At 35.7% G+C, this 72,089-nt stretch overlaps 2 protein-coding genes across 2 annotated transcripts; one reads left to right on the top strand and one right to left on the bottom strand.

The window, feature by feature from the left end:
* Positions 1–41,429: 41,429 nt before the first annotated feature.
* Positions 41,430–44,705, top strand: LOC131634631 (uncharacterized). The gene is made up of 3 exons (XM_058905287.1): positions 41,430–41,597; positions 41,708–42,034; positions 44,315–44,705. The coding sequence occupies exons 1-3, from the start codon at positions 41,540–41,542 to the stop codon at positions 44,458–44,460; spliced, it is 531 nt and encodes a 176-aa protein (XP_058761270.1). The 5' UTR covers positions 41,430–41,539; the 3' UTR covers positions 44,461–44,705.
* Positions 44,706–50,838: 6,133 nt separating this feature from the next.
* LOC131634634 (uncharacterized) lies at positions 50,839–55,739 on the bottom strand. Its single transcript, XM_058905290.1, has 5 exons — positions 55,481–55,739; positions 55,302–55,403; positions 54,624–55,085; positions 50,951–50,982; positions 50,839–50,842 (listed from the first exon to the last, which is right to left on the bottom strand). The coding sequence occupies exons 1-5, from the start codon at positions 55,697–55,699 to the stop codon at positions 50,839–50,841; spliced, it is 819 nt and encodes a 272-aa protein (XP_058761273.1). The 5' UTR covers positions 55,700–55,739.
* Positions 55,740–72,089: the final 16,350 nt, after the last annotated feature.

The raw sequence follows: 72,089 nt of genomic DNA, 5'->3' as shown, positions 1-72,089 counted from the left end.
TGAAAGTTCCAAGATTGCTGACTAACGTCATAATCATTGATGACCCTGTTTTCAAAACGTCTTGTCATTTTCAAAGATGTCTTCTCATAACTTACATTCCCACGTTTTTGACCTTACTTCTTGATCATTATTCCTACATACTAGGAGTAAAGCTAATTTATTTGACCGCCGTTGGATTAAATCAAAACCCGCCGCGTGTCCTTTTTGTTTTACCCAAAAGATTTAAAAAGGTTCCCGTTAAACCTTTAAATACCTGGTCTTCACTTTTATACAACTTTTCATTCCTATTTCTTCATCTTCTTCAACAGAATACTTTCTCAATCAAACTTCTCTATGGCTTCATCTTCAAATGTTCTTCAACCTGTTCTAAAGCTCCAAACAACAATGCGGTCTGGGGAACGAGAACACATTCCAAACCCTAACACCGCAGAGGTGCGCGCAATTTACGCTTCTCAGGTATTCATCCCCTTTGAACTTTCTGGAAAACCTCTTGCTTTTATGGGTCCATTGCCAGGTGAAACTAATCCATCTATAAACAAATTCTTCCCTTCTTATTACAAAACTAGACCCTTGGTTAGTAAGATTAAGATAGATAAAGATGGTCATTCCTCTTTAGGAGAACCTGATAATGCTGAAGAAACTTCAACTGCACCCCCTTTGGCTCTGGCACAAATTAGGTTAAACTACATGACCAACTTTGTAAAAGTATTTAGGTCAATCCCTTTAGCCAAAGATCCTGATCTATACTATGCCTGGTTAGAAAAAGTAGAGAAAAAGAAAGAATCTTTCTGGAAATCATTAGGAATATATGATTTGATTCAATTATCAAAAACAGGCTTAGAATATAACCAACCCAGGTTAGTAGCAGCGGTTCATTTCTGGGATGCTTCCCACAACACCTTCCATCTTCCATGTGGGATGGTTACCCCCACTCTCTTCGATATAGCTGCTATTACAGGACTTCGACCAACTGGGGAGACCTTCGACCCCAATGATATGGATATTGATACTATTAGCTTTAATGAATCAACAGTTACTTATACTGCATTCATCCAGAAGTACCACAACACAACACAAGCAGAAGTTTCTGATGAAGAACATATTGCTTTTTTAGCACTATGGCTCTCGCGATGCGCTTTCTGCTCAAGATCCATACAGGTTGCAAAGAGGTATCTTTGCATGGCTAATCAGCTACATGCTGGAAAAAAGCTCAACCTAAGCCAATTACTCTTAGGATTTCTTTATGAAAACCTCAGCGAAGCCGCGAATCTTACCAAAAACTACCAAACTGGCACCCTACTTTTTGCTGGTCCCTTTTGGCTACTGCAACTGTGGCTTAACGCTACATTTGAAACTCACCTTCCCTTTCGAAGCAACGTCAATGAAGAAGATAATAAAATTAAGAATCGAACTATAGAAGGAACTAGGTTGGCTTACCTAACGCCAAAAGAAGAAATTGGGAAACTTCGTGAACATTTTCTAGCATATACAATGATGTTCGCCCAGCGTAATCAGTTCGATCCTTCCATGGCTCCATTTGTACACAGAACAATCGGTCCTGAATGGTTCACCCGAAGGTTCCCATCAACATCTCAGGATCAACAAACTGAGTCTATGGAAATTTGGGAAGCCTTTCTGACCCCAAGGTTGTTTTATCATCGTCTTCGACCATCAAAAAGTCAATGCGTTCTCGTATGCTACCAACCAAATCTGGTCTCGAGACAGTTTGGGCTGGTGCAGGTAAAACCCAAGTGTTTATATGATAAAAGGAACCATCTGTGCTTCCATACCTTGCACCTGACTGAAAAGGAGTGTGAATCAAAGATCAACAAATATGTTGGCGTCACCAATCTTTCTCCTATGGACAACGATCCTTTCAGTGCCAAGGTTATCAGGATCTGGCATCAAATGCTTGTGGGTAATTTCCGTCCTCGGAGGCTTGACGAAAACAACATCATGGTCGAAGACTTGGAGTTTATTCTCTGTGGTCTTCGAGGGAAGAAGATTAACTTCCCTTTGATGATTTTCAAAGGGCTTGTTGAGGCCGTTTCTGTGGCTACTTCCGGTCAGGGAAACATAACCTGTCTTCCGTATGGTAGACTCCTCTCTTATATATTCCTTAAGAAGGGTGTCGTGAGGCGGATGCGCACTTCTGGATCCATGGACATGTTCGAGGCTGAAAGCTTGCCTGTGTTGTCCTTAGAAGGATTGGATCAGAGGATTAATTAGCCAATATTTGCCCTAGGTTTTTATGCTTTCCTTTTTTTTTTTAGGAGTTCCTGGGTCATGTCCCCGGATCTCTTTTTGTAATGCTTGTACTTCTATGTTTCAATGACAAAATATTTTGGTGCTTCTCTTACTCTTTTTCTTAATTTACCATCTATTTTGATCGTAAAGCCATTTTGATCAATGCAACACATATACTTTGGTACATGTCTGACCATTTTGGCTTTCGTAGTCCCCTGAATGTCTACGTTTTTGCAATCTTTACTTCGTACATGCTTGGTTTATATCTCTTTAGATATTTTCCGTTTACTCTCAAGATCCTACGATCTTCTGCTAACTCTTCAATTTCATAAGCATTATTCGAAAATACCTTTAAGATTCGAAAGGGTCCTTCCCAGTGCGGGGACCATTTACCAAGTGCTTGATTCTTTCGATCTATAGGTAAAATAACTTTCCAAACTAGGTCATTACTAATAAACGTTTTACCTTTCACCTTTTTGTTGTATGCTCTGGATACTCTTTCCTTTTTCCTTTTTATCATTTCCAGCGCTCGAAGTCTGTCTTCATCCAAATCTACTAACTCATTCATCATTAACTCCCAGTATACGTTGGGAGGAATATCTGCTTGTCTTTGTACCCTTACTGACTGTAGATATATCTCGATTGGGAGTACTGCATCATGCCCAAACGTCAACTGGAAAGGAGTTGTGTTTGTAGCTTCTTTTGGAGATGTTCGACAAGCCCAAAGTGCTTGGTCCAAAGTTTTATGCCAATTCTTGGGTTTTTTTCCCACATGTTTTTTGATAAGGCCAATTATTATTTTGTTTGCTGCTTCAACTTGTCCATTTGCTTGAGCATAGTAAGGTGTAGAAGTAAATAACTTGAAACCTATTTCTTTGGCAAAGTCTTGCATTTTTCGTCCAGTAAAGACCGAACCTTGATCAGTTGTTATACTTTCTGGGATTCCAAACCTATATATAATATGTTTCTGAATAAACTCAATCACGGCCTCTTGATCCACATTTGCTAGTGGTATTGCTTCGACCCATTTTGTGAAATAGTCTATTCCTACTAATATGTATCTTTGGCCTTTAGACGACTTAGGGTGAATTTCTCCGATCAAATCTAACGCCCATCCCCTGAAAGGCCAAGGTTTCACTATTGTACTTAATTCGTTTGCTGGGGCGTGCTGGATACTTGCATGTTCTTGACATTCTTGACACCCTTTTGCAAACTCTATGCAATCTTTTAACATGGAAGGCCAATACATTCCATAACGAAATAAAAGCCATTTCATTTTGTGTCCTGCTTGATGTGCACCACATGCCCCACTGTGTACGTTCGACAGAGCCAAGTATGCTTCTGCTTCACCTAAGCATTTCAACAATACCCCTTCAGGAGTTTTCTTGAATAATTCGTTTCCCATCAGGAAATATGACAGGGCTCTATATTTTATCTTCATGTCTGTATCCGTCGAAGGGCTTTTTAGATAGTTTATTATTGGACTCCTCCAATCTGTATCTGCTAATGAGTCTATGTTTAGCACTTCGAATTCTCCTTTGTTGGCGTAACCCAACTGTGAATTCTCCAGATCACTTGGGGAAAGTTTAGTAGACATTGCTCTCCCTCTTACTTCAATCAATTCTTCTAACTTTTCTTTTGATACTTTGTATCCTGAAGCTAACTGCGCCAAGTCGTTTGCCTCTTGGTTATTCATCCTTGATACGTGTTTTAATTCCACATATTTGAATTTCTTGAGTAGCCTATTTGCTATGACAAAGTACATGATCAAATTTTCTTTGATGTACTTGTATTCCTTTGTCAGTTGTTTAATGACCAATTCAGAGTCCCCTTTAATTTCGACTCTGGTTGCCCCCAATTCTAACAAAGCTTCAAGTCCAGCTATTAATGCTTCGTACTCAGCTTCGTTGTTGGAGCATAGCGGACCCTCGATTTTATACTTGAGCTTTGTTGGAATTCCATCAGGAGAAATTATCAACAAACCAACTCCGGTTCCCTCTCTGTGCATTGAACCGTCGAAGTATAACTTCCAAGGTTTTAAACCCACATACTGTTGATGACTCTCAGCTACTGCATGGTCGACAATGAAGTCTGACACAATTTGACCTTTCATTGCCTTGAGAGGCTGAAATATTAGTGACTATTCAGTTAGGGCTAAAGCCCATTTACCGATTCGACTATGCAGTATAGGCTTGGATAACATATGCTTAATAACATCACAATGAGACGAAACATAAACATCAAATGGCTTTATATAATACTTATGTTTGATACAAGAGAAATACAAGCAAAGGCAGAGTTTTTCTATAGCGGTATATCTAGTCTCTGCATCATTGAGTACTCTACTTAAGTAATAAATGGCTCTTTCGATGCCGTTCTCATCTTCTTGCGCCAGCATGCTGCCTACTGTTTTATCTGAAGCTGAAATATATAGGCGCATGTGCTTCTTCCCATTTGGGGGAGATAGAATTGGTGGACAAGTCAAGTATTGCTTGATTTTATCAAAAGCTTCTTGATGTTCAGCATTCCATTCGAATTTTCCTTTCTTAAGCCGCAGTAGAGGTGAGAAGGCTTGTGTGCGTCCACTCAAATTAGAGATAAATCTCCTTAAGAAGTTTATCTTTCCCAATAAAGATTGTAGTTCTTTCTTCGTTGATGGAGACTTGGTTTCCATTATGGCTTTCGTCTTATTCTGGTTAATTGCTATTCCCTTTTTGTGGACTACGAAACCCAAGAAATCACCTGCCTGCACAAAGAAAGCACATTTGAGGGGGTTCATCTTCAAGCCATGTTTCCTCATCCTTTCGAATGATTGGCTCAGATGATTGAGATGAGTTACATCTGAGGTGGATTTTACCATAATGTCATCTATATATACTTGCATGAATGTTTCTATGAAGTCATGGAATATAGAATTCATTGCTCTTTGATAAGTTGCCCCGGCATTTTTTAAACCAAACGGCATTACAATCCATTCGTAAGTACCTATTGCCCCTGGGCAACGAAACGCCGTTTTGGATACATCATCTTCTGCAATAAAGATCTGATTGTATCCAGAATATCCATCTAACATGCTCAAATACTCGAAGCCTGCGGCTGAGTCTACTAGCATTTCTGCCACAGGCATGGGATACTCATCTTTAGGGGTGGCTGCATTAAGATCACGAAAGTCTATGCATACTCTTAATGAACCATTCTTTTTAATTACAGGCACTATATTAGCAATCCATTCAACATACCTTGTAGTTTGGATGAACTTGCAGCGTAGAAGCCTTTCGACCTCTGCTTTAATCTTCGAATGAATCTCTGGCGCGAATCTCCTGGGAGTCTGCTTTATAGGCTTCTTTCCTTCCTTTATTGGTAGTTTTAATTCGACCAAATCTCTTCCTAGACCAGGCATCTTGTCATAATCCCAAGCAAAACAATCTTTGTTTTCCTTCAACAGTTTGATGACCGTTGCCTTTAATTCTGGTTCTAGTTTCGCGCTGATATATGTTATTCTTTTTTGATCTTCGTCTCCAAGATTTACTTCTTCGAGTGGATCTTGAGCTAACATCTTTATATTTGGTGCCATTGGATCTTTTTCGAATCCCAAAGGCTCTTCATCGTAAATTGCATCTAACCTTTGACTCGATTCTTCTCTTATGGTTCTTTCGACTTGAAACGAATCTTCAGAAGATTTGGAATTCACGTGTATCTCTAAATCTGTGACTTCCTTCTTGGTTAGACCTGTGTCAATCTTCGCATTTGATAGTTCGGCCTCGAGAGACGCCTTTCTTTTATTCTCGACCATGTAAGCCGAAATCTTTTCAAAAAAAGAAAACTCAGACATTATTAATGTCATCGTCCCAGCCTGTCGGCCGTTCTGTTGGATAATTCTCCAATGGTGTTGGATCTGCTGGACCATCCATGATCTCTCTATCCCACTGGAATCCATTTGGGTGTAGAGTTAAATAGTACAACGCATTCTTATTTGGGGTGTACATCTCTTCTGCCGCATGGCAAGGACTTATGTTTGCCAAATTCCTATCGAAGTTAGTTTTATTAACCTGGTTAACTTCAGCCATATAGTAGCTCTGATCTCCTTCGATATTCTCTACTATACCGTCTTCCCTCCAAATTGTCACCCTTTGATGCATTGTTGAGGGCACAGCTGCCACTCCATGAATCCATTCTCTACCAAGCAAAAGGTTGTAGTTTTCTTTTGCTGGTATAACCATAAACATAGTTGGCCTGGTGACTGAGCCTACTGTCAAATTGACCTGAACAACTCCTAGTGTTTGTCCTATCTTGCCTTCGTAGTTAGATAAAACCATGTTATGTGGCCTTATATCAGTATCGAACATACCAATTCTTTTTAGCATGTATTGAGGCATTAGGTTCACTGCTGCTCCCCCATCAACTAGGACTTTGTTGATGCCAACATTCTCAATTTTAGCCCTGATATAGAGTGGCTTCAAATGATTTCGCATACCTTCATCAGGCCTTTCGAAGAAAGCGTTATGTTCTTCAACTGCACCGTTATTCAGCACATAATAACACACAGGTCTGTGTTTTGCCATTTCTTCGATGTCAGCCTCCTCGCAGTCTTCAACTTCCGTTTCCTGATTGAACTCATGAGGAAGCACGGACACAACATTGCAGTTGAGGTTTATGGATGACACTCCATCAGAATCAAAGTCATTTGTCATTCGATTTTCTTCTTTCCAAGAACTAGAATGCATCTTTTCTTCTTCATCCAAGATCTTTTCAGCTTCGAATAGCCTGCGTTCCACTGGAGGTTTGTCTGACTTTGCCCCCTGGCGTGGGACTTGGTTACTACTAGACTCTCCAGCTTCTCTTGGCCTGTATTCCTTTTGAGCCTTTTTTATTCTCTGATGCCTTCTCCACTGGGATCGGGACATAAGGATTTTTTCCTTTGTAATTCTCCAATCGATACGCCTCTCGATTTGGTTTTTGAAATTGCTTCTTGTATGCCATTGCAGTTCTTCCTCCTTGGTCCCAACTACGCCATTTGTTTTCTCTTGCACCAGCTTGCACCCATCTATCCCTGGGTGCATCTGCAGGGACTTTGAATGTTACCTTTCAAACTCTGGGGTGTGGACTATCAGGTCTGTTCGTAGGAGTCCATATGTCGAAACCGTATAGGTTAGGACGCAACCCCTGAGTTTCTCGACCCATGTAGCAGTACACACGTTCGAAGGATCGTGCCAGCATTTCATCATAGACTGCCCCACATCTGGGACATAGTGCAACTTCAGTATTGCCTTTGTGACATCTGACCAAAAATCCTACTAAGCTCTCCTCCATCCTTGGTTACACTTGTAGTAGGGGATTTGGTTCTCTTCCTGGGTGTTCCCATCTTTCGCGTCGAGCCCTTTCGAAGTTAGCTTCGACCCTTCTATTCAGCATGATCGAACACCTTGGACACATCCATTGTTTTCCACCGTTCCTCTCATGACAACCCCAAAGGTAGTCCTTGAAGCTTTCTCCTCTTAAAGGAACTTCAATACCCCCTTTTTGCCTTGTTAGCCATGTCTCTAACTCACCAAATTCAGAAACTGGACGTCTGGCGTTGACCATGTTAACGACTGCTGGAGGAACTTCAGAGATCTGGATTTTCTGGAGTTTCATTCTGAGGTCTTCAGTGGCCTCGCTGTTCTCTCCCCTCGAAATTTCAGTTATCTCTGTCCTTGGAGATTCTTCGACATCAGTATCGAAGATTATATGGTTATTCAGACTCTCAGTAGCCTGCTCTCCATCGAACACTGCCTTAGCTTCTGCACCTTCGACTTCAGATGCCTCCACCATGTTGACATCCACTGGCTCACAGAGGCTAGCATCAGCGATGTTCAGAGGATTGGTATCGACCTTCATGTGACTCTTGGTCTTGTCAGCAAATTTCAACCTCCCATCTTTGATAGCATTTTGAATTAGATCCCTGAAAAGAAAACATTGTGAAGTTTTATAGCCTAAAAAACCATGATATTTGCAAAAACCTCTCTTCTTTCGTTGTTCTAATGGAGGAATTTTGGAATTTGGAGGCAGTATCATTTGGCCATCTTTTACTAGTAAATCAAATATCTCGTCACATTTGGTGATGTCGAATGTGTAAGTTTTCTTAGGGAACCTATCATTCTTATCGTTTTCTACTGGGTTTTTTCCATTTGCAGGGTTGAGTAATTTGCAGGCATAAGGTGGCGCTTCTCTTAATTCAGCCACATCTATTTCGACTTCTTCAGGGTTGTATGAGTCGCTAAGAGACTCATCACCAGCGTCCTGTACTTCGACATACGCTACCCTTTCCTTCTTATAGTTTTTATTTGCCCTAACCTTTTCTGCCTTCAAGCGTTCGACTTGTCGAACCCTATCTGCTAACTGGGCCATATCCCTAAGATACTGAGTATCTAATTTCTTTCTAATTGAATAATCTAAACCCCCCGCAGCCATTTCGACTAATTCATGTTCTGGGACAGTTGTGAAACATCTAGATTTCAAAAGACGGAACCTATTCAAGTAATCATCAATCGGTTCTGTAAACTTCCTCTTAATACTAGCCAATTCCTTCAAACTTATCTTGGTTTGACCCATATAGAATTGTTCATGGAATAACCTTTCCAAGTATGCCCATGCATCTATCGAGTTTGGTGGCAAAGTGGTGAACCAAATGAACGCATTCTTTGTTAACGAACTAGGGAAGTATTTGATCCGTAAATCCTCGTTCCCTGCTAAATCCCCTGCTTCTGTCAAATATCTGGCAATATGTTCCACAGTTGACTCGCTAGTTTCGCCTGAAAACTTTGTAAACTTAGGTACCTTAGTGCCCCTAGGCAATTCTGTCTGCATAATGTAATCTGATATGGGGGACGTATAGTTTGGACGTCGAAGTCCAGTACTAAGGCCATTATTGGCCATAACCCTTTCTATCATGGCAGTTAGGTTATTTTCCGTAGCCAGATTTTCCCTTCTGACTCTCTGGACAATCTCATCTGGATGTTCGTTCCTACCCACAATCCTTAATCTGGGTCGCTCTTCTTCTTCTTCTTCCGTTTCCTGTCGAATGGGAACGGTTCTTTGATTAGAAGCCTCTAAATTAATCACTTGAGTTCCTTCGATCGTTTGTGTTCTTCGTGAGGGGCCTACATCCCTAGTGGCTGTCCTAAGTGGGGGATCCACATCTTGTATACGCTCCAAAACAGGCCTCACTTCTTGATTCGAAGGCTGTTTGTCTTTTCTTCTGGGTGGTGGAACTCCCATGAAATCTACCATTCGATTCATTTGAGATGATATCTTTTGGAAAGTCTCCACGTTTTCCCGATTTGTACTAGCAATATTCGTCGCTAGTGGGTTCAAAATTGAAGCCAACTCTTTGGCCAAAGCCCCTAACATAGCATGGTTGCTTGCATCCATTTCTTGCCGGAATGCTGCTTGGTTACTTGTGGTAAACATGGGTATCTGGGTAGAAAAACTAGTGTTGTGTGCACTTCGACCCACTGAACCAACATTTGGCGAAAACGTCGCATTATTAGTTGTAGCATATGTAGGCCCAGCCCCTCGTACGCCTGTTCCATATGGGTATGGCATTCCGTATGGGTTATTTGGCCTCCATTCGAAAGCAGAGTTTGTGCCTTGACTAAACAAGTTATTTGCAGCATTTGTCGAGGAAAACGGTATATCCTCTGCGCTTGTGGATGAAGGTGCAGTGGTCGACACTGAAACTGGAACAGTCCCTAATGGTCCTGTATTATTCTCAGGGATGGCCTGGGAATTATCTGCATGTCTTGACCCATTTGGACCTGGTATATCCCGTGCTCCTTGAGTGGAAGTCGAATTTTCTGCGCCTGATCCTGAACCTTGTGGGGGATCTTGATCTCCCCCTGCACTGGTCGTGACGACCATTTTCTTGTTGTACCTTCGTTTGGGAATCGGTTGTGCACTGTTCGTTAACTTACCGTTCCTAAGGTTCATACAAGGTCTTGATATTTTCTAGACAAAAATAAAACAATTGATTAAAAACAATCTGGTTGACACAGTCCCACCGGGTGTGCCAATTTGTTTACGGTGATTTCCGGTAAACAACCGCTAGTCTTCCAAACTATAAGTAAATATGATTTGGTTACTCGCAGGATCGACTAGATTGATCCTAGGACACATAGTCAAAAAGATTGTCATTAATGGTCGTTCGAACCATATTTATGATTTATCTTTGTCAATAAGAGTTTCTTCGAATAAAACAAGTAAACTTGATAGTGACTTTGTTATATGCAAGTATAACTTCAACAAAAGGGTAAGTAAAAATAAGACATGAAACGAAAACTGTTTAAAGTGCAAAGAATCTAAAATTGCAGAAATATTAAATACTTCAAAAGTAAATGACATGAAAATAACAGTACAAGAATGTAAATGGCAAGAAGTAAATGAAATGCAATAATACTGAAAAGATATCTGAAAACGAAAAGGGAATACACATGTATTAAAATGGTGGTGTCTGTAGCGGGGAAAATCTGATATCGAAGCCATGGGATTGACTCGAATCAATATTCCGTTTGAAATCGCCACCGCGCTTTATTTTTTCAAAGGAAAAGGGAAAAGAACGAAAAACCCAAAGTTTTGTTTTTAAAACAAAAAGAAGAGAACTCAGGTTCGGGTGTTGATTATATGAGGGGAAGGTTTAAAGCACCCCTCATATCCGTGGTACTCCACGGGAACCTTTTTGAAAATCTGTGTGTGTGTGCTAAAAAGGGGTTTGTTTTATTTTTAAAATAAGCTCGGCAAAGCGTTAAGCTTTGGGCCTACATACCTCCTCGGTGCAATGGAGAAGTCAGAGCTAATGTAGTTCCGCTTTAAGGGAAAAACGTTTTTAAAACGAATAAACACTTTGTTGTCGTTAGAGAGAAATACTCAGCCATTGATCTTGAGCATGAGAACAAACAAGTTCTTTGCATCGCAAATGAAAGAAGGGCTCCAACTCGGATAAAATCAATGAGTATGCCACTAGCTCTCTCACGCGGAAAAGATCTCGTTATTATCAATCAATTTCAAAATCGTGGGGTATAACCACTCGTTTCGACAATTAACGGTGTCTAAACTTTTGAAGAAAAGCCACTAAGGGCGAAAGATATTTTTTTAAAAAAAGTTTTGAAAAGATTGCAAATATAAGAATATTTTTTGAAAAAGGGAGAAGATTTTGAAAATTTAAGAATGGGAGGAGATGAAGAGGCTATCCTATTGCGTAAAATAAAAGCTAAGGAAAAGAACGGTCTAACCGAAGTAAGAAGCCAACACTTGACATTATGAGTCAAGGTAGATTTCCCATCCTTTGGAATATCAATACTAAACCATCACATTTAACACTTGGGGATCCAGATTATCTTAGCACCACTTCGCATTAAGCATATTAAAATTCTGACGAAAATCGGGCAGAGTAACGGCTGTTTTCGGGTAAAATCCTTATATGAATGCCTTGGAATTAACCATCAAGGGCTTTCAAGGAAATACCTGCATACACAAACAGACAACAATCCAATGCCAGACAGACAGAACAATCACAGAGTAATAACAGAATGAGGGTCCAAAGGTACTAGGTCCATAAGTCCGAATCTCCAAAATGCTAGGGATAGTAACCAATAGTCCAAAGAGAGCCTTATGTATTTTTTTAGATTTTGGTTGTTTATTAGTGTTTTAGCAAAAAAGTAAAGTATGGTCCAAGTGGACAAAAGAAAAATAACGGAAGCATAAACATATGTCCAAGTGGACAAAGAGAAAATGGCGGAATTATAAACGTCCAAATGGACAAAGAGAAAATGGCGGAAAGTAAATATGATGAAATGATAAAGTAAAGCGATAAAGCGAGAAATATAAAGAGCGGTATAGTAAAGGTGCGGAAATTAAAGTTAGTTGTTAGATGTTAAAGATAACCATCTTGAAACTTGTCAAGTATGTTATCAAAGTTAGTAATGGAGATCGATGGTGAGTGAATGATGTACTCGGATTTAAATTCAATGGGGTTTATCAGAAGCTTGATAAAATCATAGCGACTACACGATAAAAACCTCCACAAGTCTTAAATCAACCGCATACAATTCTCTTCCATATTTGATCTTTTTATTCGGGACACGAAATATTGCGCTATGTTAAGCAGATCGCCAAGTGATTTATATAGAAATCACCCTACAACGAGGCCGGTCAAAACTTTATGTGCTAATGCATGCGAGAAGAACGATATGTAGATCGCCTTCCGAAAGCAATACCGCACGAAAAGAAAAATGGTGAGTGATCTAGTCTTTGCCAAAAATCCATATGAATTCTCAAGGTATTAAGACTTTCATCGATCAAAATAAAGAGAAACAAAAGATGGAACCACATTAAAAGCTCCTTTCATCCATAATTTCAATCACTTAATATTGCGGATTTGGATTCTCATCCTATCGACGCCCTAAGTCCATTGAAATTAGAGAGAAATTAGGCCTCTAACTTGTGATTCAAAGAAAATATCAAAAGAAAGGAGTAGAAGATGAGTTAGAACCAAAAACAAGTCAAAAACCACAAAAACAAGCATTCTGCCCAGTGTAAATCGATTTGCACAGGGTGTAAATCGATTTGCATAACTCTGTTTTCAAATCTGCGCAGTTTTTCAATTGTGTAAATCGATTTGCACCAGATGTAAATCGATTTGCACAACACAGTTTTCAAAAAAACAGCAAATAAAGAGAAGAAAACTTGTTTAAACATAAAACCAAACACCTTGTGATCTTGGATCAATTTGTGCACGAAAATGTATCAAGTAAGCAAGCAAATCTCATCAATATAGCACCAAAGGTGCATCAAGTATAAACAACAAAGGATCACATCTTGAATTATGGATTGGATCTAGAATTTTACCAAATCTTCACAAACTTTGAATCTTCTTCAAGAACACACAACCACAAGCCTTGATTTCTCACAATTGATGAAGAAACTAGTGTTTATGTTGAGGTTTAGCTCTAAATTAGTGAGGTTCAAGATGTGACTCACTAATTTGTGTGGAAGAAAAAGATCTTTGAGTGAGGGGTTTGGAAGAGGTGAGGAGAGAAAGAGCAAGAGTTTTCTTGGCTATCAAAGCTTTGAGAAATGAATTTGCAATAAGTTTTTTGGCTATCAAAGCTTGAAAAATGAAGAGGGGAGTGCCTCAATTTATAGCACTTAGGCTTGGGAAATTTTGTGGCTTGGAGTTAGGATTGGAAAATAGAATTAGGTTTGGAAAAGTGATTTGGAGCCAAAAATGAAATCCAATGGTCTTGATGCAATCACATGAGGGTTTATGATTAAATGATGTAGATAATCAAATGTAAGAACTAAGTCATGCTTCCCATGCTTGCAAATGATGTCAACACTTCAAAAAGCTGAAATTTGCCTTCATTTTTCCAAATTCGTGCTGGTGCAATCGATTTGCACCTTATGCAAATCTATTTACATGGCTGAAAAAGGCAAAATCTGGGGCAAAAACAGTTATGCAAATCGATTGTTGTCTTATGCAAATCGATTTGCACTGATGGCAGAAGCAAATTTGGTGCAGAAACAGTTGTGTAAATCGATTTACACCTTATGCAAATCGATTTGCACAGTGAAAATGTTGAAAAATGCTCCTTTGACGGGTATTTTGACTTGGTACCTACAAAACACAAACATACAAGAGCACAAGGCAATATTTTTGGTATTTGGGTTAGTATAATATGCATACAAGGTAAACAATCACTGGTGCTTGATGGTCCCTCTCATTGATGAGGTGAGTGCAACACCGTAAGCAAAACTTCCAAGTGAAGCTCTTGATTAGTGATTGAGGTATGAATGATATAGGATCTTAGGGTCAAAAATTGGGGTATGACAGATGCCCCTATTTAAGTTTCTTCGATTTGGAAATACGATGATTGGAGATCTTCGTTTTGATAATATCGAAGAGACTTAAATATATAAAACACAATTTTTGATCCTAAGATGCAATGCAATGTTAATGAATGCATGTGATAATAATAAAGCATGACAACACTGGGGAGTAACAGGTGATCCACTGGGGAAAACAAATGTCCTGCTATAACTCCGCTGGGGAAACAAACGTCTTGCGAGTAGAAACTCCACTAGGGAAGGCAAGACTTTGTTGGAGAGACGGAACTTTGGTGGAGAAATAAACTTCTCTGGGGAAAACACTTCGCGTCAGAGAGGTTATAGCATCCTCTTTTATTGGGGATGAGAAAAGGGGATCATCCTCTTTCACTGGGGATGAGAAAGTATGCATCAGAATGCCAATCTTCTGTTAACAGAAATCACACCATCGTACCACTGATAATATGAAGAGATGTACCGCCGTACCACTGACGATAACACATACCAACGTCCCACTGAAGGCATGAAGAAATATACCACCGTACCACTGATGACATGAAGAGAGATATACCACCGTACCACTGATGATATGAAGAGAGATATACCACCGTACCACTGATGATATGAAGAGAGATATACCACCGTACCACTGATGATATGAAGAGAGATATACCACCGTACCACTGATGATGTGAAAAGAGATAATTCATCGACGTACCACTGACGATATGGAAAGAGATGAATCATCGACGTACCACTGACGATGAAGATAACAAAATACACCAACGTTCCACTGAAGGTGAACTACCAACGTCCCACTGGAGGTAGAAGGAGAAATACATCGACGTACCACTGACGATGAAGATAATAAAATACACCAACATTCCACTGAAGGTGAACTACCAACGTCCCACTGGAGGTAGAAGGAGAAATACATCGACGTACCACTGACGATGAAGATAACAAAATACACCAACGTTCCACTGAAGGTGAACTACCAACGTCCCACTGGAGGTAGAAGGAGAAATACATCGACGTACCACTGACGATAAAGATAACAAAATACACCAACGTTCCACTGAAGGTGAACTACCAACGTCCCACTGGAGGTAGAAGGAGAAATACATCGACGTACCACTGACGATGAAGATAACAAAACACACCAACGTTCCACTGAAGGTAAACTACCAACGTCCCACTGGAGGTAGAAGGAGAAATACATCGACGTACCACTGACGATAAAGATAACAAAATACACCAACGTTCCACTGAAGGTGAACTACCAACGTCCCACTGGAGGTAGAAAGAGATATACATCGACGTACCACTAACGATGAAGATAACAAAATACACCAACGTTCCACTGAAGGTGAACTACCAACGTCCCACTGGAGGTAGAAAGAGATATACATCGACGTACCACTGACGATGAAGATAACAAAATACACCAACGTTCCACTGAAGGTGAACTACCAACGTCCCACTGGAGGTAGAAGGAGAAATACATCGACGTACCACTGACGATGAAGATAACAAAATACACCAACGTTCCACTGAAGATGAACTACCAACGTCCCACTGGAGGTAGAAAGAGATGTATCGCTGTACCACTAACGATAACACATACCAACGTTCCACTGAAGGTATAGAAATACATCGACGTACCACTGACGATGAAGATAACAAAATACACCAACGTTCCACTGAAGGTGAACTACCAACGTCCCACTGGAGGTAGAAAGAGATGTATCGCCGTACCACTAACGATAACACATACCAACGTTCCACTGAAGGTATTGAAGAAAAATACATCGACGTACCACTGACGATGAAGATAACAAAATGCACCAACGTTCCACTGAAGGTGAACTACCAACGTCCCACTGGAGGTAGAAGGAGAAATACATCGACGTACCACTGACGATGAAGATAACAAAATACACCAACGTTCCACTGAAGGTGAACTACCAACGTCCCACTGGAGGTAGAAAGAGATATATCGTCGTACCACCAACGATAACACATACCAACGTTCCACTGAAGGTATTGAAGAGATGCCCCTTTGTACCAATGACGGTGAAGAGCAATCAATAATACTTTTTTCAAAGATTTGAGGATGCAAACACACATGCATAATCTCAATAATCATCGTCCAGCGACCAAAGTTCAATCCATGACCAGATAGAAAGAAGCTGCCAAAAAGACTGGACCAAATGAGGGAGAAACTCACTAGTCTTCTGTTCACAGACATCTGAACAGAATAACTGAAACATATTATCCACCTAGAAACAAATTCAGTGGGGATTTTCAAGGAAAGTGAGCTTTTTCTCCTTGACTGCAAATTGTCACTTATACTGAAGCGACTTACCATTTGCTGAGCTTCTTCCATTTGGGAATCAAGAAGTTCATAAAGCCTGAGAGATTATCACTTGCTTTGAAGATAAGATTGATATGTGAAGACATACAAACTTGCTCAAATAAAGAGGCTTGTATTTGTTGTTAACAAAACATGCTGAGGACAAAACCTGCCCCTTGCTTTCAAGTACAAATTCCAACGGAGTGCAATGACAACACTGCTGGGAAATAAGCCTTTCAATATCTGATAAGAATATCAATCACAAATAAATTTTCCATTTGAGGAAAGAAGAATCCTCAAAAGGTGCAAAATAAGTGCCTTCTCAATCTAGGTTTCCCAGCCTAGAGAGGTTCAAAATAGTATTGCAAGAGACCAAAGTTCAGCTCCAAGAACAAACTGGATAAAAACGTCCAAACAAAGCTTTGCCCCTTGAGGAATAAACTCAACTGGGGATTAATTCCATCCTGACAAATGAGCTGAGGAGGAACACCGAAGCAAAATTCTTCCACGAGGAACAAATTCAGCGGGGATTATCAATCTCTGCAAGGAATTTACAGATCATCTTCTTCTTAACAAAAATATTGGACAACACATCAAGCTCTATTATGGGGAATCAGAGAAAATTTCTTTGGAGAAAATCACCATTTCGAACTTGCAGAGGAAATAAGAAGTTAACATCAAAGCAAGCAAGTTAACATGCGGGGGATTTTAGTTCAAAACTCAACACAAGGTGAGAAAGAAAACCCAACAGTCAACTTCTGTCTCAAAACTTCTTGGTAGAGAGTGACATACTCTAGATTGATCATTGCAATAACCTTTGTACTTCAAGCTAATGAGGTGATAAGGGTAACTTCTGATTCACAACTTGCCCCAGACTACATAGTCTATGAAAGGAAACTACCTCAAAAGGTTCATAGAGATCCTTGGCATCATGAAGACTTGGAATAATCTGCCCCAGATCAACAGATTCTTGGAGAGATTTGTCAAATCTCGACGTAGCTGCCCCTGATTGACTAAACTTGGCACATTCCTTTGTTCGACAGAGTCTTCAAGCTTTGCCCCATGATGGTAATCAAACTTGCAAAAGCATTATACTGGGAAAACAACATGCCCCTGGCAATGTTTTAGTTTTCTACTGATGATCAGATGTAAACTTCCTGGATGTCAAACAAATGTTTACAAGCAGAAAAATGTTTATTATGAGAATGATAATGAAAATGCAACAATTATGTAAGTCTTGAAGTTTCGAAAAGATGTCGCATAACTTTGTGAATGAATCACTAGTTAAGAGATGACATTGATTTTTTTATTTTTTATGCATATGATACCAACACAAGTTTTCAGCATAACCGATAGGAGTCAGGAACGCTTTCTTGTTTAAGTATGCTTTTGAAATAAACCCTACTTCAATTAGGACTTTTGAGGGTTGTAACGTGGCCTGGTTCACGGTTTTCGAAAAAAGATTTTTAGGCTCAAAGTTTATTTAGCCCACCCCAACTTCGTGATGTTCTCCAGTCCTATGTTCAGTTAACTCAACATGAGTATTCATCTCTCAAAAGGATTTTGTGCCATTAAGGACCTGATGAAACTTTATTGGAGTAGCAGTCACCCTTTTGTCTTCATTTTTCGTATTCACACAGATTTGTTCATTTTTGAGGACTTTTGCTTTGTAGTCCTTTCTTTTCACTTTTCACTCTTTTCTCTCTCTTTTTTTTATTTATTTCCCTAACTTTTGCCAGGACTGATTCTTTTGAATTGGTCGTCCAGCGGGATGCTCTAACTTTTGCCTAAGTCACTTGTTTTCAAGTTTTTGACTTAGCGAGCTTTTTTCTTCTTTCTTTTTTCTTTCCTTTTTGTTCTTTTGATTTGAACAAATCGTGTGACATTGACTTTGTCTTGACTTGTTGAGAGGGTTGTGATTGCCTCATTCTTTGGCGGATGGAGGATAACCATTGTGGTTTCACATTTTCCAGCCTTTTGATGCGCGGGGAATAACCATTGTGGTTTTCCATGATCCAACCATTGATGTGGATATGACATGCTTGACTTTTGGATGCACAATCCTTTTTGAAATATGAACACTCGGTCAAATCAACTGAACACTACCCTGCCCCAGGTTAAAATTTAGGGTTTTTTCGTTTAGAAAAGAAACTCCTACTTCAAGGCTCAAAGGGGTTAACAAGGGATTATCTTCCTTATATCTCCGGTGTTTGGGAATTTGAAACAATGCCTGTACATCATCAGCAGGGTCTTATTCAAAAGCATACAACCAGAAATTTTGCGTTTTCAGATCATCATCCTCCCTCCAATCTTTGCATAAGCAAGAGTTTGGAAAAAGCAATTGGTATCATAATGCATAAAAACAAATAAACATGAGTGAAACGAATGGATTACTTCAAGACAAACATTATCATTGTGTTAGCATTAACATTCAAAAATAAACAAGTTTCTACATGCAAACAATGCATTGAAAAACAAGAAATATTACAAATGAAAATCAATAAGAATACTAAAAACTGAGAAAAACTCTCTCCATATGGGCATATGCTGAACGACACATCTTTTGAACTTCAGGCTACCATCAATAGTGATTCAATCATGTTTTGGCAAAGAATTGGCTTGAACATCATAACCAACATCTTGGAAAGTCAAAATACCAGCATAGATTAATCTCTGAACTTCATTTTTTAGAGGCCAACAATTCTCTAAGTCATGTCCAGGAGCATTCTGATGAAAAGCACAAGTAGCGTCGACTTTGTACCACCAAGGGAGTTTTCTCAGGAACAGGAGGCGGTGACCTTGTCTGAACCAAATTCTTATGAATTAGAGCAGGATACAATTCTGCGTAAGTCATGGGGATAGGATCAAAATTCCCCTTTTGAGGTTGATTTTGCTCGTTCGGTGGAGAATCTTGTTGACGAGTGCTCTGCTGATAATCTGGGATTGCATGAACTGAATTGGATACAGGAATGACATAGGAAACATTCTGATGTTGATGATGATTGTTTCCTCCCCTGATTATCTTCTTTGAAAAGTCATTACCAAACTTCTTCACACTACCAGCTGAGTTACCTTCTTCAAGCAAACATTCCTTTCGGACATCTTTTTTTAGAAGCACTTTCATATCCACCTCTCCACGGGAGTCAGTAGGTGTACGGACTACTATCCCCTCAGGAAAGGATGAGTTCATAGTTTCAAGAAAGACATTTGCCATCCTTTCTTCCATCATAGGAGGATTGACTTGGGCAGCAACTAGAGCCTCAACCAGAGTAGTTAGATGCTTCATACCAGCCTTCAGAGTAACCACCTCTTCACGGAGCTCGAGAATCTCTTGTTTGATACTTTCCATTTCTTCTTAGCAAGAGTGTTGTACTGATGATACCAGGAGAAAGGAAATAAGGCTCTGGAAAACTTCTTTAGAAAGCAGGACCAAATGTAGAATGATGCATGCAATGCAGATGATTTGTTTTTTTTTTTTAATTTGAGTTTCAAGGAACTTGAGATATTAACTTGAAAACACTCAACATTGGACTAAAGCTTCGATTAAGTTATCATCAAAATCAATCATCCATTTTGGTGGATTAGAGTTTTCACCCCATCAACACCCAAGATCCATTGAGTTTGATGAAACTTATGATGTTTACAAGGAAAGACGTCTAAGTTCCTTGAAAATCAAAAGAAAAAGAGTTTTCATGGATGCATGAATGCATGGTTTATGCATCAACCACAACCAAGAGCACACAAGGTCACACAAATCACACAAAAATCACACAGTCCAAGTTCAAAGGTTCGGCGTCACGAGCATGGAGCCATGGGTCTACCCATCCCACAAGGTGTGATCTAGGGAATTTTGTACCTGCCAATCGGGTTCTACAAAGGTTCCCAGAGTTTTCAATGTTCTATCGGATATTACCGGCACGCACAATTGCTCATGGGCGCCAATAATATGCCTAAAAAGACCTCGTCTGAGCGTAGTATCGCATGACAACAAGCTCAAATTGGTACTTGATCTTGTTTCTGCACTACATCCTAAAAAGGCTTAGATTGGTTAAAAAGGTTCTAGGCCATTCAGCTTCTACGGACACTCACTATTGAAAGTAATAGCGTTATCACGATGATTCGTAACAACCTCTACTACCTTCCATGAGGCCTCCACTGATTGGGGTTCCACCATATGATGCTCATGTTAAGGATTGCTCCTGACATGCAACTATTGGTCTTACCACCTCCTATCTCAAGTTACTCACCAAAGTTCGGGTTAGAACTTTATCTCATCACAGAGGAACCATCGAGCACCAAAAAGAAAAAAAAAGAAAAAAAACAAACAAGGCACACAACAATATATACAAATAAAAACACACAGATAAACAAAAATAGGCTTAACACATTTAAAACCTGGATCCCCAGTGAAGTCGCCATTTTTTTGTAGCGGGGAAAATCTGATATCGAAGCCATGGGATTGACTCGAATCAATATTCCGTTTGAAATCGCCACCGCGCTTTATTTTTTCAAAGGAAAAGGGAAAAGAACGAAAAACCCAAAGTTTTGTTTTTAAAACAAAAAGAAGAGAACTCAGGTTCGGGTGTTGATTATATGAGGGGAAGGTTTAAAGCGCCCCTCATATCCGTGGTACTCCACGGGAACCTTTTTGAAAATCTGTGTGTGTGTGCTAAAAAGGGGTTTGTTTTATTTTTAAAATAAGCTCGGCAAAGCGTTAAGCTTTGGGCCTACATACCTCCTCGGTGCAATGGAGAAGTCAGAGCTAATGTAGTTCCGCTTTAAGGGAAAAACGTTTTTAAAACGAATAAACACTTTGTTGTCGTTAGAGAGAAATACTCAGCCATTGATCTTGAGCATGAGAACAAACAAGTTCTTTGCATCGCAAATGAAAGAAGGGCTCCAACTCGGATAAAATCAATGAGTATGCCACTAGCTCTCTCACGCGGAAAAGATCTCGTTATTATCAATCAATTTCAAAATCGTGGGGTATAACCACTCGTTTCGACAATTAACGGTGTCTAAACTTTTGAAGAAAAGCCACTAAGGGCGAAAGATATTTTTTTAAAAAAAGTTTTGAAAAGATTGCAAATATAAGAATATTTTTTGAAAAAGGGAGAAGATTTTGAAAATTTAAGAATGGGAGGAGATGAAGAGGCTATCCTATTGCGTAAAATAAAAGCTAAGGAAAAGAACGGTCTAACCGAAGTAAGAAGCCAACACTTGACATTATGAGTCAAGGTAGATTTCCCATCCTTTGGAATATCAATACTAAACCATCACATTTAACACTTGGGGATCCAGATGAACATATTATCTTAGCACCACTTCGCATTAAGCATATTAAAATTCTGACGAAAATCGGGCAGAGTAACGGCTGTTTTCGGGTAAAATCCTTATATGAATGCCTTGGAATTAACCATCAAGGGCTTTCAAGGAAATACCTGCATACACAAACAGACAACAATCCAATGCCAGACAGACAGAACAATCACAGAGTAATAACAGAATGAGGGTCCAAAGGTACTAGGTCCATAAGTCCGAATCTCCAAAATGCTAGGGATAGTAACCAATAGTCCAAAGAGAGCCTTATGTATTTTTTTAGATTTTGGTTGTTTATTAGTGTTTTAGCAAAAAAGTAAAGTATGGTCCAAGTGGACAAAAGAAAAATAACGGAAGCATAAACATATGTCCAAGTGGACAAAGAGAAAATGGCGGAATTATAAACGTCCAAATGGACAAAGAGAAAATGGCGGAAAGTAAATATGATGAAATGATAAAGTAAAGCGATAAAGCGAGAAATATAAAGAGCGGTATAGTAAAGGTGCGGAAATTAAAGTTAGTTGTTAGATGTTAAAGATAACCATCTTGAAACTTGTCAAGTATGTTATCAAAGTTAGTAATGGAGATCGATGGTGAGTGAATGATGTACTCGGATTTAAATTCAATGGGGTTTATCAGAAGCTTGATAAAATCATAGCGACTACACGATAAAAACCTCCACAAGTCTTAAATCAACCGCATACAATTCTCTTCCATATTTGATCTTTTTATTCGGGACACGAAATATTGCGCTATGTTAAGCAGATCGCCAAGTGATTTATATAGAAATCACCCTACAACGAGGCCGGTCAAAACTTTATGTGCTAATGCATGCGAGAAGAACGATATGTAGATCGCCTTCCGAAAGCAATACCGCACGAAAAGAAAAATGGTGAGTGATCTAGTCTTTGCCAAAAATCCATATGAATTCTCAAGGTATTAAGACTTTCATCGATCAAAATAAAGAGAAACAAAAGATGGAACCACATTAAAAGCTCCTTTCATCCATAATTTCAATCACTTAATATTGCGGATTTGGATTCTCATCCTATCGACGCCCTAAGTCCATTGAAATTAGAGAGAAATTAGGCCTCTAACTTGTGATTCAAAGAAAATATCAAAAGAAAGGAGTAGAAGATGAGTTAGAACCAAAAACAAGTCAAAAACCACAAAAACAAGCATTCTGCCCAGTGTAAATCGATTTGCACAGGGTGTAAATCGATTTGCATAACTCTGTTTTCAAATCTGCGCAGTTTTTCAATTGTGTAAATCGATTTGCACCAGATGTAAATCGATTTGCACAACACAGTTTTCAAAAAAACAGCAAATAAAGAGAAGAAAACTTGTTTAAACATAAAACCAAACACCTTGTGATCTTGGATCAATTTGTGCACGAAAATGTATCAAGTAAGCAAGCAAATCTCATCAATATAGCACCAAAGGTGCATCAAGTATAAACAACAAAGGATCACATCTTGAATTATGGATTGGATCTAGAATTTTACCAAATCTTCACAAACTTTGAATCTTCTTCAAGAACACACAACCACAAGCCTTGATTTCTCACAATTGATGAAGAAACTAGTGTTTATGTTGAGGTTTAGCTCTAAATTAGTGAGGTTCAAGATGTGACTCACTAATTTGTGTGGAAGAAAAAGAGCTTTGAGTGAGGGGTTTGGAAGAGGTGAGGAGAGAAAGAGCAAGAGTTTTCTTGGCTATCAAAGCTTTGAGAAATGAATTTGCAATAAGTTTTTTGGCTATCAAAGCTTGAAAAATGAAGAGGGGAGTGCCTCAATTTATAGCACTTAGGCTTGGGAAATTTTGTGGCTTGGAGTTAGGATTGGAAAATAGAATTAGGTTTGGAAAAGTGATTTGGAGCCAAAAATGAAATCCAATGGTCTTGATGCAATCACATGAGGGTTTATGATTAAATGATGTAGATAATCAAATGTAAGAACTAAGTCATGCTTCCCATGCTTGCAAATGATGTCAACACTTCAAAAAGCTGAAATTTGCCTTCATTTTTCCAAATTCGTGCTGGTGCAATCGATTTGCACCTTATGCAAATCTATTTACATGGCTGAAAAAGGCAAAATCTGGGGCAAAAACAGTTATGCAAATCGATTGTTGTCTTATGCAAATCGATTTGCACTGATGGCAGAAGCAAATTTGGTGCAGAAACAGTTGTGTAAATCGATTTACACCTTATGCAAATCGATTTGCACAGTAAAAATGTTGAAAAATGCTCCTTTGACGGGTATTTTGACTTGGTACCTACAAAACACAAACATACAAGAGCACAAGGCAATATTTTTGGTATTTGGGTTAGTATAATATGCATACAAGGTAAACAATCACTGGTGCTTGATGGTCCCTCTCATTGATGAGGTGAGTGCAACACCGTAAGCAAAACTTCCAAGTGAAGCTCTTGATTAGTGATTGAGGTATGAATGATATAGGATCTTAGGGTCAAAAATTGGGGTATGACAGATGCCCCTATTTAAGTTTCTTCGATTTGGAAATACGATGATTGGAGATCTTCGTTTTGATAATATCGAAGAGACTTAAATATATAAAACACAATTTTTGATCCTAAGATGCAATGCAATGTTAATGAATGCATGTGATAATAATAAAGCATGACAACACTGGGGAGTAACAGGTGATCCACTGGGGAAAACAAATGTCCTGCTATAACTCCGCTGGGGAAACAAACGTCTTGCGAGTAGAAACTCCACTAGGGAAGGCAAGACTTTGTTGGAGAGACGGAACTTTGGTGGAGAAATAAACTTCTCTGGGGAAAACACTTCGCGTCAGAGAGGTTATAGCATCCTCTTTTATTGGGGATGAGAAAAGGGGATCATCCTCTTTCACTGGGGATGAGAAAGTATGCATCAGAATGCCAATCTTCTGTTAACAGAAATCACACCATCGTACCACTGATAATATGAAGAGATGTACCGCCGTACCACTGACGATAACACATACCAACGTCCCACTGAAGGCATGAAGAAATATACCACCGTACCACTGATGACATGAAGAGAGATATACCACCGTACCACTGATGATATGAAGAGAGATATACCACCGTACCACTGATGATATGAAGAGAGATATACCACCGTACCACTGATGATATGAAGAGAGATATACCACCGTACCACTGATGATGTGAAAAGAGATAATTCATCGACGTACCACTGACGATATGGAAAGAGATGAATCATCGACGTACCACTGACGATGAAGATAACAAAATACACCAACGTTCCACTGAAGGTGAACTACCAACGTCCCACTGGAGGTAGAAGGAGAAATACATCGACGTACCACTGACGATGAAGATAATAAAATACACCAACATTCCACTGAAGGTGAACTACCAACGTCCCACTGGAGGTAGAAGGAGAAATACATCGACGTACCACTGACGATGAAGATAACAAAATACACCAACGTTCCACTGAAGGTGAACTACCAACGTCCCACTGGAGGTAGAAGGAGAAATACATCGACGTACCACTGACGATAAAGATAACAAAATACACCAACGTTCCACTGAAGGTGAACTACCAACGTCCCACTGGAGGTAGAAGGAGAAATACATCGACGTACCACTGACGATGAAGATAACAAAACACACCAACGTTCCACTGAAGGTGAACTACCAACGTCCCACTGGAGGTAGAAGGAGAAATACATCGACGTACCACTGACGATAAAGATAACAAAATACACCAACGTTCCACTGAAGGTGAACTACCAACGTCCCACTGGAGGTAGAAAGAGATATACATCGACGTACCACTAACGATGAAGATAACAAAATACACCAACGTTCCACTGAAGGTGAACTACCAACGTCCCACTGGAGGTAGAAAGAGATATACATCGACGTACCACTGACGATGAAGATAACAAAATACACCAACGTTCCACTGAAGGTGAACTACCAACGTCCCACTGGAGGTAGAAGGAGAAATACATCGACGTACCACTGACGATGAAGATAACAAAATACACCAACGTTCCACTGAAGATGAACTACCAACGTCCCACTGGAGGTAGAAAGAGATGTATCGCTGTACCACTAACGATAACACATACCAACGTTCCACTGAAGGTATAGAAATACATCGACGTACCACTGACGATGAAGATAACAAAATACACCAACGTTCCACTGAAGGTGAACTACCAACGTCCCACTGGAGGTAGAAAGAGATGTATCGCCGTACCACTAACGATAACACATACCAACGTTCCACTGAAGGTATTGAAGAAAAATACATCGACGTACCACTGACGATGAAGATAACAAAATGCACCAACGTTCCACTGAAGGTGAACTACCAACGTCCCACTGGAGGTAGAAGGAGAAATACATCGACGTACCACTGACGATGAAGATAACAAAATACACCAACGTTCCACTGAAGGTGAACTACCAACGTCCCACTGGAGGTAGAAAGAGATATATCGTCGTACCACCAACGATAACACATACCAACGTTCCACTGAAGGTATTGAAGAGATGCCCCTTTGTACCAATGACGGTGAAGAGCAATCAATAATACTTTTTTCAAAGATTTGAGGATGCAAACACACATGCATAATCTCAATAATCATCGTCCAGCGACCAAAGTTCAATCCATGACCAGATAGAAAGAAGCTGCCAAAAAGACTGGACCAAATGAGGGAGAAACTCACTAGTCTTCTGTTCACAGACATCTGAACAGAATAACTGAAACATATTATCCACCTAGAAACAAATTCAGTGGGGATTTTCAAGGAAAGTGAGCTTTTTCTCCTTGACTGCAAATTGTCACTTATACTGAAGCGACTTACCATTTGCTGAGCTTCTTCCATTTGGGAATCAAGAAGTTCATAAAGCCTGAGAGATTATCACTTGCTTTGAAGATAAGATTGATATGTGAAGACATACAAACTTGCTCAAATAAAGAGGCTTGTATTTGTTGTTAACAAAACATGCTGAGGACAAAACCTGCCCCTTGCTTTCAAGTACAAATTCCAACGGAGTGCAATGACAACACTGCTGGGAAATAAGCCTTTCAATATCTGATAAGAATATCAATCACAAATAAATTTTCCATTTGAGGAAAGCAGAATCCTCAAAAGGTGCAAAATAAGTGCCTTCTCAATCTAGGTTTCCCAGCCTAGAGAGGTTCAAAATAGTATTGCAAGAGACCAAAGTTCAGCTCCAAGAACAAACTGGATAAAAACGTCCAAACAAAGCTTTGCCCCTTGAGGAATAAACTCAACTGGGGATTAATTCCATCCTGACAAATGAGCTGAGGAGGAACACCGAAGCAAAATTCTTCCACGAGGAACAAATTCAGCGGGGATTATCAATCTCTGCAAGGAATTTACAGATCATCTTCTTCTTAACAAAAATATTGGACAACACATCAAGCTCTATTATGGGGAATCAGAGAAAATTTCTTTGGAGAAAATCACCATTCCGAACTTGCAGAGGAAATAAGAAGTTAACATCAAAGCAAGCAAGTTAACATGCGGGGGATTTTAGTTCAAAACTCAACACAAGGTGAGAAAGAAAACCCAACAGTCAACTTCTGTCTCAAAACTTCTTGGTAGAGAGTGACATACTCTAGATTGATCATTGCAATAACCTTTGTACTTCAAGCTAATGAGGTGATAAGGGTAACTTCTGATTCACAACTTGCCCCAGACTACATAGTCTATGAAAGGAAACTACCTCAAAAGGTTCATAGAGATCCTTGGCATCATGAAGACTTGGAATAATCTGCCCCAGATCAACAGATTCTTGGAGAGATTTGTCAAATCTCGACGTAGCTGCCCCTGATTGACTAAACTTGGCACATTCCTTTGTTCGACAGAGTCTTCAAGCTTTGCCCCATGATGGTAATCAAACTTGCAAAAGCATTATACTGGGAAAACAACATGCCCCTGGCAATGTTTTAGTTTTCTACTGATGATCAGATGTAAACTTCCTGGATGTCAAACAAATGTTTACAAGCAGAAAAATGTTTATTATGAGAATGATAATGAAAATGCAACAATTATGTAAGTCTTGAAGTTTCGAAAAGATGTCGCATAACTTTGTGAATGAATCACTAGTTAAGAGATGACATTGATTTTTTTATTTTTTATGCATATGATACCAACACAAGTTTTCAGCATAACCGATAGGAGTCAGGAACGCTTTCTTGTTTAAGTATGCTTTTGAAATAAACCCTACTTCAATTAGGACTTTTGAGGGTTGTAACGTGGCCTGGTTCACGGTTTTCGAAAAAAGATTTTTAGGCTCAAAGTTTATTTAGCCCACCCCAACTTCGTGATGTTCTCCAGTCCTATGTTCAGTTAACTCAACATGAGTATTCATCTCTCAAAAGGATTTTGTGCCATTAAGGACCTGATGAAACTTTATTGGAGTAGCAGTCACCCTTTTGTCTTCATTTTTCGTATTCACACAGATTTGTTCATTTTTGAGGACTTTTGCTTTGTAGTCCTTTCTTTTCACTTTTCACTCTTTTCTCTCTTTTTTTTTTATTTATTTCCCTAACTTTTGCCAGGACTGATTCTTTTGAATTGGTCGTCCAGCGGGATGCTCTAACTTTTGCCTAAGTCACTTGTTTTCAAGTTTTTGACTTAGCGAGCTTTTTTCTTCTTTCTTTTTTCTTTCCTTTTTGTTCTTTTGATTTGAACAAATCGTGTGACATTGACTTTGTCTTGACTTGTTGAGAGGGTTGTGATTGCCTCATTCTTTGGCGGATGGAGGATAACCATTGTGGTTTCACATTTTCCAGCCTTTTGATGCGCGGGGAATAACCATTGTGGTTTTCCATGATCCAACCATTGATGTGGATATGACATGCTTGACTTTTGGATGCACAATCCTTTTTGAAATATGAACACTCGGTCAAATCAACTGAACACTACCCTGCCCCAGGTTAAAATTTAGGGTTTTTTCGTTTAGAAAAGAAACTCCTACTTCAAGGCTCAAAGGGGTTAACAAGGGATTATCTTCCTTATATCTCCGGTGTTTGGGAATTTGAAACAATGCCTGTACATCATCAGCAGGGTCTTATTCAAAAGCATACAACCAGAAATTTTGCGTTTTCAGATCATCATCCTCCCTCCAATCTTTGCATAAGCAAGAGTTTGGAAAAAGCAATTGGTATCATAATGCATAAAAACAAATAAACATGAGTGAAACGAATGGATTACTTCAAGACAAACATTATCATTGTGTTAGCATTAACATTCAAAAATAAACAAGTTTCTACATGCAAACAATGCATTGAAAAACAAGAAATATTACAAATGAAAATCAATAAGAATACTAAAAACTGAGAAAAACTCTCTCCATATGGGCATATGCTGAACGACACATCTTTTGAACTTCAGGCTACCATCAATAGTGATTCAATCATGTTTTGGCAAAGAATTGGCTTGAACATCATAACCAACATCTTGGAAAGTCAAAATACCAGCATAGATTAATCTCTGAACTTCATTTTTTAGAGGCCAACAATTCTCTAACTCATGTCCAGGAGCATTCTGATGAAAAGCACAAGTAGCGTCGACTTTGTACCACCAAGGGAGTTTTCTCAGGAACAGGAGGCGGTGACCTTGTCTGAACCAAATTCTTATGAATTAGAGCAGGATACAATTCTGCGTAAGTCATGGGGATAGGATCAAAATTCCCCTTTTGAGGTTGATTTTGCTCGTTCGGTGGAGAATCTTGTTGACGAGTGCTCTGCTGATAATCTGGGATTGCATGAACTGAATTGGATACAGGAATGACATAGGAAACATTCTGATGTTGATAATGATTGTTTCCTCCCCTGATTATCTTCTTTGAAAAGTCATTACCAAACTTCTTCACACTACCAGCTGAGTTACCTTCTTCAAGCAAACATTCCTTTCGGACATCTTTTTTTAGAAGCACTTTCATATCCACCTCTCCACGGGAGTCAGTAGGTGTACGGACTACTATCCCCTCAGGAAAGGATGAGTTCATAGTTTCAAGAAAGACATTTGCCATCCTTTCTTCCATCATAGGAGGATTGACTTGGGCAGCAACTAGAGCCTCAACCAGAGTAGTTAGATGCTTCATACCAGCCTTCAGAGTAACCACCTCTTCACGGAGCTCGAGAATCTCTTGTTTGATACTTTCCATTTCTTCTTAGCAAGAGTGTTGTACTGATGATACCAGGAGAAAGGAAATAAGGCTCTGGAAAACTTCTTTAGAAAGCAGGACCAAATGTAGAATGATGCATGCAATGCAGATGATTTGTTTTTTTTTTAATTTGAGTTTTAAGGAACTTGAGATATTAACTTGAAAACACTCAACATTGGACTAAAGCTTCGATTAAGTTATCATCAAAATCAATCATCCATTTTGGTGGATTAGAGTTTTCACCCCATCAACACCCAAGATCCATTGAGTTTGATGAAACTTATGATGTTTACAAGGAAAGACGTCTAAGTTCCTTGAAAATCAAAAGAAAAAGAGTTTTCATGGATGCATGAATGCATGGTTTATGCATCAACCACAACCAAGAGCACACAAGGTCACACAAATCACACAAAAATCACACAGTCCAAGTTCAAAGGTTCGGCGTCACGAGCATGGAGCCATGGGTCTACCCATCCCACAAGGTGTGATCTAGGGAATTTTGTACCTGCCAATCGGGTTCTACAAAGGTTCCCAGAGTTTTCAATCTTCTATCGGATATTACCGGCACGCACAATTGCTCATGGGCGCCAATAATATGCCTAAAAAGACCTCGTCTGAGCGTAGTATCGCATGACAACAAGCTCAAATTGGTACTTGATCTTGTTTCTGCACTACATCCTAAAAAGGCTTAGATTGGTTAAAAAGGTTCTAGGCCATTCAGCTTCTACGGACACTCACTATTGAAAGTAATAGCGTTATCACGATGATTCGTAACAACCTCTACTACCTTCCATGAGGCCTCCACTGATTGGGGTTCCACCATATGATGCTCATGTTAAGGATTGCTCCTGACATGCAACTATTGGTCTTACCACCTCCTATCTCAAGTTACTCACCAAAGTTCGGGTTAGAACTTTATCTCATCACAGAGGAACCATCGAGCACCAAAAAGAAAAAAAAAAGAAAATAAACAAACAAGGCACACAACAATATATACAAATAAAAACACACAGATAAACAAAAATAGGCTTAACACATTTAAAACCTGGATCCCCAGTGAAGTCGCCATTTTTCTGTAGCGGGGAAAATCTGATATCGAAGCCATGGGATTGACTCGAATCAATATTCCGTTTGAAATCGCCACCGCGCTTTATTTTTTCAAAGGAAAAGGGAAAAGAACGAAAAACCCAAAGTTTTGTTTTTAAAACAAAAAGAAGAGAACTCAGGTTCGGGTGTTGATTATATGAGGGGAAGGTTTAAAGCACCCCTCATATCCGTGGTACTCCACGGGAACCTTTTTGAAAATCTGTGTGTGTGTGCTAAAAAGGGGTTTGTTTTATTTTTAAAATAAGCTCGGCAAAGCGTTAAGCTTTGGGCCTACATACCTCCTCGGTGCAATGGAGAAGTCAGAGCTAATGTAGTTCCGCTTTAAGGGAAAAACGTTTTTAAAACGAATAAACACTTTGTTGTCGTTAGAGAGAAATACTCAGCCATTGATCTTGAGCATGAGAACAAACAAGTTCTTTGCATCGCAAATGAAAGAAGGGCTCCAACTCGGATAAAATCAATGAGTATGCCACTAGCTCTCTCACGCGGAAAAGATCTCGTTATTATCAATCAATTTCAAAATCGTGGGGTATAACCACTCGTTTCGACAATTAACGGTGTCTAAACTTTTGAAGAAAAGCCACTAAGGGCGAAAGATATTTTTTTAAAAAAAGTTTTGAAAAGATTGCAAATATAAGAATATTTTTTGAAAAAGGGAGAAGATTTTGAAAATTTAAGAATGGGAGGAGATGAAGAGGCTATCCTATTGCGTAAAATAAAAGCTAAGGAAAAGAACGGTTTAACCGAAGTAAGAAGCCAACACTTGACATTATGAGTCAAGGTAGATTTCCCATCCTTTGGAATATCAATACTAAACCATCACATTTAACACTTGGGGATCCAGATGAACATATTATCTTAGCACCACTTCGCATTAAGCATATTAAAATTCTGACGAAAATCGGGCAGAGTAACGGCTGTTTTCGGGTAAAATCCTTATATGAATGCCTTGGAATTAACCATCAAGGGCTTTCAAGGAAATACCTGCATACACAAACAGACAACAATCCAATGCCAGACAGACAGAACAATCACAGAGTAATAACAGAATGAGGGTCCAAAGGTACTAGGTCCATAAGTCCGAATCTCCAAAATGCTAGGGATAGTAACCAATAGTCCAAAGAGAGCCTTATGTATTTTTTTAGATTTTGGTTGTTTATTAGTGTTTTAGCAAAAAAGTAAAGTATGGTCCAAGTGGACAAAAGAAAAATAACGGAAGCATAAACATATGTCCAAGTGGACAAAGAGAAAATGGCGGAATTATAAACGTCCAAATGGACAAAGAGAAAATGGCGGAAAGTAAATATGATGAAATGATAAAGTAAAGCGATAAAGCGAGAAATATAAAGAGCGGTATAGTAAAGGTGCGGAAATTAAAGTTAGTTGTTAGATGTTAAAGATAACCATCTTGAAACTTGTCAAGTATGTTATCAAAGTTAGTAATGGAGATCGATGGCGAGTGAATGATGTACTCGGATTTAAATTCAATGGGGTTTATCAGAAGCTTGATAAAATCATAGCGACTACACGATAAAAACCTCCACAAGTCTTAAATCAACCGCATACAATTCTCTTCCATATTTGATCTTTTTATTCGGGACACGAAATATTGCGCTATGTTAAGCAGATCGCCAAGTGATTTATATAGAAATCACCCTACAACGAGGCCGGTCAAAACTTTATGTGCTAATGCATGCGAGAAGAATGATATGTAGATCGCCTTCCGAAAGCAATACCGCATGAAAAGAAAAATGGTGAGTGATCTAGTCTTTGCCAAAAATCCATAAGAATTCTCAAGGTATTAAGACTTTCATCGATCAAAATAAAGAGAAACAAAAGATGGAACCACATTAAAAGCTCCTTTCATCCATAATTTCAATCACTTAATATTGCGGAATTGGATTCTCATCCTATCGACGCCCTAAGTCCATTGAAATTAGAGAGAAATTAGGCCTCTAACTTGTGATTCAAAGAAAATATCAAAAGAAAGGAGTAGAAGATGAGTTAGAACCAAAAACAAGTCAAAAACCACAAAAACAAGCATTCTGCCCAGTGTAAATCGATTTGCACAGGGTGTAAATCGATTTGCATAACTCTGTTTTCAAATCTGCGCAGTTTTTCAATTGTGTAAATCGATTTGCACCAGATGTAAATCGATTTGCACAACACAGTTTTTAAAAAAACAGCAAATAAAGAGAAGAAAACTTGTTTAAACATAAAACCAAACACCTTGTGATCTTGGATCAATTTGTGCACGAAAATGTATCAAGTAAGCAAGCAAATCTCATCAATATAGCACCAAAGGTTCATCAAGTATAAACAACAAAGGATCACATCTTGAATTATGGATTGGATCTAGAATTTTACCAAATCTTCACAAACTTTGAATCTTCTTCAAGAACACACAACCACAAGCCTTGATTTCTCACAATTGATGAAGAAACTAGTGTTTATGTTGAGGTTTAGCTCTAAATTTGTGTGGTTCAAGATGTGACTCACTAATTTGTGTGGAAGAAAAAGAGCTTTGAGTGAGGGGTTTGGAAGAGGTGAGGAGAGAAAGAGCAAGAGTTTTCTTGGCTATCAAAGCTTTGAGAAATGAATTTGCAATAAGTTTTTTGGCTATCAAAGCTTGAAAAATGAAGAGGGGAGTGCCTCAATTTATAGCACTTAGGCTTGGGAAATTTTGTGGCTTGGAGTTAGGATTGGAAAATAGAATTAGGTTTGGAAAAGTGATTTGGAGCCAAAAATGAAATCCAATGGTCTTGATGCAATCACATGAGGGTTTATGATTAAATGATGTAGATAATCAAATGTAAGAACTAAGTCATGCTTCCCATGCTTGCAAATGATGTCAACACTTCAAAAAGCTGAAATTTGCCTTCATTTTTCCAAATTCGTGCTGGTGCAATCGATTTGCACCTTATGCAAATCTATTTACATGGCTGAAAAAGGCAAAATCTGGGGCAAAAACAGTTATGCAAATCGATTGTTGTCTTATGCAAATCGATTTGCACTGATGGCAGAAGCAAATTTGGTGCAGAAACAGTTGTGTAAATCGATTTACACCTTATGCAAATCGATTTGCACAGTGAAAATGTTGAAAAATGCTCCTTTGATGGGTATTTTGACTTGGTACCTACAAAACACAAACATACAAGAGCACAAGGCAATATTTTTGGTATTTGGGTTAGTATAATATGCATACAAGGTAAACAATCACTGGTGCTTGATGGTCCCTCTCATTGATGAGGTGAGTGCAACACCGTAAGCAAAACTTCCAAGTGAAGCTCTTGATTAGTGATTGAGGTATGAATGATATAGGATCTTAGGGTCAAAAATTGGGGTATGACAGTGTCATACGTACATTTCTCAGCGAACTCTTTCTCTTTAACACTTGATACTTGAGTAATATGTGAGTGATTTGTACAAAATGAACACCTAGAATCCTAACATTAAGACTCCTATTTATACTAATTTCGACCTTAACGGCCCTACGCTAATCTAATGCCACGTTTCTCATAAGAACTCCAGGGATGCCATCTGTTGTTAGACAGTTACGAAACCGTCTTCGAATTTCAAATCTTCCCGCCTAAGTCCTTCTTCGACGCGTGGCAGTGTATTTAACATTAAAACACTACGAAAAACACGCTAATTAGTAATACTTTAACATATTTCATGAAATTTGCCTAAGTCTTCGAAGACATGCACTCCTATGAGCTTCAGTGTTCATCATCTCCGCTGTGACTTAGAAATCTTCACTCTCGAAGCATGGCCATCAGGAGCCATTTTCTTATCTTCAAACGATGGTCATCAGTAACCATCTCTTCTTCGAATTTTTATTCTTCGAAGAACCATATATTTGCAAAACGAAATCTTCAGCTAACACATGTCCGAGAATTTAGTTTTTCTATTATCTAGATGATGTTACTTATATTCCAATCAACTTGTAATGTTTGTATAAATATCTTGGAGGTATCCTCGTCAATGTTAATGAAAATATACTTTCTCACTTTTAATTATCTCTTTTTCTAATTTTCCCTCCCCCTTCTCTCTCTCTCTCTCTCTCTCCACATTCAAACCCTCCATTTTCACCAATTAAGTGATTCTAGTTATAACATTTGGCATCAAGAGTCTGGTTTTTATCCATCAAACAATTAGTGTGCAATATGAATTATGTCTTCAAATGAAAGAATTCCTATGAACCTACCAATCTTTGATGCGAAGAATTACGACAAATAGTGCAAGCAAATAAAGATGTTGTTTGGCAACCAATATATTCTTGAAGTGACCAAGAACGGTGTGAATCCTCTTCTCAAAGGTGTCACAAATGCACAACAAGCAACACATAAGGAAGAGAAGAAGAAAGATTACAAAACGTTGTTTTTTATCTATCAATATGTAAATGGTGACAACTTGGAGAAAGTTTGTTATTGTGAATCATCAAAACAAGTGTGGGAAATCTTAGAGAAGACATATGTAGGGGCTAACAAGGCAAAGGTGGTGAGATTACAAACTCACAAACGTCAACTCGAATTAATTCAAATGGAGGAAATGAAGCCAATCAACAATTACATGACAAGAATTACTCAATTGGTGAATCAAATAAAGTCAAGTGAAGAAACTGTTACGGAGCAGAATGTTGTATCGAAAATTTCTCTTCGGTTCCTCAATCTCTATAATTATGTTATCAAATCTTGCCGTCAAAGAATACAAGATTTTCGTGACAACTTTGAGAAAAGTTGTCACCATCCACACATTGACGGATTAAAAAAGTTGTCACCAACTTCTTCTCTTCCTTATTGTTGCTCGTTGTGCATCTATTGCACCTCTGACAAGAGAATTTACCCCTTCTTGATCACTTCAAGAACATCTTGGTAGACAAACAACACCTTCATTTGCTTGAACTATTTTTCATAATTCTTTGCATCAAAGATTCGTAGGTTTGCATGGATTCTTTCATTAGAGACGGAATTCATGTTGCACGCTAGGTGTTTGGTAGATCGAGTTAGACTATTGATGTCAAATTAATGTTAGAACTTTTTTTTTGACAAACAGAAATTCAATTCATATCATTAAGTAAAAGTTGTTCAATACAAAGAGGTATTATATGAAATAAACTACGCCTAGTCCAAGAATCGGCCGCCTTCGCTATAGAGTGAGCAACCGTATTCGCTTGGCGTTTAACAAACTTCACCTCAAAGTTTGGAAAATTAAGCAATAAACATGAATAGAAGAAATTATGCAACTAAACTCTGAGACACCTTGGTAATTGCTATGAGTAGCCTGAACTGTTCTTTGGGAATCGCTCTCAAAAATAACATTCTGCACCTGCATATCGATGGCTCTTTGAATAGATTCTTTAACAGCCAAAGCTTCCGCTTCAAGAATCAGATAATGGCCAAAATCCCAAGCAGCACCTGCAAACATAAAACTCCCCATATGATCTCTCATGCACCAGCCCCAGTTAGTAGTGCCCCGAATATTATTATAACCCGCATCCACATTACATTTGATACTTCCTTCCACCGGCGGCTCCCACCTCAGGTTTATAGGCCTATTCTCCACATTAGTACCATGCCGTTGCGCCATAAACCACTCTTGCCAACTACAAAAAGCATTCAAACCAAGTTTAGAGTATTCATCTCTTTCATTGTTCTAAACCATATTGTTCAGATTTCTCCACATAATATCAATCATAACCACAACTCTACCCGCAGTCATACTATCCTCCTTACTACAAATATCAAGAATTAAGGATTTTACTTTACATCATGGAAATTTTGTAAACGAGGATCAATAATATGGGACAAACCTGTTATTTGCCAACATCGGTTAGTAGCGTTACAACCAAAGAACACATGCCACGAATCCTCCATCGTATCCTCACAAAACGGGCAACTAAGAGGACAAGAAACATGATAATGGCGTAACCTCATTCTCGTCGGAAGGAAATCACGACAAATCCGCCAAAGTAAATGTTTAGTTCTTGGGGGAGCCTTGATATTCCAAAGACTACACCAATCACCATCCACCCCACTTGAACCCGGTCTCACTTGATACTTTCTCTACAACCTGTAGCCAGAATGAACACTATAGCAACCATTTTGCTCCTCTTTCCAATTCCACTTGTCTTCATGCACTTCCTCAACTAAAGGAACTTTAAGAATGTCATCCGCAACTACATAATCAAATAACTCCCTAATTAACATAGAATTCCAAAATTTCCCATTAGGAGATAAGAGATCGTTAACTGTCATACCATAAGCACCTTGAGTTTGCGGCCCATCACTCTCCCTTCTTTTTTCCCCCGAAGCCAAGGTGAATCCATCACTGAAATGTTCCTACCATCACCAATACTCCACCTACACCCAAGCGATAAGATATTACGAGCTTGCCAAATACTATGCCAAACAAAGCTAGGATTATTACCCAGAGTAGCCTCAAAGAAAGTAGTTCTAGGAAAGTACCTTGCTTTAAAGATTCTGGAAGATAACGATTGAGGCATAGTTAACAGATTCAAGCCCCTCTTAGCCACCATAGCCATATTAAACGCCTTAAAATCTCGAAAACCAAGCCCACCTTCATTCTTAGTACCAGTAAGTCTGTCCCACGCCATCCACCTAATGCAATTTGGATTGTCCCTCCTCCCCACCAAAATGAGTTAAGCATCTTCTCAATATCGTTAACAATTCCATCAGGAAGAATAAAAAGACTCATAATATAAGATGGTATAGACTGAAGCACCGACTTTATCATCACCTCTTTACCCGCTCTAGATATCGGCCTACTTCTCCAAGCATTAATCTTCTTCCAAATTCTATCCTTCACATACCCAAAGGTGGCCTTCTTACTTCGGCCTATTAGAGACGGAAGTCCCAGATAGGTGCCAGTACCCATGACATGCTTCACCCCCATAATACTCGCAAAATCTTCTTGAGCAGGACGACTAATATTCCTACTGAAAAACACCTCAGACTTAGATAAATTAATATCTTGGCCTGAAGTGTCAGCATACACCCGAAGGATATCCATGATATTATTAACTTCAGTAAGGTTTTCCCTGCAAAAAAGAAAACAATCGTCAGCAAAAACTAGATGGGACACACTAGGTGCCCCTCTATAAATCTGAACCCCGTGGAGGTCCCCACAAGCAACGACTCCTTTAATAAGAGCTGAAAGTCCTTCTGTGACAAGAATAAAGAGATATGAGGATAGTGGATCACCCTGTCTCAAACCTCTCCCTGGCTGAATAGGTCCAACACTATCTGCATTCACAAGAACCGAGTAATTCACATAAGAGACACACATTATCATCCACTTTATCCACTTCTCCTCAAATCCCAGCCTATCCAACATCCCCTTCAAAAATCACCAATCCACCCTATCATAAGCTTTGCTAATATCAATCTTTAAGGCCAATTGTGCATTATTACCCGAATTCCTTCTCTTAAGAGCATGAATAACTTCGAATGCAATCATAGCATTATTAAGAATCAATCTACCCTCCACAAAAGTCGATTGCTCCTCACTAATACATTTGTCCAAACACTTCTTTAACCTATTAGACAGGAGTTTAGAGACAATTTTGTAAGACACATTGCATAAAGAAATCAGACGCAGGTCCTTCATGCTATTTGGATTTCCACACTTAGGGATAAGGCAAATGTTTGTATCATTAAGTGTTGGAGGGAAAAAGCCTCTATCAATCCAAAGTTGCACTTCAGAATAAATATCCTCCCTACATATTGTCCAATTTTTTTGATAAAAAGCCGGATTAAAACCATCCGGCCCGGGAGACTTATCCGAATGCATTTGAGATAATGCCTCATAAAGTTCCTCCTTTAAAATAGAAGCAGTAAGGAGCACATTATTAGCATTAGTGATAACAGGCTGCACCAAGTTCAACACCGGATCATACGTCTCATTTCTAGTCTCAAACAGTGAATCAAAGTACCTTTTCGCAACTCCACACATTCCTTCTTGGTCACTAATCTCAACATTTGCCTCATCGTGAAGCATTTTGATTTTTTGGAAGCTTCGACGCGCTGATGCAGACCGGTGAAAAAACTTAGTATTAAGATCCCTATTTTGCAGCCAGTGCATTTTCGCCCTTTGACGCCAATAAGTATCTTCATGGATTAGAATCTTAGAATACTCATTGTGAGCTTCCATATAATGAGCAGCACTCGTCTGGTCACTACCACCACGGTATAATTCCATCTGCGCACGAATATTATCCCGCTCCTCATTATGCTGCCGCACCTGATTTCTATTCCATCTATCCAAATCCAATGCACAGTCTGCAATTTTCTCCATAACAGAATGTTCAACTACAGCCGTCCAACCATCTTGCACTACCTCCGCCACTCATTCTTCTTCCAGCCACCAATTTTCAAACTTGAAACTCCTCCTCTTATGACGGTTATGAACTGGATCACAACAAAGCAGAATAGGTGTGTGATCCGGATGCGAGGCTATAATGTTAAGTAGCTTTGCTGAAGGAAACAAACGAAGCCAATCTGATGTAACAAGGGATCTATCCAGTCTTTCCTCTATCATGTGCTGCGAACCTCGACTCTTCGTCCAGGTAAAAGGATACCCCTCCAACGGAATATCGGTAAGATCACAATCACCCACAACTTATTGAAAACCATTACACAACCAGTTAGGATGTGGATTAACTCCATGTTTGTCATCTTGAGATAGTAGATCAGTAAAGTCTCCCTTAATACACCACGGTAACGTCGACAATGCAATCAACTCTCGAATCATATCCCAGGCCTGTCTACGCCTCGATCTTTCCGGGTACCCGTAGTAACACGTAAGACGCCAATCTCCTTTCTCTTCATCTTGCACAAGAATGTTTATAAAATTTCTACTGTAATTTAAGATGCTGCACACGATTGGTGAAAATGGAGTAACTGAATGTGGAGAGTGAGGAATAGAATTAGAGAAAGTATAATTGAGCGTGAGAATGCACGTTATCTTATTCATTGATACCTTCAAGGTATTTATACAATTTACAATGTATTGGATACAAATAATAAAGCTAAAAATAGAAATTAACTGTTTGTAACTAGTTACACAAAACATGTAACCATAACAAAATCATAACAGTGATAATTGGATACTACGAATGTGTAACTGATTTAGGGATGGCAAAAAAACCTATACCCGCGGGTATCCGCGGATAAAATCCGTCACGGACACAGGTTAGATAGCTTAATGGGTATCCACAGATATTATAAACGGATTTTTAGTTATCCATTTACTTACGGGTACGGATACGGATTTGATGGTATCCATACCCGCGGGTATCCATATCCGTTAATAATGATTAAAATTACTTAAATATCCTTTTAAAATTAGTATACTTGTATAACTTTTTAATATCAATTAGTATACTTAAATATTCTTTTAACATTTTCTCGCATTCTACATCAATATTCATTATAAGATGCTTTTGAATTTAATATAGTAAATGTATAACACATACTTTTTTATTAATAAAAAGATAAATTTTCTATTCAATATATAAAAAATTAGTAAATTTCAATTAAAAAAAGTATCCATGGGTATCCGTAAATACCCGCAGATATTTAAAATATCACGGATACCCACCCGACAAATATCCACACGGGTATGGGGCGGATATGGATATCATTTTTATTAAATGGATGGGTAGCGAGAGACTAGTATCTGTACTCATGGGTATCCATTGCCATCCCTAAACTGATTACACCCTCACACACAAAAAAAAAAAAAAAATTTCTGTTATTTCAGCTATAACCGATTACACCCAGTATATAGCACTTATGAATTTTCACTTTAACAAAATATGTATTTCATCTCATTCCTTCAATTACATGATATATTAAAATGTGGAAGTCTAACCTTTTTTACCATTAAAAAATTGAAGCCAAAAATTAAATATGTATCGTAGTCTAAGTTTGATGCATGCTATGACTATAAACATCAATCAACGGACCTATTTCTACCATACTTCTGGGGTTTTCTAAACCTCACCTACTTGTGGCCTTCTAGAGACAAAAGGAGTTACAATAATAGATTGTCATAGAAAATAATGGTAAACGTATTCTACAATCTATTAAAATCAGCCATCTATATTTCATAGAATTTTCTTTTTGACATGTGGAAACTTACCTATAATTGTCCAAAGTCAATTTATGTCTCACAAAAAATGATTATATTTAAATATTTAATTAAGAAAAAAAGAATGAGTGGACCCTAAGATAACTTATTAGGCAGCCATAATAATTCTTAACGCGTCATTAGAGGCACTTTGTTACATTTTCTACCTATATATAACCATATAATCTTTTATACCTTTTTCACATAGTTTCTCAACATCTCTTCTATACCACACTTCTCATTTTTCTCACTCAATTCCACAACTCTTGATAAACCATACACATATCTTTAAATAGCCAGAGTTTTAAACCATGTCTAAATTACCATTGATTATGTTCTTTTCTTCCCTTTTTATCCATGCATCTTTTGGTAAGAACGCTAAATAATAATCTAGCTACTAATGCAACTTTTTTTACTTAAAATTTTAAAATTAAATATTGACATGATATATATTTTCATTTTGAATCTTCAATTTTCAGCTGAAGTTGTGTGCGAGGAGTTGCAAAAGGATCTATGTTCTTTCTCAATAGCTTCTTCGGGGAAACGGTGTTTGTTGGAGACGGGGAAGGCCGCGGATGGTGGCGTAGAATATCAGTGCACAACATCGGAAGTTGTGGTGGAGAGAATGGCGGGATACATAGAGACTGACCAATGTGTGAAAGCTTGTGGAGTTGAAAGGAATTTTGTTGGAATTTCTTCAGATGCATTGCTTGAGTCGCAGTTCACAGCTAAACTTTGTTCACCATGTTGTTTTCAGAATTGTCACAATATTGTTGATCTTTATTTCAATTTGGCTGCCGGAGAAGGTAAAAATATTTTTTCATTTGGTTTATATTAAAAATATTATGCATCGCGCACGCACAACACTCGATTAATCACATTTAAAAATAAAGATAATTCAGTTGAGTAAATGATTAATTTAGTTAATTTAATTATATTTAAAAGTTAATTTAAGAGACTTAAGTTTGGTTACTAAATGGAAAGTGGAATAAAATGAAAATTGCATATACATTATTTGACTGTTTCAAAAGATTTTTTCTTTACCCACCTCCCTATGGGTCACCTCCAGCGAAAACCCCACTTTACCCCTGCTTCGGAAATGCATTTCTGAAATATTTTTTTTTCTAAATTTTTCCAGACTTCAGAAGTGCATTTTCGAAAAAGTCCCAAAAATTGAGATTTTGATTAATTCGGAGATGCATCTCCGAAAAAACAAAAAAAAAATTTTAAAATTCCAAAAATTAATTATAGGATATTAATTAATTCATATATCATAAATTTGATATAATTTATGAGTAATAATTAATAATAATTATATATTTTGATATAATTTATGAGTTATGAATGATAATTATTATATATTTCTATTCTAATTCATATTTTAAAATTTAAAATAATTTTAATTAAAAAAATTAAAATAATTTCACTTACAAAATGAGTTATAAATTTTTATTTATATATTTATATATTTAAAATAATTATTATGTATTTACAAAAAAAATTAAAAAATGAGTGTTTTAATTTATATATTTATATAATAATTATAATAATTATTATATATTTATAAAAATTATTATATATTTATATATTTATATATTTATATAATAATTATTATATATTAATTATAAATATATTTATATATTTATATAATAATTATAAAAATTAAAAAAATGAGTGTTTTAATTTATAATAATTATTATATATTTATATATTTATATACTAATTATTATATATTTATATATTATATATTTATATATTTTCATTACAAAATTAATAATTATTATTATATATTTATATATTTCTATTCTGATTCATAATTAAAAATTAGTTATAATTTTTTATTTAGTTTAAAAAAATTAAAAAAAGATTTTGTCGTGATTTTATTTAATGAACAAATTTTATATTTAATTCTATATAATTCAAAATTTACTTATGGAATTAAATTTTTTTTTATTTATATAAGTTAGTAAAATAATTTTTAACTTTAAAATTGTTTAGGAAATTTTGATTCACCTTGATTTTATACCTATTAATTGTATTGATTCACCTTGATTTTAATTTTTTAATAATTATTGAATTCTTTCGGAAGTGTATATCCGAAACATTCCAAGACCAATTTGGTCTTGGAATATTTCGGATATGCATCATCGAAGACACCCCCAAAAAAAAAGGGTGTTTTCGGAAATGCATCTCCGAAAACACCTTTTTTTCGTGTTTTCGGAAATGCATTTCCGAAATAAAACAAATTTTGAAGAAAAAAAAGCATTTCGGAAATGCATTTCCGAAGTGAGGGTATTTTGGGTTTTTCGCCAGAGGTGACCAAGAAGATAGGGAGGTGGGTAAATAAATTTTCTTTCAAAATGTAATAGAAATAAGTCAAGTCATACATTTTGAAATTATTTATAAGCAAAAGTTATTTTTTAGGTTTATTGAGTAATGAATGTATCTGGTCTGCGTAATAGGCCAGATACATTCATTACTCAATAAACTTAAAAAAACAATCTTTATTTATAAATAAGACTGGAATAGTACATTTCATTTCATGATGTGTTATTCCTTTTTCATCTTATTTTGAACAATTCAAATATTAGACCATATTGATATAGTATAAAACTAAATGTTGCTGTCTTTATTTAAAAGACCTTTCAACTTCAAGAATGTTTCTTTACTAACAAATAATAATGAATCATGGTGGAAATTTCAACATGATAAGGATGTTTAGTCTATTCTCTTTGTCCTAATTTCTTGGTTGCATATACTAAAGAAAAGAAAACATAAGGTCTCATGTCACAATAAATTTGTTTTGCTTAAATACATGGCAATGTTTATCAATATTCACTTTTCATTATGAAAGCATCAAGATACCTTATTGTCTAACACTTTATCTTCAAGTTTGATCAAACATACACATAATCATTTTTAAACAAAAAATAAAATAAGGTTGTTTTTCTTGTAGGAAAACATTTTATAATTAATTATTTACAAAGGGTTATGTATTGTTTCCTCTCTCTTATTACTATTATATTAAAAAATAAATGAGATATATCGATTATTCAATAAATAAAATTTGTTATACTGTAATGTAGGTGTATTTTTGCCTGACCTATGTGAAATGCAAAAGAACAACCCTCGCCGTGCTATGGTTGAGCTTGTGAGCTCTGGAGCTGCCCCGGGACCTGATTCTTCTGTGTCGGAGGACATTCTTGCTGCATTTGCTCCTGCACCTCTGTAAACAAAATATCTTAGACCCATGGATTAGTTTTCAATTTATCTTTCTTTGCACAGATGGCAAAACCTTAGAATGTCTTAAGACTTTATTATTATGTGTGGGGATTTGATTATTGTAATAGTCTTTGTAGACGAAACAATCATTTGTTGGTACTCAGCAAATTTTCTCATTTTGAAGTTTGTTTGTGCTCCAAATACTTTCAATAAATAAAATGTAACGCATTATTGGTTAAAGAATTCAAACACAAATCTATGGAGAGAAAAAAATAATATTCATGTAAAAGTAAAACTCGGGAATCAAAAATAAAATACAATTCACACACAACATAATGTATTAACGTTACAAAAATCGCAGCTGAATACCAAGGTTGTAAAAAAAACAGGACAATAAAAAAACAAGGCAACAAAACATTGTAATTGGGCGAGTAACCCTTATACTCTTCTTTTTATGATAAATTCTATTGCCAACAAAAAAACAAAGTTGTAAAACTAAAAGAAATATAACTACATAAAGACTTCAATAGAGAATCGAAAACAGGGCAGCAAAAACCTTCAACAGAACAAAAAACAGAACAATTACAACAATTAATACGACATAAGCCAGTGTTGAAAGAGGAAAACAAATCAGTGAGAATAAACACGTATATACTAAAACCATGAACATGACACAAGCATCTATAAGTTAAATAGTGGAACAAGGAGAGTGTACAACATGAGAGTGTCAATGATGGATTTAAAGTTTGCAATAACAAGCACTACAAGAAATACAAAACCCCGTCGCTAAAAATATACATTGCCTGGGGATAAACCCCCTCGCTAAGAAGAAAATATAAAACAAAAAAATACATTGTTAGGGGAGGCCCCATTGCGAGGGGTAACCCAACACATAGTCAAAATGGCGCCAATAATATACGCATTTGCGAGGGGAAATCCGTAGCCAGATATACTCTTCTGTCATTTGTCACGTCAACGCAGAAAGCATGTCAGGGGGTGTGCATTTTGCGAGGGGCTACCTCAAGCAAAATGTGACCGTTCAGCTAGCTTGGAGAGGCCCCTTGCAAATTGTTCTGAACGACAAGTATTGTCACCGCTTCACATGTTAGTGTTTTAACTATGGTTGTTGGGAACCATCAATGCATTTTGCGAGGGATTGCCTCAAGCAAAATGTGATCGTTTGGCACTTGTGGGGAGCCCCCTCGTAGATGAACACCCATAAATACACAGCTTCCTCAATTTTTCCACATAGCTTCTTCTTCATTATTCATCAAGCCTCTTCCCCATTTCCTTCCTCCTCTAAACCTTCATTCCTAAATCAAATAGTTTTCTCATATTTCTTCAAACTCGTATCAATATATATCCTAAAGAAAGCTATATATCCTAAAGAAAGCGTGATAGTATCATAGTGATGGACCAAATTTTGTTTAAATCACACAAAAGCTTGATAGATCCAATATATGCTTGCTGATGTAAATCAATGAGTCGAGCAGGAGATAAAAACCAATTGTCAATCATTGATGGATCAATGCCAAATCCTAATTTAATTATGATAACCTCAATTGTAAAGCATGTGAAAGGTGCAATCATTTAGTACATTCTTAGCTTATTAATTAATTTTCTGTTTCTATTGCACAAAACATATTATTTCATGAAAATTATGCTGATGTTTGGGATGAGTTAAAGGAGAGATTCTAAAAAATTGATGGAGTTCGTGTGTCAATGTTTAGATCTTAACTCAACTATCTCAAACAAGGAATAAAATTAGTTTTAAAGTATTTCATAGAGATGAAAAATCTTTTCCAGAAACTGACTACACATTGACCTATATATCCTTTCATGTACTTGTCCTCACCCTTGCAGATGTGAGACCATGATTTCAGCAAAAAACTTCATTTATTTTCACTAACCGTCAAACAAACCAAAAAAACATTGCTAACAAATCTGATTGAATCTCAATTAAAAATTTTGCACCAAACTGTTGGGATTTTAAGAAGGATTTTTCAAAAAAAATTATCCTCTTAGCGGAACAATCCTGATGAACAGATATAATCTGATAAATGGATCTTGATTAAATTATTAATCACAAACCAAACACTGGTAAGGGTTCAAAAATTACCTCTTGAAGTGTGCTTTATCTTTTGATCACGAACGGCAGAAGATAAAGTATCATGCTTAGATCATGTTAAACAACTATCTGCCTATTGTGTGCGTCAAGCATCATCTGAGCATGATACTTTATTAGGGTATAAGGATCTATCCGATATTTTTTTTTCTGCCAAAATTCAAAGGAATATAAAATAAACCCCACTCCTTTTATAATTCATATATTTAGCATTCCCAAACTACTTTTCTTTTTTCTTTTCAACAAGATGCGGTAGATATATTTAAAATTCATTCATAATGAATCTAATATACATATTCGAGACAATCTCAAATAAAATTTATGATCAACTACAGGGCCGGTGAATAAGGAGTGCAAACTGTGCAATAGCACAGGGCCTCCTAATTAAAAGGGCCCATATTTTACTATTTTATTATTATTTATTATTTTCATAAATGAAAATTAGGAAATGAAATATTAAAAAGTAATATTAGTCTATTGTTTTATTACTGTGTATTATCTTAAGAAAAGTTACTTTTATATATTATTCTACTATTAATTATTGTTTTTAAATATGTTGAATTTAAATGTTTACTTTAAATAATGTCTTTAACACTAATAATAAGTTAAATATACATAAATATAAAAATTCAATTATATAAGTTAATAAATGATATAATATTTCCTTAAAATAATATAATAAGAGTTATGAAATATTCCCCTAATTTTATATTATACCATGTTTTTACTATATAAGTTAAGTTAAAAATTTAACTAATTCTATATATAAAGAAATTATAAAATTATTTATAAAGTTATAAATTAAAAAAGAAAGAATAATAGTTAAATTTTTGTATTATTTACAATTTAGATAAATAAAATTTTAAATTTTTTTTTTATATTTTTTAAATATATATATAATTTTTTTAGAACAGGGCCTCTGAATTATTCGAGACGGCCCTGATCAACTACTTAATCTATTAGGAAATCCAAATTTTAAATCTCAAAACCGTTTTAGATTAATTTGGATTTCTAACTTGTATAGAAAAAATATTGTAAAGTTTTACATTTCTCGTATCTTGTATTTTAAAATAAAATCCTCGAAGTTAATGATTATATTATTTTCCGTTACGACTACAATTATGAGATATATTATATATAGACATTTGATTTGATCCTTCTCATAAGTATCATGTCGAATCTAGTTACATTAAGTTGTTAGAAATTGGTTGCTTGAGAACATAATATTTTTTTCGTGCTAGACAACAATTCTCAATTTATGTACCAACTCATAAACTCCTTTTTGATCCTTACATCCTAATTCATAAGGATATTTCACAGTAAAATATAAAATAAAATGCAAAATAAATTCTAAAAACAAAACGTGTAAAAGTAGATTGTATCAAAATCATTTTAATAAGGACTTTTATTAAAATGCTCCCACTATTTTTATTCAAACCAAATAACCCTCAACATTTATTTGGACAATTTTCTAGCGGGTCGAGACCCATATTTCACTTTGTTTTAAGTCAGGGTAGGCGGATTACACAAAACTTCATTATTTAGGTTGAAACTCTTTCCAATTGTATCTAACTAGACGTCTACCCGCGTGATGCGCGGAAAGTTTTATTAAATTATTATTGATAAATAATTATCATTTAGATAGATATAAATATATTTTTATTGATATTTTATATTGAGTTTGTTTTTTATATAAAAAATTAAAAATAATTTAATAGATTACAATTTATAAATATATATTCAATACTAAGAATGTATTATAGTAATATTGGACTTTTTTAAATAATGTTTTTATTCTTATACCACTCATCTTTTATTTGGAAGAAGTCTCAATCTCCCACATTATCTATTAGTTCATAATATTGGAAAAAAATACTATTATTAATATAATTCTTTTTAATATTAATATATCAACTTAAAATGTAAATTAAAATATTTAAATTAATATTATACAAACCCATTCAATACAATTTTTTATTAAATTGATTGCGTAGTGGATCTCTTGCAATTTGCAGATGATACCCTCATGGTGGGATCAGCCTCTTGGAAACAAGTGTGGACGCTGAAAGCTATTCTAAGGACGTTCGAGGTGGCATCGGGTTTGAGGGTCAATTATAACAAGTGCAGGCTGATAGGGATTAACTTAGATCAGCGTTTTCTTGAGGCTGCCGCAAGTTTTTTATCTTGCAGGATTGAAGGAAGCTCTTTCAAATTTCTCGGCATCCCGATAGGCTGCAATCCAGGGCTCTGTTCTACCTGGGTTCCGCTTATTTCTAAGATAAAGAAGAAGCTGTCAAACTGGAAGAATAGATTTTTAAGCTTTGGGGGCAGAATCACCTTGTTGAAGTCGGTGCTTTCAAGCATTGCAATCTTCCAATTATCTTTTTACCAAGCTCCTTTGAAGGTTTGTAAGGAGATTCAACGAATCCAATCTAGCTTTTTGTGGGGCGAAAAGGAAAATTGCAGGAAAGTTCATTGGGTTTCATGGGAGCGGATATGTCAACCTATCGATTTAGGTGGTTTAGGAGTGAAGAAGGTAGATGATTTCAATAAGGCGTTGCTTTTAAAGTGGGGCTGGAGGATTATTAAAGGTGAATCTGGGTTGTGGAAGAAGGTTCTGGAAGCTAAATACGGCTCTATTCTGTTCCAGCTTGCAGCTTGGCCCGAAGATACGAATAACCGTGGTTTCTCGACATGGTGGAAAAACATTGTAAACTTGGAGCGTGGTGATGCGGTTCCTGTTCTGACAGGTTATCTCAAGTATAGGTTGGGATGCAGCGACAACATCCTGTTTTGGGAATCTGCTTGGCAAGGAAGCTCCGCTATGAAGGATAATTATACGGGCCTGTACGCTATCAGTTCTATGAAGGGCAAGAAAATCGCAGATTTTGGAGAACGCTTCAACGATTCCTGGTTCTGGGGAGATTTGGGAATAAGTCCGGAAAGTCTGCCTGTTGGAGAGGTCGCAGCTTTACAGCATCTTCGTCTCCGTATTGCTCAATTTAGGCCGGAAGCAAACATAGAGGATTCGGTTTTATGGCAACATGATATTGAACAGGGATACACCACAAAGGAAGGTTATTATTGCTTGGCAGGAGGGAGAGAAGTCTCGTCTCTTGAAGAGGATCATTCTAGAGCTTTTTCTCATTTATGGTCTGCTGCAGTCCCTTTTAATATCAAGGGTTTTGTTTGGAGGTTACTTTTGAACAGGCTGCCGACAAAGGATCAGCTCCGCCGTAGAGGTATTTTAACATCTATCACGGATCAGTCCTGTGTCTTTTGTGATAACGAGGAAGAAAATCTGTTCCACTGTTTTTTTGGTTGTGTGGTATCTAGGTTGGTGTGGGATAACATTGCAGAGTGGATTGGGCTAGAACCGCATCTGGTTGTGAACTCATGGCAGAATTTTCTCTACTGGTGTTCTTTTGCGAGAAAGAAGAAGGTAAATAAAAGAAGAGAGGGTTTGATTTGGTTGGCAGTGGTGAGGGGGCTTTGGTTAAGGAGGAATGACATCATTTTTAACAGAGGGTCTTGCAATGTTAATGACATCACCTGGGAGATTAAATTGAAGATTTGGAGATGGTCCTTTTTTGGGGAAATTGCTTATTCCAAGTGTAATTTCTATGATTTTTGTAAAAATCCGTTTTTTTTACTTAGCATAGATTTCAGTTGGTCGGTAATCTCTCAGTTCCTGAGCTTTTTGGAACTCCTTTTGTAAGCGGGTTCGAGTACCCCTAGTACTCGTTTTAATTCAATCCTAGCTTATAAAAAAAAAAAAAAATATTTTCATGAGTCGGTGTCATCTCCCCAATCAGATTTAGATTAATAATAAACAGATTCACATCTTATCTTATTAATAAAATATATAATATTTTTTAAATATAAATTCAATCTAAATTAACGAAAAATAAAATAAAATAACAATAATATGAGGGCAAGGCCTAACCCACTAAATTTAATGCAATTTATTCTTCTGACCTAACATAAAAAAAATAAACATAAAAATATATATAAACAAAAATAAATATATTAAATAAATTTATGGAGTAAAAAAAAATAGAAAAGAAGATTTTAAATTGATATATCTTGTTGTTCTTTTGATCCCACAAACTAACCCACCATGAGGTGTTGGGGTATTGTAGATTCAAAAATAAAATTTAAATTGAAAAAAAATATTATAAGACATTAAAAATTCAAAAATAAGATTCAGATCTAAAAAGAATACAAAATGAAATTTTAAAAAATACATATCTTTTATTCTTCTTACCTAGAATAGAAAAAAACATAAACAATTTATACAAATAAAATTAAATATTTTAAATCAATGTATAGATTTAAAAAGGGAAAGTTAAAATAAATACTACAATTTGTATACCTTGATGTCCTTGTAATCCATACACTAATGCACTGTGAGACGTTGAGATTCAAAAATTAGATCTAGGCTTAAAAATTAAAAAAAAAAACAATATAAGTTATTTTAGATTCAAAAATAAGGTTAAAAGAGATATAATTTTTTTTCCAAAAATATACATATTTTTATTCTTCTGATGTAGCCTGGAGAAAATAAATATAAACAATTTATAAAAATAAACAAAATTAAATATTTTTAGTCACTGAATAGAGTGAAAAAAAAGGAGAATTTAAAGAAAATATCAAAATTTCTATACCTTATTGTTCTTCTAAATCTTATACAGAAAAACTACATTTAAACAACATGTTGTTAATTATTAACCCTCTTGCATGCAAAAGGTATGATATATATATACCTTTGAAATTTATAGCCATCATTATGGCAAAATAAATGTAAAAACCTTTTGCTGGTATGAGTTCTATGCGTTAGAATTCAGAGTATTAAAATTCATATAATGTTACAATTAAATTACTCATTACCACTAAAAGAGTTACAATAAAGTGACTGCGTTAGAATTCAGAGTATTAAAATTCAGTTCTATGCGTTAGAATTCAGAGTATTAAAATTCATATAATGTTACAATTAAATTACTCATTACCACTAAAAGAGTTACAATAAAGTGACTGCGTTAGAATTCAGAGTATTAAAATTCATATGACGTTACAATTAAATTACTCATTACCACTAAAAGAGTTACAATAGAGTGACTCACAATCAATTAAAAAATAAAAAGTAATTAGAATTTATAGAGTCTTGCAATTAAATTATTCATTACAACTAAAAGAGTTACAATAGAGTGACTCATAATTACTTAATAATTAATAATTAAAAAATGATTGAAGAAAATATATATGATTTTCTATAGATAGTTTTTATAAATATTTTGTTCTATTTTTAAATTATTAAACAAAAAGTAAGAAAATATATGGAAAGATATTTTTTGACAAAACATATATAAATAAAGATTTTATACTGTAATACCAATTTTTTTAATATATATATATATATATATATATATATATATATATATATATATATATATATATATATATATATATATATATATATATATATATATATTAATTTAAATATATATTCTCTAGACATTTTTTGAATTTATAGAGTCTTGCAATTAAATTATTCATTACAACTAAAAGAGTTACAATAGAGTTACTCATAATTACTTAATAATCAATAATTAAAAAATGATTTAAGAACATATATATGATTTTCTATAGATAGTTTTTATAAATATTTTGTTCTATTTTTAAAATTATATTCTCTAGACATTTTTTTTTATTTTTTAAAATCATATTATTTTACTATTATTATTAGCTAAATATTTTATTATTATTATTAATAATGGTGGTAGACATTTTTTTTATTTTTTAAAATCATATTATTTTACTATTATTATTAGCTAAATATTATATTATTATTAATAATGGTGGTGATTTAATATTATTATTATATTATTTTTATTATTATTATTTATTTTAATAAAAATATAATTAGGGTTTGGGTTTAGAGATGCTACTAATATGACATGTGACTAAGATTTGTTTAGAGTTTCTACCAATGTGACATGTGGCTAGGGTTGCCATCATGACAACCTTGGATTTATATATTAAAGATATAACTCTCGAGTTTTATCACTTGAGTGAATAACTCCTTATTCTAATCCATCATATGGATTATTCTCAACTCTTGCTTCTAAACATATATAACCTATTATAATTAGTTTAGTTAAGTCAAACTCAAAAATTTAACACTTGGATATTACATTTATCCCATCACACCTTACTAATATAAAACGTGCACCTCGTGTTAGGCGAAACCTATATTATTTGATACTAGTCTTGATGAGTGCTAAATAGTAAAAAGCAATTAACTTAATATTTAATTGAGTGATTTTTCTTAAGTTCGATCTCACGAATTTGTGTATCTCATACACACGCATATAAACATACAACACATGCATCACATACATAAAATAAAATTTGGTAATATGATTATGACCACCTAAAACGCAAGAATTAAATAAACTACTTTATTATAATTCTTTGACCCACAAACAAGCTTCTCAAGTTTCTCCACCAGTGGCACCATTTGGCGTTGTCTTCTCTTCAATTATAATATTTACATAAATAAAAAATTAAATGGCACGACACGCAGGTCTTATTTAATTACAATAAATCACGACATGCAGGTCGTATTTAAAATAAACAAATGCCAAAATCTAAGGTCATAATTGTATACCAATTTATTTAATAATAAATAATCAAATAATAAATAATAATATATTAACAATTTATAAATATTGACGCATCAATCAACACTTGACGCTTTTTGCGAACCCTAAAGGCACAACTCTTGCACCGTCACAAACCCTAATGCAAAAGCATTCATGCTATCAAAACACAATGATCAATTATTCTATATGACTGATCGAAATGTTATTACTTCACCACACAAATGTCGGATTCCAAAGCCGAATGAACATTGATCATTTAAATGTATAATAATCATTACACTGATTGAATGGACAAACAACATAGTGTATCCAGTCCCGACCCAAAGCTATAGGCAAGGAGGACAATTTCCTAGGGTCTCACATATATTTTTACTAATCATACCATGTGTAGCATAAATGTTTCATCATCTATCTGATAGAGTATATTAGTACTTTCCAATACAATAGTCATATATATGACAAATATACTACATATTATGTTTACAATGTATACGTGACTTTTAATATATATTACTTCTCTTACTCAATTAATATTTTATTGTAAGTTAAACTATACTTTCTAAAAAAAGATAGAATGAGTATATATATATATATATATATATATATATATATATATATATATATATATATATATATATATATATATATATATATATATATATATATATATATATATATATATATACACTACAAAAAATATGCTCTGCAGCGACGTGGGAAACACGTCGCAACAGGAAATATCACGTGGCAACAAAAAAGTAGCGACGTGGGCCACTACGTCGCAGGAGACAAAGTGGCAACTTGTAGCGACGTGGAGACCACGTCAGAAAGTAGCGACGTGACTCCCACGTCGCAACAAGGAAACATGGGGAACATCCATCTGCACACACAACAGGCGTGGCAGGTGTGGGACAGTGTGTTTGCTGACCAATGTAGCGACGTGATTACCACATCGCTACATTAAATGCTTTTTTTTTTTTAAATTTATTCACGCTAGATTTGTTTTGTTTTATATATTTTTTATAATTAATTAATATATAATAAAATATATATAATAAAATATATATAATAAAATTTATATAATAAAATTTATATAATAAAATTTATAAAATAAAATTTATATAATAAAACCTATAAAATAAAATTTATATATTAAAATCTATAAAAACTAATTTATATAATAAATTTGTATAAAATAAATTCATATAATAAACATTATATAATAAATTCAATTAATTAAAACTAAAAATTTAAAACTAATACTGTAATGAATTAAAATGTAGAATATTTTACATAAAAATAAATTAAAAATAAATAAAATACAAAATGTTTTCAAGACGCATCATCCGGAAAATAATTATTCGGATTAAAATCATCAGCCACCCCGTCATCCTCCGGCTCTTGAGGAGGAGCATTACTGTAATTTCCACCTCCTTGCATAAACCGTCTCATCTGCTCCTCCATCTCAGCTTGCTTCTTCATAATGCCCTCCATCTGTCGCGCATGCTGCTCCTCCATATCAGCCTGCTTCTTCCGCATCATCTCGATCTGGGCCTCACTTTCGCGTCTCGCCAATTGCCTTACTAATTCAGTTTGTTCCTGTGTCAGATTTGGTTGACGCGATCCACCCTCTCCATCCTGAAGTCTTTGAAACAGATTGCGGTCACCACGTCTATAGCTGGCCGCCAAATTTCCAGCACCAAAAAAGCAACCATTAGGTCCTTTTTCTTTAATAACCTCACACCAGATATAGTGATCAACATCCGCATTTAGCGGCTCCCCCTCTGCTGGCATGAATTGAGGATTATTTTCCAGAAAAATGGCAAGTCGCCTATCATAATCTTCCTGCACAGATATTCAATAAAAAATGTAAGTTAAATATTTAAATGCATATTTAATTAGTCAATTAAAATATATTAAAAAGTTGCCACGTGATTTTCACGCCACAACTTATGATTTGCCACATGATTTTAATGTGGCAATTTATCAATTGCCACATGAAATTCACATCACAAATTTTGTATTAATTTAAAAAAAATAAACAACGTAAATTTCACTTACAAGATACAACTTCGTGCGCTCGTCGACAAAACCTCCCGATCTCCTTGTCCGGGTCCTCGAAATCAGCTCAGGCATCAATGGTTTTCTCCCCAACTCCTTAGCCTAAATAATATAATTAAAAATAATTAGTAAAATATATTATGAATAAAGATGTAACTTAAGAAATTTAAAATTTTTACCAATCGTCGGGCATGCTCGGCGGTGCTAATACTTCCAACTGTGTTGACACAACCGCCCTTTTCAGATGCCCTCATCTTCTTAAAAGTTTCTGATTTAGCCCGGAATTCTGGACTCCTCCAATATGTAACAAGATCATGAAAAACCTCCTCGCCTATCCAGTTAGGACGGATGCCATGAAGCTCATGATTCTCCCTTACTCTCCGCAGCATATCAGACATTCTTTTAGAGCATCTGGTGTTGAAAACTTTCTGAACACTTTTTTCACTCAAAGGGTCCCACACACATTTCTCCTGCAATAATGTATGACATTAAAATAAAATGTTAAGTAATTATAATGAGAATTTTATTTAAATAACTATAACTAAAACAATAAATTAAATGCATAACATATATAAATAACAATACCTTAAACATTCTAAACCATTCATCTTTATTTTTGACGTCCCCATAGCTCTTAAAAGCTGATTTATACATCTGCTGAATTATATAGCTAACAACCCTAGCAGCTGTCCGACTCGGCGTAAAACTGAAACAAAAAATGAAAATGTTAGATATAAATTTATTAAAAAAATGAAAAAGTATACATACTATAAAAGTTTTTAAATAGGAAACTTACTTGCTTCCTTCGGGCTGAATCCAAAATCTGCCGTCAATCACATGAATCTCATCAGGATCATCCCTCCCACGAAGATCAGCTCCATCTATCTCATCAACTGCCTCATCAACCTCACGTGCTGGTACATGTGTGGGATGTGGGGTGCGTGAGCCTCCAACCTGTGTGGGGCGTGGACTAGGAGATCGTCCAGCCTGTGTGGGACGTGGACGGGGAGATTGTCCAGCCTGTGTGGGGCGTGGACTAGGAGATCGTCCAGCCTGTGTCGGACGTGTACTGCTGGACCCTCCCGTCTGCTGGAAGGATGAAGTCATCAGGATGGGATATGAAAAACCAGATCCTCCAGTCTGCTGGAAGGATGAAGGCATGCCAGTATGGGAGAATGGAAAGCTGGGAGGGGGCACACCAGTATGTGTGAATGGAAAGCTAGGTCCTGCTGCCTGCTGGAAGGACGATGGCACACCAGGATGCTGGAAGGATGGAGGTACCGCTGAGTACTGGAAAGATGCAGGTACCCTAGACGGGAATGTGTGGGAGGAGAGTAAAGGGGTAAAAGCCTGAGTACTGGCTAGAGACATAGGATCAACATGACTCTGAGGGCGGGGACACGCTGCTGTGTGAGGCGCGTCACATACTACTATCCTCGGACGTTGGGACTTCCTACCACTATCTTTACCCTTAGGTGGCATGTTACCTATTTTATTATTCACCAACAAAGATAATAAATTCATTAAGATCAATATATATTCATTAACACATAAATAGATATTCATTAACACATAAATAGATATTCATTAACACATAAATAGTTATTCTTTAACACATAATTAGATATTACTTAACACATAATTAGATATTACATTCAGTGTTTAGTTATTCTTCATCTTCGCTATCCATATCATTCTCTTCATCATTCTCTTCATCATTCTCTTCGTCATTCTCTTCGTCATTCTCTTCATCATTCTCTTCGTCATTCTCTTCATTATTGTCATCGGATTCAAACTCTTCATCATTCTCTTCATCCACATTATTTTCAACCAACAATATAGATGCATCAACTTGATGTCCCTCAACAGTTGTGTCATTCAAACTTGTAATGTCTTCAGCTGCAACCACTTCATTAATTTGATCAACATCATCAACTTGATAGGCAACATCTTCTACTTGATCTCCGTTTTCAATATGACCTTGGGGTTTTGTTTTTATTACAACACACCATCCTCTTTTACGTGTCACAAATGAAGGATAAGGTACATAATAAACTTGCCTAACAATATTTGACATTATGAAAGGATCATACTCTTTGTATTTCCGGTTCATTTGAATCTCAACAGTACCGTATGACCTGTCTATTTTGGTGCCTCTACTTGGATCATACCATTCACAATAAAACAAGACAACTTTATTTTCTGAATCCAAGTAATGGTATACCAACTCGTAGATATGTTTAATAACTCCATAAAAGTCATCTTCACCACCATCTGTAACTCCTTTTACAAATACACCACTGTTTATGGTTTTTTTCCCTTCAGTCCATGCCTCAGTGTGAAACTTATATCCGTTCACGAAGTATGTGTGCCAATCATTTGCGCTTTGGATAGGGCCTTCTGCTAAGTTTCTCAAATGGAGTATTTCTGGAGTTGGTGGAAACACGGTAGACAATCTTTGCTTGAACCATAAGGGAAATTGAGCATGAATGACGGCGGATGTTGACTGTACACCGGTACTATGAAAATAGGCATTGTTAAATTCCCTACAAAATATACAGCATAAGTTAAATAAGTTTGGTATACAGACATTGTCAACAAAGGTAAAAAAACTATTGGGTAAACTTACTCAAGGTATTGTTTAACTTCAACGCAGTTGATCAAGACATGGACATGTGCGGATTGCATTTCTTTCTGGGTCAACCAATGCACACTCTTCTTTCCAGAAGGTCGACCTGGAAGACCGAATACCGATAAGGTGAATTGACTCCTCTGGTTGACATTTACCGGATTCCGTATGGTTCTAGGAGTTAACATCAAGTGATTGAAATAATGACTGCAAAAATGTGATGTTTCTCGATGCAGGTAATGTGCACATATAGAACCTTCAACTCTTGCTTTATTCTTCACTGATCGCTTTGAATCACCCATGAACCTTTCAAACGGATACATCCACCTATATTGAACTGGTCCACCAAGAAAAGCTTCATATGCAAGATGGACAGGTAAATGTTCCATGGAGTCAAAGAAACCAGGCGGAAATACTTGTTCCAACTTACAAAGAATGATTGCAATGTTTTGGTCCAACTTCATGATGTCTTCCACTTTTAAAGATGACGCACAAATATCTCTAAAAAACTGACTAATTTCAGTTAGTGGATCAAGAACATGTTTGGGTAGCGAGCCAAATGCAATTGGTAACAATTGTTCCATGAAAATGTGACAATCGTGACTTTTCATTCCATGCAACTTCCCAGTGTTAGGGTCAGCACACCTTGATAAATTTGATGAATAGCCATCGGGCATTCTCAAATCTTTTAGCCATCGACAAACAGCTTTAGCTTCTTGGGAAGTCAGAGTGAAACAAGCCTTGGGTTTTAATAACTTTCCATTCGGTAGAGGCCTCAACTCCAACTCTCTTCTGTTACACCATTTTTCCATGTCTTGTCTGGCCTTTTCATTATCTTTCGTTTTGCCTTTCACATCCATCACTGTGTTAAATACATTATCAAAAAAATTCTTCTCAATATGCATAACATCTAGATTATGGCGCAACAAGTTATCCTTCCAATACGGGAGGTCCCAAAATATACTTCTTTTTGTCCAATTGTGCGTGACTCCGTATCCTTCAATTCGGCATTCTTTGCCAGTATCTGTAAATTTTGGTAGCTCACTAACTTGTTCCCATATAGCCCATGGTGACAATCGATGCGGAGGCGCATCTTTCACTCGTACATCTTTTTTAAAGTTTGTCATGTTTCTTCTATAGGAGTGATTTCGTGGTAGGAATCTGCGGTGACAGTCAAACCACGAGCTTTTCCCACCTTTATCCAACGTGAACCCTTTGTTGTTTCCCATGCAATGCGGACAACCCATTTTGCCATGCGTACCCCAACCAGACAACATGCCATATGCTGGAAAGTCGTTGATGGTCCACATCAATGAAGCTCGCATTGTAAAGTTTTCTTTACGTGATATATCATAAGTCCATTCTCCAATCCACAATCTCTTCAAATCATCAATTAAAGGTTGTAAATACACATCAATTCCTGCTTTTGGACTCGAAGGTCCTGGAATGACGCACGTCAAAAACATGTATGGTTTTGTCATGCACATCTCAGGAGGGAGGTTGTAGGGGGTTACAATAACTGGCCAACAAGAATATGCAGTTCCCGACCCTTGGACATATGGAGTAAATCCATCAGAGCATAATCCCAACCTGACATTTCTAGGTTCTGCGGCAAAATCAGGATGCATCCGATCAAAGTGCTTCCATGCCTCGCCATCAGATGGATGCCGCATAGTGCCTGGACTTGTGTTATTTGTGTGATGCCATGTCATTTGACTTGCACTGTGCATTGAAGCAAACATTCTTTTTAACCTTGGTATTATCGGAAGATAAAACATGGACTTTACTGCTACACGGTCCTGATTAGTGTTAACGGCTCTACTTGGAACTTTATATCTTGGACTCATACAAAACTTACATTCCTCCAACAACCCATCTTGAGTACCAAACTCATTGTCGTAGAACAACATACAGCCATTAATGCAACAATCAATCTTTCGTACTCTTAAGCCCAACTTCGACACCAACTTCTTTGCTTCATAAAATGTTGTAGGCAAGTTGTCTTTCATTGCAGTTGAGTCCAACATCATCTTTACGAAGAATTCCAAACACTTATCAGGAACATTCCAATTTGCCTTGGCGGCCAACAATCTCACACACATTGATAACTTTGAGTCAGACGATCCATCAAACAACGGCGTATTCATCTCATTCAACAACTGATAAAATTTCTGCGCTTCCTCATTCGGCATCTCTTCCCCACCAAAATCTTCAGGCTCATCATAAGTCACGTTCACACCAAAAGCATCCTCAACCATGTCACCAATCAGATTAAAGTTTTCCTCATATTCCACAGGCGGCCGACTACTTGAAGCATGAGAGTTGCTAGTCTCTGGTACGTTACTAGGCATTTCTTCACCGTTAAACGTCCAAACCCAATAATTTGCTATGAAACCCCTTCTATGCAAATGAGCTGTTATTTCCTGTGGGTCACTAATTATTGGTCTACATTCACATTTAAGACAGGGACACCTAACTCCTCCTTCGCTTCGACATAATTCCTGAGCAAACGCCCAACTGATAAACCCTTCAACTCCTACTATAAAATTGGGTTTAAGTCCCATTCTTCCTGGAAATGTTCTATCGTACATCCAACTACGATAATACCGATAGTATTCCATACTGCAAATTTATACAATCATTGTCATTTTGACTACATTTATACTAATATTTTTAACTACACATGTTATATTGAACCTATGTTAACCATAAAATTACTTTTTTATTAACTACATATATTAAAAATATTATTTAATAAAAATACTACTAATAAATATTTACTATTATTAAAAATATTATTTTTGATTCAACTATTAAACATGTACCAGATAAATAAATATTATCTATTAAAAAGTACTACTCATGTAACACCATAGTTCATAAAGATAATAAATATAATTTTTTTATTAAATATATAATAAATATTATATACAAAATGTAAATTTATAATATTTTATTTTTAATTTTTAAATATTAATAATATTTTTCAAACATAACTTCTATACATTCATTAAGATTAATATGTATCTTATTTTTAGTAATAATTTCTATTTTAAAAAACAATAATATATATTACATATAAAACATAGTCTATTAGATTTTTTTTAATAAAACTATTTTTATCAAATATATACAACAATGATGTACTTTTAATTGTAGTTTGTTTATATTTCTATTTTTCAAAAAATAACTTATTTTATATAAACATAAAAAATTCAAAACTTATATGTATTAAAATATTCTCTTTTTAATATTTTATTTTCATTATAATATAAATATATTATCTTTTTATTATAAACATAAAAAATTTAATTTCTATATATGCAAAAGAAGAAAATGTTAGCTTTATATTCTTTAAATTTTGTATTTCTCTAGTAGTGTAATAGTTTGTGAAAAAGAAGAAACATATTTACTTTTTGTCGTTTAAATGTTATTTTTTTTTTAAATTTTGTATTTCTTTAAATTTTGTATTTCTCTAAATGTTATCACACTACATGAGTATGCAAGAGTATATTTATGTTTGTAGTAGTTATTAATTTATAATCTTACATTTAAACTAATTTAACTAATGTTAACATAAAAAATTCTGTTTTTAATATTTTTTTTCATAATTCATAATATAAATATATTATCTTTTTATTATAAACATAAAAAATTTAATTTCTATATATGCAAAAATAATTCTGTTTTAAAAATATTTTCATAATTTTCATAATTCTGTTTTTTATTTATATATTTATACATTTTCGTATATATAAAAATTAAACTTAAAATATATAAACTTAGAATAAATTTAGACAAAAAACAGAATATATACAAATTTAATTTATTAAACTTAGACCAAATAAATTTATTTAGTTATAAAAAACAGAATATATTAAACTTAGATTAAACTTAGATATTGTGAAATAAACTTACATTGTGAAATAAACTTAAAAAACATACAAAATAAATTGTGAAATAAACTTACATTTTCGTATATATTAAACAGAATATAAAAAACATAAAAAATTTATAAAAAACTTACATTGTGAAATAAACTTATATTGTGAAATAAACTTACATTGTGAAATAAACTTTACATTTTCGTATATATTAAACAGAATATAAAAAACATAAAAAATTTATATATATATATATATATATATATATATATATATATATATTAAACTTAGATATTGTGAAATAAAATCTATTTCAGAATAAATTCACAAATATACATTCACAAATATACAAAATAAATTTATTCCACACATTTAAATTTATTCACAGATTTATCCCACACATATAAATTCACAAATATACAAAATAAATTTATTTCAGTATATCACAATAAAAATAAAATATAAAAAATTACTAAAATACCTCTTCTTCAAATCTCCTTCACTCTTGTAGTACCTCTTCTTCACAATATTCTTCAATCTTCAAACTTCAATCCTTCAAAAAAAACTCTAAATTAAATTCAGAATAAATTAAATTATACAACAATGGAGACAACAATGGAGAAGAATGGAGAAGAAATTACTAACCTTTGATTGATATTAAGACAACAATGGAGAAGAAAAGGGGAGGGGGAGTTGGAGCAATGGAGGGAGGAACTGAAGAAAGGGGAGATGCGTGGAGGAAGAAGAAAATGTTTCTTTCTGTTTCTTTCTGAATCTGGAACGCAAGGGTTTTGGTTTTGTGTATATAAGGACATCAGCGACGTGATGACCACGTCGCTACTTTGCCAGGTGGATAACACGTCGCTACACTTAAACGGTCATAATAATAATGACACATCTGTAAAAGTGACAGAGTTATATTCCCAAGTAATACGTTGCGACGTGGGAGTAACGTCACTACAAAAATTCAAAAAATTTCAAATCTCCCACCAACTACAACGTTAAAGTTTGTATTTTTTTATTTTTTACTTTTTATTAGCGACGTGTTTCACACGTCGCAACAGTTTTTTAAAAAAATCAACCTCTGACACGCCTGATTATAACGTTGGATTGATTTTTTAATTATAAAAGTTTGTTGTGACGTGAGTAACACGTCGCAACTACCCACGTGTTAACCACGTCGCTACCTATGTCGCTGGGGAAGAGTTTTTTTGTAGTGATATATATATAATATAGAAAAACAAAAATCGGTGCCAGTTGGTTTTTATTTTTATTTTATATTTTTTACTATTTACTCATTTATCGTTAAGAGTATATTATTAATTTTATAACAAAATAATGCAACAATTAATATTTTAATTATATATAGAGAATTGACTATTCTAAATTTTTATATTAAAGTTAATAATTTTTATAAATATTGTGTTTTCTAATATTTTTTAATTGAATTTAATAAAATTTTATCTTAATATCAATGTCACAGACTCACAACGAAACTAAATTAATTAATTTTATTATTAATTGAAAAAAGTATTAAACAAAATTGATCATAATAATTTAATAAATAATTTTTTTATAAAGTAAAATTTTAATTAAAAATATAATTATAAAACAAATAAAAATTTATTTTATAATTTGCCTTGGGCCTCAAAATGTGTTGGACTGGCCCTGAGTGTATCAAATACACTAACCTTGCTCTAATGCCACTGTTGGGATTTTAAGAAGGAATTTTCAAAAAAATTGATCCTCTTAGCGGAACAATTCCGATGAACAGATCTAATCTGATGAACAGATCTTAATTAAATCATTAATCAAAAACCAAATACTGGTAAGGGTTCAAGAATTACCTCTTGAAGCGTGCTTTATCTTTTGATCACGAACGACGGAAGATACTGGCGTCTCTACGTAGTCCACGCGAATGCAATGTGGAAGGCGGTGCTAGCCATTCTTGCTCTGAGAAATTGACAATTAACTTTGATAGGGGAAAAAGATCCTCTATTTATAGAGCTTCTAAAACCCTAATGCTCTTATCCAAAATAAGCCCAATCTAATTTAGTTAAACTATTTAATTAAATAAATATTATTTATATTTAATCAAACTCTTTTAATTAAATAAAATAAATTTAAATCATATTATATTTAATTTAACTAAGTGTCTATCCTCATTTATTTAATTAAACCATATTTAATCAAATAAATTATATATGTGCTAATGTATTAAATAATTTAAATACCATTAACACATAATTAAATTAAATTATATTTAATTTAATCATCCATTCCATTATAAGTATTCTATGTGTGTGACTCTGCAGGTTCTCGTAATGTTGACAATAATATTAAATCACCTATTTAATATTATAAACAGTGAGCGGTATCTAGCAACACATCATTGCTACCCAAGTGACGAGAATGTCGTGTGATCTGACATAACCTTTATGTGATAATGATTATGTGTACAATTACATATATATCTATATTGAACACAAGACTTAAAATATGTCACTCTTGTATAGTTCAATATTTTATTCCTTGATCCCCGAGTATACTTGATAACAACAAATAAGCCCAATATCTAATATCGACTTATTTGAGCACGACCATGCATTTTTCAGTCATACCCTATCAAGGGGCCTACAGATATTACTCAACTCCACTTCTAGGGCCCATAGTGGTTTCAGGTCGAAGGGTGGTATACACCACTATCACTATGAGAATAACTTATGACACTTCCATAATAAACTATGTAGTATTCTCATGGTGGGTTAATCTAATATAAATATTACTCCTAATATTTATACCTACGTGAAGACTCGATATCTCATATCCATGACTTGTGAGACACAGTCATCAGTCTACTCACATAATACTCTCTATGCATTACTGTTGTCCTATTTGACAGTAAAGCTTGACTACAGATACTTTAAAAACAATGTCATTATGTTTAATGAGGTCTCACGATTAAGTCACACTTAATATGTCATTAAATAGACTAATTATTCTAAGGACTTAATTTATTATGCCATATACAAATAACATGATAAATACAATCTTAAAAAGTATATATATTAACAAACAATATATATCAAGGTCATGATACAAAAGCATATTAAGCCAATATTGATTGACTATTAGGGCTTACTCCAACACAAACAACATCCATCTTGTCTTGCTGACAAGGTCCAGATGTTGTACTGCACACATGTTGAAGCATCTTGTTTAACATGTTACATCAGTACATCCAAATTAACTCTTCTTCATGAATTGTAGGTCTTATTGTAGAGTGAATCTTGAATAGAATAAATCAGAACCAATATTGCAATACCATCTATATGTTATAAGAGACTAGATGTTGCAGCACACATGTTGGAACATCGTGTTCAACATGTGTCCCTTCTGCACCAGAAGCAACTTGAACATTCTTCATGTTGTTTTGCATAATGCACCCAACCCAAAAGGATCAACACACACAACAATCAAAACAATTTGAAAAGTTCAATAATGAAGAAGAAGTTGTTGATGTGGATAATAATGCTACTTATTTCCAACCATCACCTCCAACTTTAAATGGTCAATTTTCTACCCAAACTCTCAAATTCCCTACCCTTTTACTTGCTACCCATTAAAGATGTCTATATTTTCTTGGCTTGGTCTGGCCGCGTACTCTAGGTGTCAATGCATGAAGACTTTTCTAATCCCTCAATCACTTTTCCCCTAACAAAACTTCTATCACTCTAAAGGTTGATCCTAAATCCCAACCCACACATACAAGTTTTCACCAACTATGTCAACTAATTCATGCCAATTCCATTACATCTCTTTACCTTATGACCTTTCAAAGCATTAAATCTACAAAAATTACCTCATTGAACATACTATCCCAACCCTAGAAAACATCCCTTATAATCTCCCACCTGAAATTGATATCCTTATCAAGAAATGCCCAACTGTTTTTTAGGGTCTACATGGACTACACCATCAAGACCACATGAACAACACATTCCACTCCTCCAAAATACACAACCTATCAATGTAAAACCTTATCCCTATCATCACTACCAAAAAGAGACCATGACTTCAATTATACTGGAAATATTAAGGGAAGGAAAAACTATCCCTAATAATCACTATGACTTATGCCCTACTGAAATACAGGTTAAACAATCTTAGAATGATAAAAGTATTATATGACAAAAGGATTTTAAGCAACATTTCGTTTAGTGAGCATGGGTTTGATCAACAAAATCAAGGCAGTGAGCAGAGGATCTGCCAAAGAGTATTTTTGTTGGGTGAAGTCATTTTTTGCTGAGTGAAAACATGGCAGTTTAGAGTCTCACTTGCTGAGCTGGCTGAAGCTTGATGGTGAAAAAAAGAGTGCTCGTTGGGTAAAAATTCCTTTACAACCCCCATATAAATATAGTTCTCATAATCCAACTAAGGGAAGATAATTAAATACATTTTTGGCAAAACAAAGACAAAGAGGGAATTTAGTTCACTTTTGATAGAACACATACAACGAGAAAAACTGAGAGTGGATGGAGCATTGTTAAGGGGAAGGAAATAAAGATCGAAGGTGGAGGCCTTATCCGGTCACAAAGATCGATCATTGATACTTTTTCATCTCTTTCTTTATCACCTGTGTAAAGCTACTATGAGTAGGAGTAGATAAACGCTCTCTTGTTGGGATTAGATATAATTATTCAAATGCTCATGAATTCCTTTTGATCATGACACTATATATGATCTAGTTATTCATTAATATTGTTGATTGTTCCTGTTCCTAATTCCTGGTATAATATAGCAAAATATAACTTGATATAAGGTTTTGAAATACTATTAAGAAATATTTTTCATAACCCCATACAAGATTTCCATCTGTTAAACACAAGTTAAACAGTTGAGGATCATCAGTTAAGCAATATGATTAATACCGCATTCTTCTCTATACATAAATAATATCCTCAAAGCAATAAGTGATAATATTAAAAGTTAACTAGAATATGTATAACTAATCATGATGGTACATTAGAAAAGGATAACGAAACCTAATCCCAACAATCTCTTCTCATCTATTAAATCATTATCATTTCTCTGATTTTATTGAGCATATCATATCATATCATATGCGCATGCAATAAGATGTCTCATTTCCGGGAATCTCATCCATTTTGACACTGGTGCGTAAGCGTCCAACCAAGGAACAATAGCTTCGTTAACCGCTTAAAATTTAGCTTCCTCTCCAAATATCCGCGTGTACGAGTCTTTATGCATATTCAACTCTTGGATAAGTCCATGACGGACAAGCTTATAGGAACCCTCTCCCTTACCAAGCAAAGCTGAGACGACTCGAAAACCGCAATTACTATCCCCCGTCGCATTGACGATTCGATCGATGTATTTGTGCAATGGGTATCTCTTTGATTGATGGAATTTTTGGAGCAATAGGTGTCTGATGTATCAAAGCTAAGTCTATTCTACTGAGGGATAACTTCGTCCATTCTTATTGGCTCACTGACTTGCATTTTCTTAGCAATAACACAAGCACACGGGAGACCGTATGTTCTAGAAATAGTGCAACCACGTTTTGGGCTATCGGAACCTACGGTTTCACCGCATTTGACCTCGTGAAAAATATAATTTAACCCGGCCCGAGACACATTGCCGACCAATTAAGAATAAAGAAAGTTGTCCTTGAATCGATGTTCTAACATCGTAATGCTCCAACCAAAAGTGGTTTGTATCTCATTATAATGGTTTTTGATCATGAGATTTACGGTGTCCCAATCTCAACACAAGTCACCCTTGCTATTAGCCAACCAATTTTTCAAACTTGCTTATGCCAACCCAACTCAGTTGGTGGTTGTATTCCTAAGGTGTTAGACATTATCGGTCCACGCACACACAAAATTCTCATTCACCTTATCAAGAATGGTACCTTCAACATATTTCAATAAATCCGGGTACTTTTCACACACTTTCCGAAGTTGAATGACGGAATCGAAGTATAATTATTTTGTGGAAGAAGTTACAATGCGAGTCCATGCTTCCATTATTTGTTCAACAACTACACCGGGCTTCACCGATTTTCCACCTTCAGTTTCTACTTGTTTCGTCCCTACCGCGGGTTTAACCTTAATTCTCACATTACATGTTATGTGATATCGACAAAGTAATGCACTAGAAGAAGGAAGTACCTTTGCAACCACATTCATCAACGCGATATCATGGTCCATAATAATCTCCTTAGGCATCTCGACTTCTTCCTTCAAAAGTGACCGACACGCCTCTAATGCCCATATAAAATTATCCTCTTTTTCACACTCTAAAAAAGCAAAACCAACAGCGCATGTCTTCTCGGTGGATGTAACACTGACCATATCAAATAATGGAAGTCGATACTTGTTGGTCTTGTAGGTAGAATTGAGAAGGAGCACTGTCGAAAAAGTTTTGAACAACTTTATCGAATCCAGATGAGTCCAAAAATTATCTCGGACCGTAACCCTATCGTCGCAAGTTCTGTACCGTGACATGTAATTGTTATCATCCAGCATTTTCAACAGTTGTTGCATCTCACTTCTATCCCCCCTAATCGCCTTATTATTGCGGCACCGAATGTTATACACTTGCCTTATATTTAATACGTTGTCGGGTTCCTTCTGTTTCAATGTGGCAAGTATATTTTACAGTTAGACAAGATTCAAGGACATGTCACTAGTACATGTCTTCTCTTCCGGATTGAGCCAACATACACTAGGATGACCTTGTAATTTTGCGTATAAGTCATGGTTGTGGAAACCACAAATAACACTAAATCTCCACTTCTTTTTAGCCTACATGTAACCACAGATTTTAAATGGACACTCGTATTTTCTAGTATCCATGCCGTCTCTTTTAAACTTCCTTAGAGGAGGATGGTATTTCCCGCTTCTTTCGCACAACATTGTTACAAAAGCGTTTCTTCTTGACGCACCATTATCCGATCTTCCTATTTTGATTTTATTCATTAAAAATCAAAATAAATCAAATAAAATCATATTTGAATGAAATAAAATTATATGGTTTATCCCTCAATATTTAATCAATCCAATATCAATCATGTGAATGAAAACAAAATAAACCAAAAATAGAAAGATTTTTATCATATTTTGTATCAAATTTCCAAATCACCAAGCAAGCAAAGATCCAAGCCCACTTCTTGACCTAAAAAGCTCCTCTATATATTCTCAGCTCAAGGAAGTCATTAGGGGACGAAAAGAGAGAAGAGAGAGGGTTTTCCATGAAAAAAAACTTTCAAAGAACTAGGGCATAACCAAAGAAATCGTGCAGCAAGTATCAATCAAAACCAACACTTTAATCATCATCTCGAAGGTCCCAGGAACGATTTATATTCATTACTTGGACTTGCCATTGCTCCTAAATCTCTCTCTCAAAAGAAAACCGTATTGGTAAGGTATGGCCTTCGATTCCGATATTACGCGCGATATTGATGTAATTGTTTCTTGTCTTTGTGTTCAGAACGTTATTTAGGATAGGCTAGACGTCGCGCATGAGAGCATGGGGGCCTATAACAGAAGGCACCATTGATGAAGCTTCAACCTTCTTGTTCATCGTACCCCTACCTAGGAGCGTTATTGGATCAAACGGAGACCACTATTAAACTCAGGGGGTCTGGTTTAGGTAATCTGGGCACTCTTGTTGTGTTGTTAACTTGTTATTCTCGAGCTTTGATATTGCAGAAAAGGCGAAGGAATTTCCGCAGGAAATTCCATAAGTGAACCCGCGGCAATTTCCGCAGGATCCATGAAGAAGAAGGTGAATAGTGGCCTGGGGAGCATTGAGGCCACGCGTGGTGTTGGGATTCGCCAGTCAACGAATCCAGTTTCTCTCCCTTGTTCTCATTCACCAGTCATACATACGTGGGCCCTCGCTCTGAATTCGTTGACCACTTTCCAATATTGTTTGAGTTTTATATTTAATACATTTGAACCATGTTACCAATGAATGATTAGCGCAGCTGAGATGGCCATACACATATATGGGGGACCGTTAAAACCCTGGTTCGATCCCTGTGGACGTGAAACATTTTTTTTATTGAGATGTTGGTGAATCCAGCGTGACGAGGCAAGGTACGCGTATGGTGAACCCTCCATCCTAGCCGTCTGATCTTCTCCATGGTGGGATCCAACGTAATTAAAGAGGGAGGTGCACCACGGACATTCAGTGGAGCGTCACGCTTGATCTGATTCGCCCAGCAACCAGGTTTTGTTTTTTTTTTTTTATATATATTTCACTTATTTGTTTTCTTTTCTTTTATCATTAAACCTTTTTAGTTTTTTTTTTTTTATTTTTAGAATTAGGATAATTAGAATGGTTTAACTTAGTTAATTTAGACTAATAATTTATTTTAGTTTAATAATTTAATTTAGTTATTAGGCTAATAATTATTTTTAGGATAACAGTTAGTTTTAGGGTAATTAATTAATTATAGGTTTTTTCAAATCCTGATCTTGTTTTTAGGCTTGTTAAAATTAACTATAATAATAATTTTAGGTTTTCTCTTAAGATTTAAGTTTCATCACCAACCTTTGCCCTTAATCCTAAAAATTCATATTTGGTAGGTGTTGTCCGTCAACTAGGATTTTACCCTTAGTTTTTTAGCCATAAGGCTTTTAACCCTGTTTTTTCTAAATTCATTTTTACGCGCAAATTCTCTTCTCATCTCATGCTCTGTGATTGTCGCATGCCTTTAACTTTAATTATCTATTTTATTTAAATTTCATTTTTATAATTTTTGCATTTATTTTATTTTATTTTATCTGCCTTTATTTAATTTTTGCGTTTATTTAATTTTTTCTTTAATTTTTGCCTTTTATTTTTGCGCCCAGCTCTTCCTCTATAATGTAACTGCTCACAGGTTGTAATAGTTTAATTAGGATTTTTTAATTCCGCCTTTATTTCTCTGTATTAACAGGTGTTTATTGTAATAGCGTAGGACCATTTAAACTGCTTTATTTATCTGCCATGGTTAGTAATCCTAGGGAGTGCAAGCCTCTAATTAATATAGAATCACCTAATTACAAGATAAATAATTGAACTTAATCACGTGATTGTTGCACCCACACACCTTTAGGGTAATCCCTCTTGCCGCCTGTTGCCTTATTACTTGCTGCCTTGTTGCCTTATTATTTTTGTTGCCTAAAAATAGTCAAGTCCCTCGATTCCAAGGATACCTAAAGCAAATGTTGCTTTCAAAGTTATTGAAACTCCCTCGATGTTGCCTTATAAAAATGATTGTCCCTAATTGCAAAGGTATCCTCGCATGATGCCTAAAAAATTAATGACTATTATATCCTTCCCTTAGACTACCTGCCCCCTTTATGGTAGGGACAGTCTTATGGCGAACGATTATTCTCGATGACCCTTAAACATCCAATTGAAAGACTTCCTGCCCTCTCATAAGTATGGATAGACCCTTTCGCCCTGAAAAGCTAAAAGGAAAAATTTCTAAACTTAGGGTAGTTGCTATTAATTGCTTGCTCTAAAATTCAAATTACTTTTCACACCTCCTTTTCAAATTAAATTCAAAAAGACTACGCTTATTTACAAGCTAAAGTTCTTATTCAAACTTATTAAAAATCTTTTCAAACAATTCAAACGAACAAAGTGAGCTAAGCAATTAAGAGCCCATGGAAAACCATGGATACAAAGGGTGCCTTAAACCTTCCCTTTGTATAACTTACCCCCCGAACTCAAAATCTTTTTAAAAGGTCTTTTCCTGTTCTTTTAGCCTTTCCTAAAAATTGGATAAAATAAAAGTCGGTGGCGACTCTTGCTTACCGCGACATTTCTTTAAAAGTCAGTTCACTGTATTACAGCTAGAAAAAACAGCACAAACACGTTCCATAGATGCACCTTCAGAACGTGTTCATCTTCAATACGTTCCTAGATGTACCTACGGAAGCAACGTAACTTTTTTTGACAGTAAATTGATGATTAATGTGAGCAATGCAATGGATAAATATGAATATTTACCTGAAATCCAGTCTTCTCTTGCTCCCTTTGATTTGTTGCACCAAAAAGTTAGAGTTTTGGAGTGAAAAATGATATTGATGATGTAGGGTTTTTAGGTTGTGGAGAGGTGGGTTTGAAGAAGAAATGTAACAATAGGGGAGTAATCTAGCTGGTTCAAAGTATATCAAATACTTTCGTAGATGCATCTGCAGAATATTCTGCCGCTAAGTCTTTCCGTCGATGTACCTACGAAAAAATCCCTGA

Source organism: Vicia villosa, unplaced genomic scaffold (genome assembly GCF_029867415.1).
Source record: "Vicia villosa cultivar HV-30 ecotype Madison, WI unplaced genomic scaffold, Vvil1.0 ctg.001324F_1_1, whole genome shotgun sequence".
Taxonomy (NCBI): domain Eukaryota; kingdom Viridiplantae; phylum Streptophyta; class Magnoliopsida; order Fabales; family Fabaceae; genus Vicia; species Vicia villosa.
This window is presented reverse-complemented; position numbering and strand designations above follow the sequence as displayed.

Coding starts and splice junctions, on each gene's coding strand:
- LOC131634631 (XM_058905287.1), top strand. CDS start 41,540: ATGTCTAAATTACCATTGATTATGTTCTTTTCTTCCCTTTTTATCCAT. Junction 41,598..41,707: donor TTTTATCCATGCATCTTTTG/GTAAGAACGCTA, acceptor TTCAATTTTCAG/CTGAAGTTGTGTGCGAGGAG. Junction 42,035..44,314: donor CAATTTGGCTGCCGGAGAAG/GTAAAAATATTT, acceptor ACTGTAATGTAG/GTGTATTTTTGCCTGACCTA.
- LOC131634634 (XM_058905290.1), bottom strand. CDS start 55,699: ATGTCTGATATGCTGCGGAGAGTAAGGGAGAATCATGAGCTTCATGGC. Junction 55,086..55,301: donor AGCGCACGAAGTTGTATCTT/GTAAGTGAAATT, acceptor ATATCTGTGCAG/GAAGATTATGATAGGCGACT. Junction 50,983..54,623: donor AAGAGCCGGAGGATGACGGG/GTGGCTGATGAT, acceptor AACGTCTCACAG/TGCATTAGTGTATGGATTAC.